Source organism: Solanum dulcamara, chromosome 3 (assembly GCF_947179165.1).
Source record: "Solanum dulcamara chromosome 3, daSolDulc1.2, whole genome shotgun sequence".
Lineage (NCBI taxonomy): Eukaryota > Viridiplantae > Streptophyta > Magnoliopsida > Solanales > Solanaceae > Solanum > Solanum dulcamara.
Window position 1 is genome coordinate 29884568 of NC_077239.1, and position 72089 is coordinate 29956656.

The window sequence follows — 72089 nt, forward strand, 5'->3', positions numbered from 1 at the left end:
CAAATTTGTTGTATATATATATATATATATATATTTGAGAAAGTCTTATTTTTGTGGTCCATTTTTGAGACTTGTACTCATTTTTCTAGTAGCTTTGTACATGTGACTTTTAGATTCTGGAAGGGATCTTTTATTCATATATATTTTTTATTTGCTTCCGTTCATTCAATTGTGTTCCTGTTATTTTATTAATATATTTAGTTGAATGTTGGTCTTCTACCCTTATATCTCATTACTCGCATTTTTGAGATATGGGCTGGCTTGCCTATTAGTGAGGCTTAGTAGGCACCATCATAACTCAAGGATTAGGGTCATGATAAGTTGGTATCAGAGCTCTAGGTTCACGGGTCATGATAAGTTGGTATCAGAGCCCTAGGTTCGCCGGTCTCACTTGTACAGAGCTTAGGTCTAGTAGAGTCCTGTAGATCGGTGCGAGGTTGGCATGTATCTACATTCGAAAGGTGATTTGTCTTGAGGGTGTGCCTATTTCTATCATTTCAGACCGGGGCTCACAGTTTACATCCAGCTTTTGAAGAACTTTTTAGGAGGAGTTGGGTACCCGTGTCGACCTTAGCACAACTTTCCACCCGCACACTGATGGCCTGTTAGAGTGCACTATTCAAGTTCTTGGGGATATGTTCTGGGCCTATGTTATGAATTTTGGAGGTCAGCGGGACTAGTTTTTGCCTTTGGTGGAGTTTGCGTACAACAATAGCTATCACTCTAGTATTTAAATAGCCTCGTTCGAGGCCTTATATGGTAGGAGTTGTCACTCTTCGATTGGTTGGTTTTAGTCTATGGATCCCAGGCCGCGTGGTACAGACACTATGCAGGAGGCCTTAGATCATGTGAGAGTGATTCAAGATAAGTTTGGACAGCTCAGAGTAGATACCAGAGTTATATGAATCATAGGCGTCGAATGTTGAGATTTGTCGTTGGTGACAGAGTATTCCTCTGTGTATCTTCTATGAGGACGTGATGAGATTTGGGAGGTGGGGCAAGCTTAGTCCCAGATATATTAGCCCTTTTGAGGATATTTGGTGAGGTTGCATATGATTTAGCTTTTCCGTCAGTCTTCTCAGCTATCCATCCGATTTTCCATGTTTCGATATTGTGCCGGTATGTTCCAAATAATCTCATGTTCTCCAATATGATGCGATTGAGTTGGATGATCTTCTAAGGTATATTGAGGAGCCAGTTGCTACTTTGGATAGAGATATCAAAAAGTTGAGATCCAGAGCCATTCTTGTGGATAAGGTTCGTTGGAGGCATCGTCTAGTCTAGGAGGCTACCTAGGAGACCAAGTAGGAGATGCGAGAGCAATTCCCCAGCTTATTTGATCCTTTAAGTACTTCTTGACTCTTACTTTTGCAGATGGAAGTTCTTTTAGTAGTGAATGTTGTAATGACCCTCCAGATCATTTTTGAATTAATATATTCATTTCATTATTTAGAGCATTCCTGTAGCGACCCCAATTCATTTAAGACTTACTGGCACTGACTGTTCGGTCGCTTGGTCGTTTATTTGGGTTTTAGGCTCATTTCCCTATTTTGAATCTTTTATAACTTGAAAAGTTGACTTCGGTCATTACTTCAGGTAAACAACCTCAGAAAAGAATTATGATAGTTCCATCAGCTCTGAAATGGACAAATTAGGCTAGTAGCATAGTAGGAACGAGTATCGAAGAAATTTATATGAGTTTGGGACCATTTCGCACTTTAGCCTTTGAAATTTGGCCTAAGGTTGAATTTGGTCAACATTCTTAAAATATGCACTCGACGAAAAATCTATTAGTGTGGTTAGTTCTAAAATATCGAGTTTAGTCTAGAATGACCCTTGGTTCACTTCTCGGCTTTTGGTCTAATCCCGAGGCCCGTGGTGGAAATTAGCTAAGAGTGGCTCTTGGGTGTGAGACCCATTTTTCATCAAAAAGACATCGTATGGAAATTTTGAATGTGTCATTAAGTCTAAAACGTCAAATTTTGTAGGGTAACATATCTCGTTTGTGCGCACTGGGTTCCAAACGAATTGTAAGCACCCCGTCAGAGACTTGGGCAATGCCAAACTTTCCATGTTGTAGCAGTTGCTGAGGCCGGTGCTTTTGCAGCCCTGCCCTTAGAAAAGCGAACCTTACTTACGTAGCCAGGGCATCGTTTAAGTGATGCTGGCCAGCTCAACGGCATCCGCTAAAGCAAGACTCGCTTAAGCGGCCAGGGTCTCTCTTTTGCGAGGCCCTTCCTGGGGACCCCATTGCTTACGCAACTCAAGGGAGTCAATTTTGAGATCCCTGGAGGTCTTTTTAGACTAGTTTTTCAGCTCATTTGGAAAACTTTAAAAGCTCATTTCTCTCTCGTTTTAAGTCAGTTCGAGGGGATTCAAAGGCTGGGTTATGGGTAATTGCTAGGAGAAGGGTTGGGGGCTTCGGAAAGTTTTAAAGACTCATCATTTTGAGAAAATTTTTGTGAAATACCTGCTACTATTGATGATTATTTAAGCTTAAATTGTAAAATTCTTGCATGCTCAATTTGGGGCTATTCCGAGCCCCGAATTGTGTTCCATTTTGGAACACAAGTTTCAGGTAGTATTTAGGAACTTTTCATAAGGTCAATTCTAGAACTACCAGAGTAGGTCCCACATAGGCTTTTTAACTCTAAAATTGGTCTATCGCCGAATTTAATAATTTTAGTGCAAGAACGACTGTATTGGCATTATGATTCTAATTTTGATAGTGTGGCAGCATTTTGAGGCAGTACAAAAGGAAAAGCTTCGATTACTTGATGTGGAGCGCACGCGGTCAACCTACAGGCAGGCTACGACTTTCCCTTCCTTAGACTAAGCTTATTTTAGCATATGTATATTGATTTGTATGAGATTGGGGGTAAATGGGTGTCGAGCATACTAAATTCTTAGAAACCATGCCTTAGGCTCTATTTTTGAGAAATTCGATCTTTTGAAGCATGTCTCCTATTATTGTTGATCATCCTTACCTTGTGGTGTGTACTGTGTGCTTAGTTTATGTCGTTGAATGCATGTTTGGCCTTATTTTAGCCTAAGACTAGTGTTTGCCATAGACTTGAGTATTTTTGGAGTCGTTAGGCCTTGGAACTTCTCTGACATCGCTTTGGATGGCTTAGGTCCTTGTAGACTGATATAGCAGAATTTAGTCTGATAGTCTTGATCTTAGCAAGGCATAACACTGCTTTGGAACCATATATCCATAATTCCCTTATTTCATCGGTCCTGTATAGTTTGATTCTTGATTCTGGAAGTCTATTTGTCGATTCTGGTTGGATATGGTTTGGGATAGAGTGATTTATTTATGGCACTCGGATTGGAGGTACTCCCCATGATGCTCGGCTGGCCGCTAAACCTTATTCTAACCGATTTGCCTCTATCCATGGTTCAAGTCCTCAAATCACTCTACCAGGCACTGTTCAAGTCCTTGCATTGGTATTATAGCCTCAGTTCAAGTCCCTGGCTTTACTTAGTTGTGGTTCAAGTCCACCGCCTTTTACAGCATTGGTTCAAGTCCATAGCTACTTATCAGCCTTAGTTCAAGTCCATAGCTACTTATCAGCCTTGGTTAATGTCTTATCAGCCTTGGTTCAAGTCCATAGCTACTATTACCTAGGTTTAAGTCCTTGGTCACATTTACACGTGGTTCAAGTCCATGATTATCCATATCCTTGGTTCAAGTCCTTGATTATTCCAAATCTCAATTCAAGCACCTAATTCTTTCATCTTCGTTCGGTTCAAGTCCTTAACTCTTTCCAACTTTGGGTAAAAGCTTCACGCTCTCGGAATGGTTTGGTTCAAGTCTACGGGAAGTGGTGAAAGTATTGGTACATCACCAGATTTTGTTATTTTATTTCAATTATCTTTGCTCCTATAGGGATTATGGAAGTCTGTTTGGGTCCTTACTTTTAGCCTTGTGCACGAGTGTACCCATCGAGTTTATGGGAGCCTGACAAATTTAGTTAGTTTTTCTTTTTCTCTGTGTTTGTGAGTACGCTCGTGTACATACCTATTTGATTCTCTATTTCTTGTCTCCGACAGCATTTTAGATTCTAGCATTTCATGTTGCTTTTGTTATTCTTGTTCAGTCAGCAAATGATGCCTACTGTACCAATTATTTTGGTACTCATACTACATTTTGCATCTTTTTTCATGATGTAGGTCCTAGTACCAACTATCAACGTTGATCTCAATCCAGCTACAGTCTTAATTGGAGGCTAAGGCGAGCACAAAGTGTTCTAGATTTACCCATCTCCTTCTATGTATGTATATATATATATATATATATATATATATATATATATATATATATATATATATATATATATATATATATTGTTTGTGTTTTGCTTTTTGAGACAGTCTTGTTTTTGTGGTCCACTTTTGGGACTTGTACTCATTTTGCTAGTAGCTTTGTACATGTGACTTCCTAATTTTGGGAGTTCTTTTATTTGTATATATTTTTCGTTTGCTTTTGCCTGTTCATTTGTGTTTCTGTTATTTTATTACTATTTTTTAGTTGAATGTTGGTCTTCTACCCTTACATCCCATTACTCACAGTTTCGAGATATTAGGTTAGTTTGCCTACTTGTGGAGCATAGTAGGCATCATCATGACTCGACGATTAAGATCGTGACAAATATATCAATATGTGTAGTTACAAAACTTAAATGATAAAAAGTAAATAATACTCTCAATTGCATTTCAATCCACCATAGCATAATTAAAGAAAAATAACAGATACAATTATTGCACAATGAACTTAAGAACAACATGAATTAAATACCAATGTTACTTTATATGGAATATATTTTCAAATTATTATTTTCCAGTTATGAAACAAAAAAAAGATCAAACAATTTTAAGAGAAGAATTAAAAAAAATTATAAAGACATACCAAAATTAGAAGAACCTAAAGAATAGATGAGGCTATAAACAACAAGTAAGTAAGGAAGAAGATGACGAAGTCTTTGGGAGAAGGTGAAATCTAAAAATTTAATTAAAGCATTAGGGAAAATTTAGAAAGAGAGAATTTTGACATTTGTGTTTTATATTTGATCACACGAAAAAAATTGTGAACAAGTATAATAATATACAACAACAACAACCTAGTGAAATCCCATATGTGGGTCTGAAGAGGGTAAAATATACGCAGACCTGACTCCTATCAAGGTAGGACGGTTGTTTTCAAAAGACCCTCGGATCAGAAAAATCATAAGCGAAGTCAGATAAGGATAAGAAGTTCAAAGCTAAGCAAATAACACAAGCAACTCAGATAAAATAGAATAGAATAGAAGAGAGCAATCAAAGTACAGAAAGTAATAGATTATAACAGAAATCAGACCACAAGGAATTATAGTTCGTTAATAAGCCTACTAAAAAGGAAGAATAACGAGACTATGAACTAGCCTTCTACCCTAATGTGGGTTATCCACACCCTCCTATCTAAGGTCATGTCCTTAGTAAGTTGTAACTGCGCCATGTCCTATCTAATCACATCTGCCTAATATTTCTTCGGCCTACCCATACCTTTTCGGAAACCATCCATGGCCAACCTCTCACACCTCCATACTGAGGCATCTGTGTCTCTCCTCTTCATGTGCCCAAACCATCTCAGTCGCATTTTTCGCATCTTGTCTTCCACCGAGGCCACTCTTACCTTGACCCGAATAGCCTCATTTCTAATCTTGTCGCTTTGGTATGGCCACACATCCATCTCAGCATTCTCATTTCAGCAACTTTCATCTTTTGAACGTGAGATACCTTAATTGGCCAACACTCTGCCCTATATAACATAGCCGGTCTAACCACCACTTTGTAGAACTTGCCCTTAAGTTGTGGTGGTATCTTCTTATCACATAGCACACTGGAAGTGAGCCTCCATTTCATCCACCCTGCCCCAATACGATGTGTGATATCGTCGTCAATCTCCCCGCTGCTTTGCATAATAAAACCAAGGTACTTGAAACTATTTTCTTTAGGATGGCCTGGTCACCAAGCCTAACTTCAGTTCCAACCTCCTGAGGTGTCTCACTGAACTTGCACTCTAAGTACTCTGTCTTGGTCCTACTCAGCTTGAACCCTTTAGACTCCAAGGTCTATCTTCAATCCTCTAGCTTAGCATTAACTCCGCTACGAGTCTCATCGATCAAGATTATGTCGTCCGCAAAAAGCATACACCATGGCACCTCACTTTAAATTTGTCGCGTCAATCCATCGATAACCAAGGCAAATAAAAATGGACTAAGAGTTGATCCTTGATATAACCCCATCACCACTAAGAAGTGCTCTGAGTCAGCTCCGACTGTCCTTACCCTGGTTTTGGCACCCTTCTACATGTCCTTGATCACCCTAATATACGTCACTGGTACATCTTTAGCCTCCAAACATCTCCACAGTATCTCTCGTGGAACTTTATCGTACGCCTTTTTCTAGGTCAACGAATACCATATGCAAGTCCCTCTTTCTCTCCCAATATTGCTCCACCAGTCTCCTCATAAGATGGATGGCTTCTGTAATTGAGCGTCCCTGCATGAATCCGAACTGGTTCTCTAAAATAGATACTCCTTTCCTCACCCTCATCTCCACCACTCTTTCCCACACTTTCATAGTATGGCTTAGAAGCTTGATACCTCTATAGTTGTCGCAGCTCTGGATATCCCCCTTGTTCTTGTATAGGGGGATCATTACGCTCGACCTCTATTTTTCGGGCATCATTGCCTTCTTAAGGATGACATTAAATAGCCAAGTCAGCCACTCCAAACCTACCGAGCTCGCGCTCTTCCAAAATTCCACAGGAACCTAGTCAAGTCTGATCGCTCTTCCCTAGCGCATCCTACGAACAACACACTTAACCTCCTAAACCTAATACTCTCGCAACCCCCACAATCGTGATGCCTCCCTGTATGTTCTAAATCTCCCAACACAATCTCTCTGTCCCTTTCTTCATTCAAGAGTTTATGAAAGTAGGACTGCCATCTCTATTTAATGAGGATCTCATCTACAAATACTCTGTCATGCTCATCCTTGATGAACTTCACTTGATCCACATCGTGTGCCTTTCTCTCCCTTGCCCTGGCTAGCCTGAACAATTTCCTATCCCCGCCTTTCTCTTCTAGTTCAGCGTAAAGACATTCAAAAGCTGTCATTTTTGCGGTCGAAACCGCCGACTTTGCCTCCTTCCTCGCTATCTTATAAAGTTCTCCATTCGTCCACTTCTCCACCTCATCCTTGCTTTCTATCAACTTCACATACGCCATTTTCTTTGCTTCCACCTTCCCTTGCACTTCTCCATTCCACCACTAGTCCTCTCGATGCCGACTATGACTACCTGTCGAGACTCCCAACACTTCCCTTTCTACAACCCTAATACCACTAGCCGTCCTATCCCACATACTGTTCGCATCCACGCTACTATCCTAGGCCCCTATATCCTTCAATTTCTCTCTCATCTCTAGGGCACTGGCCATGGTCAAACTCCCCCATCTGATCCTAGGTCGATTATCCCCTACCCTCTTCTTTCTTGTCATCTTGATCCCTAAATCCATCACCAAGAGCTTATGTCGGGTTGTAAGGTTATCGATTGGGATGACTTTATAGTCTTTGCATAGACCTTTATCATCCTTCCTAAGGAGTACATAATCTATCTGAGTCTTAGTCACTAAACTGCGGAAGGTTACCAAGTGGTCCTCCTTCTTTGGAAAACTCGAATTGACTATCACCAACCCAAAAGCTCTTACAAAATCCAAAAGTGAAACTCCTCCTCCATTTTTGTCCCCGAAGCCAAAGCCTCCATGCACATCGTCATACCCTCCTAAAATAGACCCAATGTGCCCGTTGAAATCCCCTCCTATGAAAAGCTTCTCAGTAGGCAGTATGCCTCCCACTAACTCATCTAAATCCTCCCAAAAGCGCCTCTTATCCTCCCCGCTTAAGTCCTCTTGCGGCGCATAAGCGTTAATAATGTTCAATGTGATCCCTTTAACGACCACCTTAATCAAAATCATCCTATCAGTAACTCTCCTAACCTCCACCACCTGGTCCCTTAAATCACTGTCCACTAGAATGCCTACCCCATTCCTATACTTTGATCTTCCAGAGAACCAAAGCTTATACCCGTCTACTTCCTTAGCTTTAGAGCCTACCCATTTGGTCTCTTGAACACAAGCTATATTAATCTTCCTCTTCTTTAGAATTTTAACTAGCTCTATGGATTTTCCCGTTAACGTCCCAATGTTCCAAGAACCTACTTTCAGTTTAGACGCTCCTTTGACCCATTTACCCCTTCTTACCCTCAATCCTATCCCCCTTCCCGTCCCCGAGTGAGAACATGACCCTAGTCTACCATCATTATCCAAAGCCATAAAAATATGTGTTGACTAATAAATTATTCAAATAGACTATTCAAAGGTCTAAAGTCAGCAAAATATAACTATAAGTGTATGAACAAAGAATAGATATGAAAAGAATAAAAGATACAGAAATCGGAGGTACCAACTCCAGTCGGAATGAACCTGATTGCCGCCAAAAATGAGTTCCTCGGTGTGGACCGATCTGCCCAGCTGTGTTTCCAGCCAAGCAGTAGCAAACAAAATCCGACGATAACCTGTCGGTTCTTAACACAAACCCAGCCAGCTAGAGCCCAACAGTATATCAATAGTTTCGCTTGAAATCTTCAAGCCTCAGAAATTAATTGACGTTTTATCCTTGATGATGTAGTTGTGCAGTCAACCTGGAGGTCAGCTATACCGGCAAAACAACACTAAAGAAGAAGACGAAGAAGAAGGGAAGAGAAGAAGCAGCAGCAGAGCCTTATCGGCAGATCTAGGACAAGACTCAAAGCATCGTCGGCGGATCTGCTCTTTTCCCTTGTATTGTTCGCCGGAGTTCTGCGATGTTTACGTGCCGCTGCGGCAACGGCAACGACAATGGTAATGGTGGCGGTGGTTGTGTGATGGTTGAGAGGAGTGACGGAGAAAGTGTGCTTGCGAAGATGAGGCTCCGAAGAAGCTCACAACTCCGGCGAAGAACAGTCACAGAATTAAAAGTTTCCAAGCAATCGATGATTAACAAGCAAGTTGAAATAAGAAAATACCATCTGGCAGAATCAACAAGTCTAATAATATATATAATAAAATATAATAAAATAATAAAATATTATATAAATGACAACTATGTCCCTCAAGATCTTTTCAGATATACTCTCCTAAAGAGATCCCTCTATTATCTTTTCTGTATCTTTCTCTTTTCCTCCATGCTCTGCTAGCAGCTCCTTCATCCTCTTATACTTTTCATTCTCGCCCTATATTTCTAACTATATATTTTACCTCCAAAATTATGAAAATGTTATTCATTTATTATTTACTGTAAAATATTTTCATCAGATGCACAATCTTTACTGATATACATTTGAAAACAATACTAAATAATTGGATAAAAGAGTTCTAGATTCGAAGAAAATAGAATAATTTTTGTGGGTATTGATTACTAATACAGTGCGAATTGATGGGGAAAAATGAAATAGGAGAGTGAATTGAAGATAAGAACATTTTTTATTCAATAGATGTATACAGCAACAACAACAACAACAACCCAATGAAATCCACAACGTGGGGTCTGGAGAGGTAAGGTATACACAAACCTGACTCCTACCAATAGATGTATGAAGGGGCAAATTTGATCAAGAGAAAAGACATAAAATGACACCTAAAATTGTCCCGAATTTTTAAAATGACATCTTAATTATGCGGGCATCATATTACCCTACTAAATAATTTTAAACTGATATTATTACATCATCTTTTGTTCACGTGGCATAAAGAGTGTATGCACTCTTAAAGAGTGTGAGCAAACTAAAATAATGAATATAATTTATTTTTACAAATATTTTGTTATAAAATATATTTTCTTGTTTTTTTTATTATTTTAACTTTTTTTCTTATTATTCTTTCTTTCTCTTTCTTCTTTCTTCTTCAAAAATTCATTGTCATCTCCATTGAAACTCCTCACCTTCAATGTCACCATTTTTACCACAACTCCACCCTCCTTCTTTTACTAATATTAATTTAACTCTCTTCAATTTTAAAACTTTATCTAAATATTTTTTTACATTTCGAGCAATTTGATAAACCCATTAGATTTCAATAGGAGGTATCATTTAGCTTATTTATCCGAATTTCAATCAATCTTCTTTCAATTTTTGGGGATCCATTGATTCTTTCAAAATTATTTTTTCTAGTTTTGAAGTTATATGAAAAAAAGATAAATTAATTGATGATACCATCAAAATTTAAAATTTTCTTAGAGAAATAATTAGTTTTTTTATCAATAACTCAACAAAATCTAGAAAATAATATAATTTTTTTAAAATAAAAAAGAAAGACAATGGGTGAGGGTGAGGGTGGGGGGCAAGGGACGTGAAGAAGAAGGAAGAAAGAAATAAAATAGGGGGAGAGGGTCAGCTTGAATGTGGAGGTGGGTGGATGAGAGATGAAGTGAAATTTAAGGTAAATTCAAAATTAAAGTAAAAAATGTAACAAAGTATGAGAGAGAAAAAAATAAAGAAAAACTTAAAATGAAAAAAAATATATTTTAAATTAAATTGACACATGTCATGTAATGATTGATGTGTGATGACACTTGCTTTTAAAAATCTGGGACTGGTAAAAAAATGATGTAATCAAAATTGTTTAAGGGGTAATAGGACACCTGCATAGTTAAGGTGTCTTTTTAAAAAATCGAAACAACTTCGGATGTTATTTTATGTTTTTTCTCTTTGATCAAATATGTAAAAGGAGGACATTTGTACACCATTTCGAAATATATTTGTGAAAGTTTTCCATATATAAAAAAGGGAAAAGGTTCATAATAGCCCTTATCTATGGAAAGGCTCATAAATACACTCCTTCCACATTTAGGTCTAAAAATACCTTTAACCTATCTTTTTGGATCGATAAATCTCAAATCTATTGAAAATAACTCAAAAATATCCTCTTTCACCTTTTGGTCTAAAATACCCTCAACCTTTATTTATGGTTCAAGAATATTCTCTTCCACCTTTTAGTCTAATAATTGCATCATCCCAAATTTAATTGAATTAATTTTTTTTTCTAATTAGATAATTATTTTATTTGTTCTAAAAAATAATTTTATTTATTCAAATTCTTATTATTAGCTCATCTCATAATATTTGAAATATTTTAGTCTAGCTATATTTGAAATGAAAAATAAATTCTTAATGTTATCAAACTCTTTATTAACAAAGAGTAAAGAAAAAAGGATAAAATTTGTCTAATCAATATATTCATGGACTTAACAATTTATCCTCAACATTACAAAAAATAACTATTTATTGATTCAAATTTTAAGTAGAAGATTTTTCTAAAAAATGTCTATTTACTAATTTTTTTTAGACAGGTAAAAATTGCATTGGAGAACTCTAGATTTTACTAACATAATGAGCTTTAATGATACTTTGAGAGAAACAATAATAACAACATAAAATAGTGTGATAATTGAAATATAATAAACATATGACAATAACTATAAGGCTACGACTAGTTCTACGACATACACTAAACCTTCGCAAGGCAAGACAACAATCTACCCCGACTAACCTCCTACCCTAATAGGCGACCTTTACTCTTTCCTATATAAAGTCATGTTCTCAATAATATGAAGCTGCGCCATGTCTAATTACCTCTGTCTAATACTTTTTCAGCCTATCTTTACCCCTCCGTATATCTTCACAACCAGTCCTTCGCACCTTCTCACTGGGGCGTTGGTGCACTTTCTCTACACATGCTCAAACCATCTTACTCTTACCTCTCTTATCTTGTCCGCCATAGAGGCTACTTCCATTTTTTTGAGATAACCTCATTTATAATCTTGTCACTTCTAGTATAGCACACATTTATTTTAGCATCCTCATCTTCACAATACGTATTTTCTAACTATGTGAGTTTTTGACTGAAATAAGAATATTTATGAGTCTTTCACATAGGTAAGGGCATAAAAGAATAATAGATTTTAATGCCTTTAGACTTTTTTTTTCATGTGAGAACCTGACTTAATAGAGTGCAACGTGTAGCAAGATGATTGGAAGGACAACGCAATCCAAAAGTTGGAACCTAAACTAAAATTACCAAAATGACCATCCACCTGGCCGTTACGCTCTTCAGCTCTCCCATACCCCCAAATTCAGTCGCTTTCAACATTACGGTGTGTTCTCAAAGGATTTCACCACTTTCAATCTCTTGTCGATCTCTTCTTTCGGTAAATATACATCTGATTTGTTTTTGCATTAAACATTTTGTTTAGCTGTGCTAATCCGGCCTCCTTCTTTTTGGTGTATTTTATTTTATGTGTTCATGTAGAGGAAATTTATGTTTTCTATAAGTAAAAGAAATTTGTATTCGTGTTGTCCTACATTGATGTTTAACATTCGTTTGCTGCTCGATTCTGAAATAGATCTGCATTTAAGGTTCAGAAAATGCATTCTCTCTAATTATTGATTTTGGAATATTCAAGTTCAACATTGTTAGCTGTCATGTTGGGTGTAATTTAAGGTTCTTAAGGAGGAAATTATGTTGTTGATCTAACTTTCTTTTGAAGTTTCACATTCTTTGTTGGTTAATCTGAAACATGAAATGAATTTGGATTTGATGCTATTGTCTATTGGTTTATTCCGAAGCTTCAGGTTCATTCTGGATGGTGTTTCACAAGTTTAACTGGGACGAGACTTGTATGCATCTTTTTTATAGCTGTGTTCATGCAAAGTACTTCTTTATTTATGTGTTTATCGATGAAGTTACATGTTAAATTGAAAAACGACTTGATTTGAATTTGAGGTTCCAAAATGCCTTAGCAGCTGGAGTTTATTGATTGATTTTGAAGTCAGATTAATTTTGCGTAGTGCTTCACAAGTTCTAATGAGAAAGAGATCTTAAATGCATGCTAATTTTGTGTCTAATTTGAAATATCATACTTGATTATAATTTTTTATGGTTTCTGTAGGTTGTGCTCTTCCATTAGTATTTTCTGAGTTTTGATTGTTGACCCTGTCCTAATGGAAGAAGAGAAGAAGAAGAGGAGGAACAAGAAAAAGAAGAATAAACAAACCAAAGGAATAGAAAATAATGCCATTGGTGCAGATGAATCAACTTCCTCCAATCAGAACCATCCTGCTGAAATACATGGCTCTGAAGCACGTACTAATGATACTTCGGGGATAGATGACTATCCTAATAGACATGATACTGAGGGTGCCAAATTTGTAAGTTAATTTCTATAACCAAATCATCTTGGTATAATAGGTTTATTTGTTTTCCAAATCTAAGATGAGTCACGTTTCTAGAACCATATATGGAGTTTGCATGCCACTTCTTGTTGTATTTCTTTTTTTCGTGAAAGAATGGAATCTTTATGTTTTTCATATTCATACTTTAACATTATTGGGTGATCTAACAGTACAACAAAAAGATGTTGTTTAATTGATAAGTTGCCCTTGTCTAAATGACTCCAAACTTGTATCCATGAATTAATCGTCACAGATAACTTTGGTGAGTTGAGAGGGTAGAGGTAGGCCGAAGAAATATTGTAGAGAAGTGATTAGACGAGACATGATGCAACTTCAGCTCACCAAGCTCATGACCTTAGAAAAGGAGGTTATGCCCATTATGGAGGGCACAAATTAGGGTAGAGGGTTGGTCGGTAGTTGTGCGTCACCTAGCTAAGTAGTAGTTCTTGTCCTTCAATTTCTGCTATTATTTGTTGTTTCTTGTACTTCAATTATCCTACTATTTGTTGTAGTTATTGTCAATTTTATTTTTCCCCGCATACTTTGTCATTTATTTTTTCTTTTGCCATCTTTTCCTTGTGCTGAGGGTCTATTAGAAACAACCTCACTACCTACCAAGGTACAAGTAAGGTCTGGGTACACTTTACCCTCCCCGGTACACTTTACCCTCCCTAGTCCACTGGGTACATTGTTGTTGTAATCATCAAATGCTGGTATGAGCTTCTTGCTCCTAACTAAACTGAATTAGATATTGAGCTGTTGGACAATAAAGGTTGTGTTGGTCATGAAGAAAGGAACTAGAAAACATATTTGAGAGAGAGAGAGAGAGGGAGGCAGGGAGGGAGGGAGAGAGATAGGGATAGAGTGATAGTGTGTGTGTGTGTTGAAAACTTGAGATTGTCCAATTCTTAAAGAATATTTTCTTTCACATCATGATCATCTTAATGGTTGAGATTAAATAAAGGCAAGCCCAAATGTTGCCTTTCACTTTGTCACATCAAACTTAGCTTATGGTCTTCTCTGAACCCAATTATGGGGTTTCTGTATATTCAAAATTTATGCTATAAATAATCTTCTTAATTTGATATGTACTGTTTTGAGGCTTTGCTGCATCATTACTGGGATAGTGTAATAAGAAATCATAGTTGCGGAATTTAATTTTCCTTGTGATCGATCAGTAAATGAATTGGCACAGAAAACTTGAAAGCCCTTGTCATAGAGCAGTGTTTTCCTTCATTTCCTCATGAACAGATGCAGGTGCAACATTCAATGCCTGCTGGTAAAATGTTTTCTTTTAAACTGTGAATTTATGCGGATTTCTCGTGAAATTATAACCATAGATGAAAGATTCTTTACTTGTCAAATTTTTATTGCAAGCTGGATTAGATCTTCGTTTTGTTTGGAAATGGAGAGGGTCCTTTCTCCACTAAAGGGAAAGTTAATAGGAGAAACTCATGTAAGGAAGGGTGCAAGGAAGAAGAGAATAAGGAAAGAGAAAATGGAAGGAGAGATATTGGAACTTCTTGAGAGAAAAAAGAAGTAAAAGGAGAAGGATTAGAACTGCTGCTGCCTGGTGGAGAGAAGAAATAATTAAAAAAGAGTATGTAGAATGCCTTCTCACCTTTAAATTGTAAAATCACCATGACCGGTAACTTAATAGCAAATGAGCAAGGGATTCCAACCACATCACCGCTTGGGAGTGAGGGAGTATAAGCATGGGTTCCAGCATCATGAATGAGTGCATGTAAAGAAGTTAGTTCCGCCACGTTTGACCGAATGTGGCGCAAAATATAGAAGGGTTCTCACGTCATGGATGGGTGTGGGTAAAGGAGCTATTTCCGCCAAATCACTAACTCGGATATGGTGCAAAATAAGAAAGGGATCTGGCATAAGATAAAAAGCTAGTCCAAGAGAGTTAGATTCGGGTAGATACCTGGAATATAAGCACTTTGACAAGGAAAATGATGGAATTAGTGAATACCCTAAAAAGGAGAGTAAGGCTAGAGAGATAGGTAACACGAGTTATAAGTTATGGTAGGAATGGGATAGATAAAAGTAGGAAAGAAAGTATGAATGGAGTGAGAATTATTGTAGAACTAGGACTTAAAGATAAGGTTGTAAAGGTAAAACGAGTTGGGGATACCATTATTGCAGTAAGGCTTGTACGGGGAATGAGACAATCAATGTTATTAGTACCTATGTGCCGCAAATAAGATTAGATGTAGAAGCTAAAGCTAAGTTTTGTGAAGATATGGATTATTTGGTTCAAGGAATTCCAGGAGGCAGGAGGCCGACAAATCCTTATAGGAGGAGATCTAAAAGGCCATGTAGGTAAACATAACAATGACTTTGAACAATTACATGGTTGTTATAGTTATGGTACTATGAATGACGAAGCGAAGAGCCGAAGACTATATTAGAATTCTCTTTAGCTTATGATTAAGTGGTAGCTAACACATATTTTAAGAATAAAGATTCTCACCTAATTACTTTAAAGAGGGGGTAACCATACTCTACTACATTTTTATCCTTATTAGAAGATGAGAAAGTACATGCAAGGACTGTAAGATTATTCCAGGAGAAATGCTGACCAACCTATTAACAAACAATATATGTTACCCTTCAGTTTATGAGTGTTATTAGCTTCCTATATCTCAGTTATCTGATGGTATATGCAGTTAGTTATTTGTACTATTTAGGACTTCAGTAGTTTCCTATATTCTAGGTCTTCTGTTGGTTTGTACCTTGTCAATATTGTATTTTCAATTTTGTATCTGCTCTATATAAAGAGCATGTCGTACGTGAATAAAATCATCTTTCTCTTCTACAACTCAAACCTTTATATGGTATCAAGAGCTTTTTTTTCCTCACAGAGTTCTAAGTTTCTTATTACCCACCTACCACAAATGGCAATCGAGGATACAACCATCACCACCACCATTGTTCAATTCAACTCGGTTACCTAGCTTCCGATTAGACTTGCGGGCAGCCATAACTTCTCCTTGTGGAAGGCACAAGTGTCCATGCTCATGATAGGAGACAATCTTTATGGACATGTAGATGGGACTATCCTTGTTCCAGTTGAGACCACCACCACAAACAATGGTCACCACCACAAACAACTAGACAATTGCCAACCCAAATTATGTTATTTGGTTTTGTTAGGACCAATTGATCCAGAATTTTAGCATCAATAGATCCAACTGTTACTGCCATTGTAGTGCCAAAGCAGCTTGAGATTCCCTCCATACTGCTTAAGCCACTAACACCTTGTTTGGATGGTTGTTACCCGTGATATTGTATTGTATTATATTATTAGTCTAAATACAATGTTTGTTTTGATTGTTACTTAAATTCTATTGTATCATATTGCTTAAATTTATTGTTAGGTAACGACGAAAAACCCCATTTTGTTTAACGACCGATTTGGTATGATCGCGTCGTTACTTTAATATTTTTTTCTCATTTTGTCTTTACTTATTATTTAATAATTCTATTTTATCATTTACCCTACTTTTTCATAGTAACTCTACCACGTACCCTATAATTTCTTGTAGGTTTATCATTTAAACTATGGATATGTGACATTACATTATGTAATGACGAAGAATGATACAATCTATCCAAATATTGTATTCATTAAAAAAAATATAGTACGATACGCTACAACACAATACAATACAATACAATACGATACATTATGAAATAATACATAATAACCATCCAAACAAAATATAAGTCGCAAAATCGCATATTTAGCTTGCGAGATTGCCTCGCTCGTCTCACCAAAGAGAGTCTCAACCAAGTCCAATCTCTCTACGATGATCTTGCGACCGTAGGAGCTCATGTCACCAACGACGAACTCATTGTCAAATTCTCACAGGTCTTGGACCAGAATATTGAGAAATCTCAGATGATCTTGGACCAAAGTATCGAGAAATTCATTGAAGTGTCAAGTCCATAATTACATCACTTTCCCAATAATTCTCTCTAAAAGATCTTGGGCTCTTGCATTATTTTTTGAAACACGCCATGCCATATATTTACAACAACAACAACATACCTAGTGAAATCCCACAAGTGGGGTCTGGAGAGGGTAAGATGTACGCAGACCTTACCATTACCTCATGGAGATAGAGATGCTGTTTCTGAAAGTCCCTTGGCTCAAAAGTCACAGTCTCAAGTAAGAGAGAAAAACAATATATATAGAATAATGGCAAAAAAACGAAAGGCGATGCAAATTTTACAAGATAAGAACAATAATGACAACAAAGTAATGTGATAATCGAAGGCAATACCAACACAACTATAAAGGCACGCCTAGACCTACAATCACCCTAAACCGACACACGGCAAGACACCATTCTATCCCTACTAGCCTTCTACCTTGATCCGCTACCTCCACTCTTTTCTCTCTAAGGTCATGTCCTCGGTTTTCTTGGTTTTCTGATTACTAAAAGATGAGAATTTGTAACTTCCCGTTAAAGACATAAAAGTCTAATTCTGTGGTTCCACAAGAACTAGTCACAAAGTAGATCAGAAAAATTCTCGAAATGCAGTTATCAGACAATTCATTTTTCCACTAGAAAGAAAAACTATAACGAACAGGTTGACGGTCAAAATCTAGTTAATAATTTACAACCATATTGAAGAGGAATGACAAGGAAACAACACTAGTAAAATATAACAAACAAACCCTCATGATGGCGATGAGTCAGCGAATATCGGGTTATAAGAGATAGCAATCGTTCTGTCATATGGAATTGGACAGATCTCCAGAGATTCATAACTTTTTGTTTTTATACCAGTCAACAGTAAGGCGAGTATTCAACATGTGTGTCTGTGTATGCAGATACTGATATAGGACGATGACTATTTCTGTAAATTAGTATGTCTATACATATTTAAATGCACTTATGGACACTTCAAAAGTATCATATTTCAGTAAGATCTTGCTTACACAGATCTATCAGTACTTAATCAACTTTATGGATGGGAAATTAATGCAACAACTGTGCCAGGAAACCATGGAATGAAGTCTCTTAACTGTTACAACCAATTGAGTGTAAGATAAATTTTACATTTTGGTTTTGGGGATTGGTTTTACCACCTTGGTCTGTTGGAATAACGAACATTTGGTTCCATGGCTTCACAGTTGAATAATACTCACAAACATAAAACAATTTCAAGACGAACATCGAATGAAATAGAACAGATTGTAGTGAGATTCTTTACTTTTTCCTCCATTGCCATATAACAAGGACTAAAGAAGAATTTGATCATTATCCTTATCTTTAAAAGAAGTATCTTTATTCAGAAAAGCAAACAAGCAGTTCATTATGCACAATTCAGCTGTTCCGATCCTCCCCCTCCCTCCGCGAGGTTGCGCCACCAAACCCGCACACACACGGGGCTTCTAACTGTTAACACCACCTTACTATTTTTCTGTTATAGATTGCATATGCCTGATTCTTTCAGGAAGACTATTTGTCTCAACAAAAATATGTCATGGATCTTCTAGATGAATTGCATATGGCTGATTGCAAGGGTATTCTCACACCAATGACATCAACCTGCACCTTAGTTGATTCAGAAGTTGATTCTGTAATTGACATTTCCTTTTACAGAAGAATCATTGGTAAGCTTCACTACCTACCCTTTACTAGGCCTGACATCGGGTTTGCTGTGAGCAAGTTGTCTTAGTTTATGCGTAATCCAAAGTGTCTCTCGGGAAAGCCATCAAATGTTTGTTGCGCTACCCGAAACACATAAGTACATTGGGTTTCCAGCTAACTCGACAACTAATAGGCTGTTTACTTGCTTATTCTAACTCTGATTGGTTTGGAAATCCACAAGGCTGAACATCAACAACAGGTTGTGTTGTCTACCTTGGGAACTGACCAGTCTCTTGGTCTTCCAAAAAGCAAAAGTTTGTCTCACGCTCATCTACGGAAGCTGAGTATCGAGCTGTTGCTGCTTCTGTTTCTGAAGTCAATTGGCTAATGAATTTGCTTCAGGAGCTTCACTTATCACTGTGTTCTTCACCAACTGTTTTCTGTGACAACATTAGCACCACCTACATTTGTGCTAATCCGGTTTTAATAGTAGGGCGAAGCATATAGCCAAAATTTCCATTTTGTTCATGAGCAAGTTCAACAAAAATGCACTTGGGGTTTGTCACCTTCACTCTGCGGATCAAGTTGCTGTTGTCTTCTACATACAACTTTTCTGCGCCATTTTCACAAGTTGGTGCTTGTTCCAGTCACCCTTAATTGCGGAGGCGTATTAAGATAATATATGTTGCCCTTCAGTTTATGTGTCTGTTATTAGCTTCCTATATTTCAGCTATCTGATGGTATACATAGTGTCATTTGTAGTATTTAGGACTTTAAGGGGTCGTGTGGTAGGGCGTATAAGAATAATGCTAAATAGAGTGTGTTAGTAATGTTTATATTAGTTATGCTTGCATTAATTATTTTTTATGCATTGTTTGGTTTGGTGTGTTAGAAATAGCATGTATTGCATAATTTTTATTAAAAATATTTATTATTTTTAATTTACTAAAATACCCTCCACAAATATGGTGGAAAAGATGTAAAAAAAGGTTTTGAGGGCCAATTGGGTCTTTCACCATGCTAATGCATGCATTAAATTCCCTTGCATTACTAATATCATGGATTTTCATGTATTAGTGCTACACTCAATACACAATAGATTGTATAATTAAAGCTTGCATTAGCAAGTATTAGTTATACATAGGCAGAAAAAGTGTACCAAACAAGGTACTACTAATACACAAAGCTAATGCATGCATTATTTCTTTTAATACACTACCAAACGACCCCTTATAGTTTCCTTTATTGTATTCTAGGTCTTCTGGTGGTTTGTACCTTATCTGATTAGTATTTTCAATTCTGTATCTGCTCTATATAAAGAGCATGTTGTAAGTGAATAAAATCATCTTTCTCTTCTACACCTCAAACCTTTATACATCCAACATTGGTTAGTAGTCTTAGAAAAAAGCTTAATAGTAGAGTGAGAAAGGTGCGACTTGCAAACAACCGCGAATTAGGTGTTGGGCTTGGAACTTAGAGGGAGACATAGATATCCTGTGGAAAGAAATGTCAGGGTGCATTAACAATGTAGCAACTAAAGTTCTAGGTATGTCTAAAGGTCTAGGACCTCGACCAAGGAATTCTGGTAGTGGATGAGGAAGTACACAAAGTTATTAAAGCTAAAAGAGTGTTATAAGAAGTTGCCAAAAACAAAGGACGAAGAAGCAGAATATAAGTGAGCTAAGATAATGTGCGATTATACTAGATTAGATAAGATTTAAAATGAACACATTTGCCAGAAGGTGCAAGTCACATGCATTGAGGATAAAATGTGAGAAGGTCGCTTGAGATGGTTTGTGTAAAGATGGATCTTGTGTCTAACTCAACCCTAAAAACTAGCTCATGAGGGGAGGAATGTCCAAGTCCATATGAGGAGATCAATTTCCCATCCCTATTTCGATGTGGGACTTCTTAACACTCGTCCACACGCCCAGACCTCGTTAACTAGAGCGTGGACACTATAATATAGGGGCCCAACATTGGTGAACAAAGAATTGGGATGAGCCTGGCTCTGATACCATGTAAAGATGGATCTTGGGCCTAACTCAACCCCAAAAACTAGCTCATGAGGGGAGGATTGTCCAAGTCCGTATAAGGAGACCAGTTTCCTATCCCTATTCTGATGTGGGACTTCTTAACAGTTTGGACATGTTTTGCATTGACCTACAAATGTATGAGTCCGTAGGGAAGTGAAACTATTGTAAGTGAAAGTGTTAAAAGGGGGACAAGGTATACATAAAAATCCACATGGAAGGAAGTTATCTCGAAATGCTTGGTGCCAATGTAGACTTAGCTAACGATAGGATACAATAGAAGAAAAAGATCCATATAGGTGATAACTACTATTCCCCCGTCCCAATTTATATCACACACTTTCCTTTTTAGGCAATTTAAAAAAGAATGACACAATTCCTTAATAGGCAAATATTTAATGACATTATCAACATTAAACCTATGTTGGGTCTCACTTATTTGGCAAAAAGTCCACAAAAGGTGTACTCTTTTATTTAAAAATTCATTTATTTTAAGGGTAGTTTTGGAACATTGCAAAGTCTTTTCATATTTCTTAAACTCTGTGCCCAGTTAAACTACATCACATAAATTGGGACAGAAGGATTAGTTGAGAATTAGTCTTAGACTTGTTAGAGGACTTTCAATATTGTTGTTGTTGTTGTTATTATTATTATTATTTATTTATTTATTAGGCTATTAGTTGTAGATATATTTAATTTATTTTTATTTTATTTAGTATAATGATGCTACAAAATGAGTTTAAATGAAGAAATGAGATTCATATAACCAAACCCAACTTTTTTGGGACTGAGGCCTTCTTGTTGTAAACATCTTGGGTCCTTGATACTTTCTGATATGTTCTCTTTTGACATTCTTGCTTTTACCATCATCTTTAGCCGAGAACAAGAAATACCGTAGGATGGATACAGAGGTGAGTTAAGGCCTCCTCTTTTAGCAGTTTGCTGAGCTGTTTTCGGTTAGGGGCTCATTATTTGATGATAATTGTATTCTCTTCCTCCCTCTTATCTGTCTATTGTTTAACTCATGACAAGTCATCGCTTTCTCTATTTTATGGACAGGCCACCTTTGAAGAGAAAATTAAACAATTACAGAAAGACAAAGTATCACATATGCAAAAGGAGGTACAAACGCTGTAAAATCTTTTACTTGTGTAGCCTTTAAATGAGTTTACATCCGCATAAAATTGCCATATATAGTTTCTATCTACATTTTAATTGAAACATTTAATAGTTACTGCTGTTTTGCAGGCTATCTTCGAGGAGAAACTTAAACAATTCTCACGGGAAAAAGATGCCAGTTTACTGAAGGAGGTAATAGAAACTCTACGCAAAATTTGCATCGTAAAAACCTGTAACTTGCTAATTCATAGGCCAATGTTTGGTGCCTAATCAGTTTTTTTAGATTTTCACTCCGAACATTGCGGTTTTACCTTGATGTGTAGTCTAACTTTGACGAGAGGATCAAACAACTACAGAATGAAAATAACAATCATCTGCATAAAGAGGTATTTTAGTTCTGCCTCTGTCTCAAAGCAGGCAGCCCTTTCCGTTCCACAATGAAAAAACAAATTGATTTTGACCAAATATTAAGATTATCCTTTCATGATTCAAATGTGTGAAAAACTGTGCTGTACTTGTGTGTTGTTCGTGTTATGTAGCTTCATTTTCAAAAATGAATTGTTTAAGTACGGTTAAATTTCGAAGTCTGATGGCATGCCATGCTGCTACATGCACAGAGGATGCAAAATTAGTTCTGTGTTTTTGCTGTCTTGTCCTATTTATCCTATCTATTTTGAGTTTTACGCTCTTCTGTGATCCACAGGCTAGTTTTGAGGAGAAAATCATGCAATCGCAAAAAGAAATTAACAGTTTCAAGAGGCAAGAGGTAATGGGAAAACACTGATAGATGCATACTGCTATCACAATAGTTGTGCTTTTTAAAACATATTATCCAACTAAAATATTCATTCCTTGCTTGTTCAATGGTCCTTCTACAGCTATCAGTGACCTTTTGGACTTTTGCAGGCTAACCAAGAAGAAAAGATAAGACAACTGCATATGGAGAAGGATGTTTACTTGCAGAAAGAGGTACTAAAACTTTTAGCCATTTTCATTTCTACTTCTGTGGAAGTTTTCAAAGATATATTGCATTTAGGAGGACACCAAATCGATATTTTTGATTTACCATTGCCAGTCTCCTTTTATTGTTCTTTTACTGCCATAACGACTCTTTAAAGCTTAGGTCTACATTACAAGAAGTATGCTCTCTGTAATTTTCAGGCTGAGTTTGAGATGAAGAATTCTCAATTACAAAGTGAAAAGAATTCCTGGCTTCTAAAGGAGGTGATAATCCCATATTGGCAAATAAATTTTCTTGTATATCAGAACCATGTTTTTTTCCTAAGATCATCTTTTTGTTTTACCATCACTGGTTAGAAGCAATGCAGTGTCATGTCCTTTTCTGCATTTTCTGCAATTTTAAGATTTTCTCTTGAGGCCTGCAGTAAGTTCCAGTGTATACCTTGTTCCTTACAGGCTGGCTTAGAGAAAAGAAATAATGAGTTGGTGGATGAAGTGGAGAAGTTGAATTCAAAGAGGGTAATGAATCCTGAAGTTAGTATTAGTTAATTTTTATGTGCTTCTGTTGTTTCACTTGATCGTGGGAGGTTTTTCATGCCATTGACTTTTGTTGCGTATCTTTTATCTTCATGTGTTGTGGCAATATAGTGGTATTTCTTGTTGATAATTTGCTTGGTTCAAAAACCTTCACTAGAATAACTTTGGCATGAATATCAGGTGAGTTTGGAGAAAAAAGTAGAAGAGATGGAGAAGGAAACCGAAAACAGGGTCCAGAAGGAGGTAATCTCTCTCCTTTTTTATACTAGTAACTTTGACAGAGAATTGTTCCTAATATCCACTGTACTGATACTTTTCGTTTTTGTTTTGTTCTTTGTTTCTTCTTCTTTTGGTTTTTGGTTCCATGTGGGGAAAAGAAATAACTAGAAGTTAGCATGTTTTGTAAAGCAGGATTCATGGGATGAAATAGATTTTGGTATAATACCTTCTTCTTTGCAGGTTAGCTTGGAGGAAAGAATCAGTCTGTTGGTGGGTGAAGTGGAAAATTTGAATTCAATGAGGGTAAAAAAATTAATATCACTGTTAATAATTTTTTATGCACTTCTATTCTTTCACTTGATAGTGGAGTTTTTTCATGCTTTTGACTTCAGATTTGTACCTGTTTACATTCATGCTGTTAAGCAATTTATTTGTGTTTCTCCTTGATAATCTGCCTGGTCAAAACAAAGACTTTGAGAATGACTTTGGCATGAATATCAGGTGAGCTTGGAGGAAAAAGTAAAAGAGATGGAGAATGAAAGAGAGAACTGGGTCCAAAAGGAGGTAATTTCTTATATCTTAATGCTTGTAGTTTTTTTTTTTTGAAACTGGTAATGTTGAAAATGCTTATAGTTTTGAGCAGGCTTTGTTGCTAATATCCTCAATTCTGAGACCAATGTTTATTGTTTCAGTAGCGGTCAAATAATAACCAGAATTTAGCAATCTAGATATTTTGGGTTGCATGCCCTTCCCTGGACCCCATGCATAGCGGGATCTTAGTGCACCGGGCTGTCCTATTGAATCGAATCATGTTATGCATCTGTCAAGTTGCTACGGATATTTCATGAGTAGCTATATGATATACTTAATTGATAGGTGAAGGAGCAATATGACCTGCTATGCATATGATTTAAGATGCTTGGCAATTTAGAGGAAACATATTCAAAAAATATATCTTGCTTCAATTAAATGCTCATAGGTATAATTGTTTAACAAAAACAGAACGGATACCAAAGAAATTGTTCAAAAAAAAAATGAACATAAATATAAGTCAGATGGTTTTGAATACTTTGATGACATATAAGGTATGGCTTCTATTAAGAAGAGTTGCAATTTTTCTTTCTAATGAAGCCGTCAGGTCTGTAAAGGGAGTAAAAAACAAAAAATTATGCAAGAAGGAATCATGACAAGACGACTGATGACTTCAATAGTAAAAAAGAAGACTTGGCAAATACAATTTATGATGTTCATTCATGTGGGTGATATTCAAAATAGCAACAACTATAGGGGTATTTAGCTACTAATCCACATTCCGGAAGTTTGAGAGAAGGTGGGGAGATGAAGGTGAGGAGGGGTGTGTCTGTTATCGAGAACCAAATTGGATTCATGCCGCGACGGTCAACTGCAGAAGCCGTTCATCTCGTAAGGAGATTGATAAGAGTAATATAGTGAGAGGAAGAGGGACTTACATTTGAGAGGAAGAGGGACTTACATTTGATGTTCATTGACCTAGAAATAGCATACAACAAAGTCCGTGGGGAGGTTCTATGGAGATGTTTGGAGGCTAGAGGTGTACTCGTAGCTTACATGATCAAAGACATGTACAAGGAGCCAAGACCCGAGTGAGGATAATTGGAGGAGACTCGGAGCACTTTCTAGGCATGATAGGTTTGCACCAAGGATCATCTCTTAGCCCATTTCTTTTTGCCTTGGTTATGGATGAACTGATGCGACATATCCAAGGGTAGATGCCAAGGTGTATATGTCACGCACAATCTTGGACGGGGCAGTCTACGGTTCCATTGTGTGTGCTTGGGGCTGGGAACTTCAGATTTGATGGGAAGGACACGAAGTGTTGTATTATTCATTCCTCAAGACCAGGCGTTAATGGATACCCGGTGCTAGGGTATTGATGAAAGGATGCAAAAATGAATCCCGCTGGAGGGGGAGACCCCGTATGAACACCTGCTATACAAATGACCCATGCTAAACAAATGAATATCTGTGTACATGAGGCAAATAATGTGGAACTGTACATATGCAACACTGACCAACTGGCCATACTGATGTGATGGACAAATGAAACTATAATAAGAGGTGACAATTTTACAATGTCTACGAAGCCTCTAATGGAATTCTTAACTGTACCTTATTAAATGGTCCGGACAGGGACTGACATGCCCAACTATAACTATAAGAACATTTAAGTAGTACTAGACACCTATTCGCTCCAGGTGAGAATGGAGCTCACCGGTACTTTGTTACTTTGCTGAGTATGCAACAAGAGCCTACTGCGGCAGTCTGCTAACCTGTGTACCTGATCCTGCATTCATGGAAATGCAGCATCCCAATCCACTGGGATGTCTGTACATATACAACATGTACTGGTATGTAAAACAAGCTAAATAACAAGTAGACACATGAGGATGCTCAACGAATCAAATAATAAAATGAGCAACTATAAACAACTGAACATCAGAACCCTTTTTGTCTGAAAATATATCTTATGGATAACCTTATAAACAAATGTACAATGTCTTTTGATTGTTGCTTAACATGTGAACAAGTGGTAGATTTACACGTGAGATATGCTGTGTTTTATCCCTGTAAGTGATCAAATGTTAGGCCTTTAAAGGCTACCTGCAACAATGAACGGATAAGCCTCTTAGGGAAATCTTTAACTCATGAACGATATGAATATCGAAAGTATAATATGAAGTTGTGACTTATAACCAACCTTAGAAATTCTCATATAACATCGCGTGAGCTATTTCTTTAATATATCATACCAAGTAGTTTGCCTAGGTGATATCCTACCTGTATCTGTAGTACAAGTATACAAGTAATCACATGATGGCCTCCAAAGGCTATCTATGACACATGTAAGACATATATTGCCAAATCACATAAATCTGCATGATGCAGATAAGTGTATATCGCGATTGGCTGTAAGGTACGTCTTCCCCGGGCTCCTATAAGGGGTCTGCCCATAAGCCTGTATGCCATATATTGGCTAAGTCAGGGGAATTAGTGCATGGCATTTCAGTGGACTATCATATATCACATATGCCACAAAGGGCGGTCTGTTTCAATTCTGTGCACAAAATTCGCGTCTCTTCTTATGCGAAGTGGACCTTTGAATACCCACCCATCGCTAGAGTTGTCAAAACGGGCCAGCCCAGCCCCACCCAGCCCAAGCCTCAATGGCCAAGGAATTTGAAGGGCTAGCCGGGCCAGCCCTTCATTTGAAAGGGCCTTGAAACGGCCAACCCAACCCAACCCTAGAAGGGTCGCGGGTTGGGGTGGGCTAGCCCTTCTTTTTTTCTTATTTAATAATTTTTTTTTCTTTTCAATCTTAATATAAACTTAAAATTCTGTCAATATATTGAGTTTTTGACATGTCTAACAAAATTATATGAAAGAACATAATAATTAACATACTGTGCATTATATATACAAAGCCTATAACAAGTGAGTTACCGTCTACATCTTTCACATAAGCAAGTGAGGAGCTTCATGGAGCTCATAAGTCACATAACATGTATTCTAGTCTGTCAAGTACCTGTTTAGTCTTAGAATCATATCACTATGTGATCTATGCAAGTGCAAGCCATGTTGCGGTCAGTTGTTTTCCTTTTAAACACGTGACAGATATACCAGAATCTTACCTCAAATTTGCTGGAAATTACAATCTCTTAACTTGACATCTTCAACACCAAACAATTTTCTTCAAAATAGAACCTTAAGACTAGAAGAGAACACTTGAGAACAACATCACACCAATATGGGCTGCCTAGGGAACTCTTTCTCTAGGGGACCCAAGCTCCTCAACGTGTAACCACAAGTTCTCCCACTCACTTAAAATTTTAAACTATGTGAATACATGCAAAATACTTACCTTAGGGTTGTAAAAGAAGAAGAAAACTCAAGAGCCTTCTTTGATGAGAAAGTCATGGCCGAGATAGAGAGACTTGTGAAATTTTCTTTGTGAGTAATATGATATTTGATTACCTCTTGATGGATGGGTCTTGGGATTGACATAGACGTAGGGGGTATTACAATATGCTTTTTTGCGGATTACATAGTATTGATTGATGAGAAATGCGACAAAGTTAATGATATGTTGGAGGTTTGGAGACAGACCTCTGGAGCCTAAAGAGTTCAAGTTGAGGACTAAGGCAAAGTACTTAGAGTGCAAGTTTAGTGATGTAACTCACATGGCAGATGTGGAGATGAGGATTGATACACAAGTTATCTCCAAGAATGAAAGTTTCAAGTTTTTGAGTTCGTCTTCTAGGAAATGAGGAGATTGATGTTGATGTTACGCATTGTATTGGAGAGGGAGGGATGAAATGGAGGCTCGCATTCAGTGTCTTGTGTGTTGAGAATGTGCCACTAAAGACTTAAAAGTATGTTTTATAAAGTGGTTGTTACACCAAACTATGTTTGGGGCGAAGTGTTGGTCGGTCAAGAACTCGTACATCTAGAAGATGAAAGTATCGGTAATGAGGATGTTCCGATGAATGTGTGGACATACTAGGAGAGATAGGACTAGGAGCGAAGATATTCTGGACAAAGTGGGAGTGATCTCCATGGAGGACAAGAGAGGGAGGGAGGTGAGACCGAGATGGTTTGAGCATGTGAAGAGGAAATGTACATATGCCAGTGATGAGGTGTTAAAGGTTGGCTTGGTGGTTATGAAGAGAGGTAGAGGTAGGCCGAGGTAGTATTAGAGTTGATACACCTACAGCGTATCAAGGACATTGCCCTAGATAAGAAAATATGGAGGATGAGGATTAGGGTTGAAATTTAGTAGGTAGTCAAGCACTGTCAAGTTTACTCTATCCATATTGCTATTACTACCCTCCTATTATCTTATTCCTTTGCTTCAGTTACCGTATTATTTGTTGTTGCTACTGTTCTCTTCTCCTTTATTTTAAGCATGACTTCATCACTACTATATTCCGTATTATACTTGATTTTGATATACTTTACTTAAGCCAAGGATTTATCGGAAACAACTTCTACCTTCACAAGATAGGGATAAAGCTGCGTACACACCACCCTCCCAGATCCATTTGTTGGATTACACTGGGTATGTTGTTGTTAATGTTCATGCATGTGGGTCTTGCTGGATGATGCCAGGAAACTTCTGTATTTCCATCCTAACAGATATGAAAAAGTCTTTTTTGCTATCCAACTTGTACTTTTCTTGTTTTCCGTCAAGTGACATTTTTTGTTTAATTGTACCAAGTCAACAACAACAACAACAATATACCCAGTGAAATCCTACAAGTGGGGTTTAGAAATGGTAGAGTGTACGCAAACCTTACCACTACCTCGTGGAGGTAGACAGGCTGTTTCTGAATGACCCCCGGCTCAAGTGCAGCACATCCAAGTACAAAAAAGAAGAAAACAATGTAGAAAGGTACGAGAACAACAAACAAGTCATGTTCTGTATATTTGAACCGAAATGTCATTGGGATGTGCTATTAAGATTAGAAGGTGAGCTCTTGATGCTATTTAATGAAATTCTCCTACTTCATCAAAAAAAAAGATGAAAAGCTGAGAGAATTAAAAGTTGAATGGGAGTATATTTGAACCGAAATGTCTCCGGGATGTGCTATTAAGATGAGAAGCTGAGTTCTTGATGCCATTTAATGAAATTCTGTTACTTCATCAACAAGATGAAAATCTGAGAAAATTAAAAGCTTTTGGCAAACAATGGCATTAAAATTTTCCGTGTTGAAACCTATTGTAGTTATCTGTCTGGATACAGAGTTTTCTTTAATATGGCTGTGTGTAATAAGGTGGTACCTTAGAGTACACGTGCCTTGAAGTAAATTGCATATCAGTGACTTAAAGCACAACCACTTAGTAAGTTTGAAATAAATTGCACAACCGCTTGAACATTTCTGGGAGTGCATACGGAGCTTAGTAGGCTTAGCACTTCTAATCAAGTAGAAAGAAATGAGAATAGTTTACTGGTTTGAGCTACATGGATAAATCTGTTTGATTTTCCTTTGCTAAATTATTTATGAGTCAATTGTTGGAGGAGATCAATGCAGTGTTCTTTTTCAAGAGTTACTTATGAACATAAAAAAGAATAGATAACAACAACTATGCCTCAATCTCAAACAAGTTGGGGTCACTTGTGAATCCCCACTTTCATTTAAGCTCAAAATTATATCATCATCATACTAAATTAATAACGTGAAAAATTAGTTAAATTTGTATATAAATATGATAAAATAAAAATAACAAGAATAATAACAACAACAATCTCTAACAAGTCTTAAACCTATCCTCAACTAGTAGCTATCACTTATATGGATCTTTTTTCCCCCACTGTTCCCTATCTTTAGCTAAGTTTGCATTGATACCAGTTTTCTCAAAATAAAAAGAAATAAATAACAGGGCGCATAACCTGGTTGTTAGTTTTATCTATTAAGTGACTAGTTATTGTCAAATGCTTTAGTAAGTTCAAAGCGTAGTCTCTTCTTGTTTTTGCAGAAGTCATTCAGAGAAATAATTTCCAGTCTGAGTGGTGATAATGCACTTTTAGAGATGCAGGTATGCAGTCCCAGCAACAAAAATGTATCATGTTTTTCTCGACTGAACTTTTCTCATCAAACTGTGATCAACCTGCATAATTGGCTTTTAGTGTCTTATCATATAATTTGTTCTTGGTTTGCTAACCTAGCAAATTGCAGGTGTTTCTAAAAGAACATGAGAAAATAAATGTTTCCTAGTGGACATGGTTCTAGGGATATTTTAGTGATAGGTTCGATAGGAACTGGACGATCCTATTTGATCAAATACCTAGCGATAAACTCCTACCTTTGAGAATTTAAATATACCGAAAAGAGTGTTCTCCACATTGGAATTTTGATTTGAAAAGTTAGGCATTCCATATCCGGGTGTGACTCTCTTGATGGATACAAATTGTGATGTTAATTTATAATGAATTGTCGACATGTTTTGTTCTATTTGACCAAATGTGTATCCTTATACATAGAAGGCATTGGGAGTTGTAGTTGGGCATCAAAGTTTTTTATTTTAAGCTTTGCTTTTCCTGATGCTGTATCCTGAATTTTGACATCTTGTCCTTATTATGGCTGTTGATGTCAACCCATAGAAAAATTGACAATCATTGTTTACGTTAATTCCTAACATGGAAATTAAAATCAAAGCCTGGCAGGTGAAGGAGTTCGAAGAGTTGAGGACCAATATTGTACAAGAAAATCAGTTACTGAAAGCAAATATACAAGTTCTGCAGACACAAGTCTATAATCTCGAGAAGAGTGCTGGACCTCCTTGTTCACCAACTGGACTCAAAATGGTCAGTTGTTAATACTCTCTTTCAGATTAACCTGGTCCTATTTTCTGTTCTCATTCGTTTCTGTTTCCATGAGTGATAGAAAGTAACACACTGTTGATTTGGCTGGCCAACCTCATACCACATCACGACTTTTAAGAAGATTGAGATTATAGTTAAACATGTTGAGCTTTTAAATATATTTATTAAGAAAAGATCAGTATTGATAACATAAGACTGTAGTTTACTTGACATGTCATATATGACTTTGTTATGCTGAGAGTGTCGTGAGCTATAGGGCTACATGTGCTAGGGAGGGCAATGTGCGCTAGAGAGCTATGAGCTAAGGCTAACACTATGGGGTTTTGATAATTAACAAACAAGTAACAAAACATAACAAACACATAGAAGAACCAGTTCTTGAGCATGATCACAATAAAGAGCTGCTATCAAGAAGTGCAGTCCTAATGGTGAAGGAACCAGGCCCCTCATAGTGGACTGGAAGACACTGTTGATCAAAACCAAGGTGGATTCCAAGTGCGTAGAAGTCCTTGAGGAATTGGGATTGTGACAAAACCAATGAAACAAGGAGCAAGAAATATATGGAAACATTACCTTATTTACCAACGAGGAAAAAGCTTTGGAAAATAGGAGAAAACAGTGGCCAAACGCGTGAAGGAAACCAAGTCAAACAAGGATTAGAATCTTGGGAAAGTCTTGATCTGATTCGAGTTGAATTGGGAATACAAGAAGTGGTTACTTACTCCTATATAAAGCATTTCATTGATGCTTCTGAAATCATTCACACATAGTGAGAAGAGAGCACACCCTTAAGAAGAATTATTTGTGTTTTGTGAAGAACGTGTTCCTATCAAGAATTGCATATAAACAATTCTTGTTATCTATTTGATTCGCTGAGTATTTGTAACCTTTTACTTTTCTTAGTTGATTTGTATCAAGTATTGTTTTGAGTTGTAAGAGATCCAACAACTAGGTAGAGTTGTTGAGGCAGAGTCTACGCCTACAATCGAAGTGCATTGGAGAGAATGGGAAGGGGAAAAGGTGCTATAGTGGTTAACCCTTTAGGTGGTATAGTGTTCAACTCTTAAAAATTGTAAAGCTCAAATTTAGTAATAATTCGAGATATAGGGCCGTGGTTTTTTGATTCCTCGGATACAGAAATTTTCACGTGAAAACCTTGAGTTGATTGATTTCCTTTGATTCCACATTTGTTTGAATTGATGAAGAACTTGGTTCTTAAGTATATAAGGGGCATCATAAAACAACATACTTGATCATTTTCTATTTGATGAGTTTTAGCATATGTTAGAATTGGAATTGGAGTAGGATTTGTATATAGTATCCTACGTGGAAAAGAGTTGTTATATGTAGTGTCTATAAATAGAGCTCATTGTAACAATGTAGATACACAATCAATAATATTTTTCTCCTATATTTCACATGGTAACAGAACATTTGTGGGAAATATTTGAGGAAAGGAAATTAGGTCAAACAGTTGTTGTGCGGCAAATTTTGACCACTTTCTAAGTTTGTTTTGCGTCAACTCCACGTCTGTTGGAGTTGTGCAAAAACCAACACCACCATGGGGTCCCTACCCTCTCGCGTCCATAATACACAAAATGCCGCCGGCAGAAACCCTTCCACATGTTCCTACACATTATCGGTAAGTAGTTTTCTCTAGAGAGATCTACACCACAAATGGGTGCATGAGCCTCTATCAGCCACTTTTTTTCCAAGTCAGGGCACCCAACAATTCTGACCTCAACCATATATTTTTTTTTAAGTTCCAATCACTCCAATTTTCCTACATGTTCCAGAATTTTTTTGCGGCGAGTGCCAACTTGCGACTCGTTCCTTTAAGACAAATGTTTTTTGGTGAAATTTGCTTGAAGTATTGAGCCATGTCTCTTGGATTTGATTATTTTTAATCCCCAAAAATATGGGAATCAAAACTTCAAGCCCTATGATCACTTAAGAATTGTTAATGGGAAATACAAACTATATAGTTTGGGCTTCCCCGGTTGAGGTGTGGTGCAAGGGTCAAGGTGTTCACGATCACTTAACGACAAAGGTTGGTGTGGTAGATGAAAAGGAAAAGGCTAGTGATCAGTGTTGTGAAAAAGCGCCGAAGCGCTCGCTTTAAGCGTGAAGCGAAGCGAGGCGAGGCACTAGCGCTTAAACACCGTGAAGCGAAGCAATTTCAAAAAAGTGTGCGCTTCATGGGAGAAGCGAGAAGCACGCTTCATCTAGAAGCGAGAAAAAAGCTCGCTTTTTTTGAAAAAGCGGCACTAGGTTTTTTTTTAAAAAAAAAATCTATAAAACTTATAATTAATTGTTCCAAGCTGCTGCGACTTCTTCTTCAACTTCGACAGTTCAACCAGATTAGTTTCTCTTCTCCTCTTCTTCTCTTCTTCTCTTCTTCTATTTCTATTTTTATTTCCATTCAGCAGTTCTGCCGTCTGCGCAACTGCTGCGATGTTCTTCTCTTCATCTCTTCTTCTCTTCTTCTTTTTCTATTTCTGCGCAACTGCCATCTGCGAAGAATTATTTTTTTCAAGTTTTATTCAGCAGTTTGGCCATTATTTTTTTGAAGATAAAGCATATGCTCTGTTGTTTTTTCCACATAGTCTGGCTGTTTTATTATTTAGTTTTTTAAATTTTGCTGCAGTTGCTCTTTTAATTTTGCTGCAGCTGCTCTGTTATTGTTTTGACAATTTGACTTGTGTGACTGAATTATTATTCTATTTTTGCTTTGTAGTAAGTTGTATTTTCTTAATGGCACAAAAAAGGAATCCAGCTTGAGCATATGGAATTGCCATGGGAAGTAACACAAAAATCAAATGTGTTTTTTGTGATGACATATATTGGCAGAATATTTCGTCACAAGAAGCATCTTATTGGTGGTTATAAGATGTTAAAGTGTGTTGAAAGGTCCCGAATAGTGTGAAGGAAGAAATAAAAGATTATTTTACGAAAAAAAATGAATTTAAAATTCAAATGAATCCTGAAGCATCCATGGTTAATCTTGTTGATGATGATGAAATGGATGATGAAGTTGAAGTGAATATGCCAATGGGGCATATTTTATTATCTATGCATATTTTATATTTTTATACTAAATAGCGCTTTTTCTGAAAAAAACATGCGCTTCGCTTCGCGCTTCTCGCTTTTGTGAAGTGAGCCCCTGTCGCTTTTTTCCGCTTCTCGCTTCTCAAAACACTGCTAGTGATGTAGATGTAAAGGAAAAGGCTAATGAGGTAGATGTAAAGGCTAAAGAACAATGGGAGAAGGTTGATGCTTAATTATGTGGTCTCTTGTGGCAATCTATTGATTCATGTTTATACCCTTGTTTCGCCCATTCTAGCGCTTTATATACTAATGACGTCTCTTTTTTATGATGTGATATCTCGAATGACAAACTTAAAGAAACAAGAATTGGATATGTCAACTTACTTTGGGACTGGTACATGCAGTCATGGAGGAATTTGAGGGTTGGATGCTAGTCAACGAACGTTGAAAAGCAACAGGAGAAAATGAGAAAAGATAGACGTTGTTTCTAAATCTTGCACTTGCTGGACTTTCTACTGACCTAGATTCAGTGCATGGTCAAATTTTAGCTAGTCTGAAGGTTCCTACAATGAATGAACTATTCTCTCATTTACTTCGCTTTGCCACACCTCTTAGTGACACAATGGTTACATCACCCACCATTGACTCCTCTGTTCTCGCATCTCAAACCACTAAAAATCAAACATCTTAGTCTATGGAGAACTGATGTGGAGGAAGTCGTTTTGGAAGATCTCGACCTAAGTATAGTTATTGTCATAGGCTTGGATACACTCTTGAAGTATCTCTGCATGGTTGACCACCCCGTAATCCTCATGTTGCTTAGACTAATACTATAGTTAATTAGGGGTTTTCTTTATCTAAACGGGAATATAATGAGTTTCTTCAGTATCGAGCAAGTAAGTAGACATCTATACAAGTAGCCTCGGTTTGTTAGCCTAATATTGCAGTTGCTAGTAATTGTTTTGCTTGTGTTACACAATCTAGTACCCTTGGACTAGGTGTCGTGAATTCAGACGCTTCTAATCATATTTTTGGTAACAAATCACTTTTGTCAAATATTGTTTATCCACAGTTTCTTCATCCTATTACTTTAGTCAATGGGATCCAAATAAAACCAAAAGGAGTTGGACAAGCTAATCCGCTATCTTCTGTCACTCTAAACTCCGTTCTTTATTTCCGTGGTTGTCCTTTTGATCTTGTATCCCTTGGTTATTTGCCATGTGTCCTGAATTGTGCCATAATATTACTTGATGATTCTTTTATTATGTAGGACTGCAGTATGGGATAAATGATTGGCACATGGCATGAATCATAAGGGCTCAACAATCTTACCTCTTCTAATTCCTCCCAACATGCCTTGTTTCAAATTCTCCACACTTAATCCACAGACGTTTGGGACATCCAAGTTTATTCTAGATACAAAAGATGGTGTCTAGTTTGTCTAGTGTATCCATATTAGATCGCATCAACTTGGGAAACACAACCTCACTAGTTTTCCATGTATTGCTGAGAGTCGTGCAAAGTCCGTTTTATCATTAGTTCATTTGATATTTGGGTTCCTAGTAGAGTCGGGGAACCTTAGGATTTCGTTATGTTGATAGTTTCATTGATGATTATTCAAGATGTACTTGGATTTTCTTAATGAAAGACCATTCTATATTCAAGAAATTTTGTACTGAAATACAAATTCAATTTGGTTTTTCTATTCGTACTTTTCATAGTGATAATGACTTAGAATACTTATCCTCCTAGTTTCAACAGTTTGATTCACCAATGAATTATTCATCAGACATCTTGTTCGTACGCCCCTCTGTAGATGGGGGTAGCAAAAAGGAAGAGTATGCATCTCATTGAGACTGCGCGCACTCTTCTCATTGAGTCTCATGTTCCACTGCGTGGTTGGGTCGATTGCATTCTCACGTCTTGCTATTTAATTAATCGGATGCCCTCATTTTCCATTCGAAATCAAATTCCTTAATCAATATTGTACCCTCAATCACATCTATAGTCTCTCCCCCTTGTGTCTCTGGGAGCACATGTTTTGTTCATAACTTAGCCCCTTGTAAAGATAAATTATCCCACGTGCTCTCAAATGTGTCTTTCTTGGTTATTCTTGGGTTCGAAAGGGGTATTGTTTGCTACTCACCTAATCTTCCTCGGTACCTTATGTCTGTTGATGTCTTATTCTTTGAGTCTCGCCCTTACTTTACATATTCTTCTGATCATCCCGACAGGTCTGACATTTTACTTATAACAACTTTTGAGAAATTTACATTTACTTGTACATCTTCATCCACAGTGCCACCAGTCTTACCCATAGCGACCTTTGGGGAAGCTACAATTACTTCTACATCTCCATCTAGTGTACCACCACTTCTGACTTATCATCGCTGTCCACGATCATCATCTAACCCGGATGATCCATTTCCTACACCATACCCTGCACCTATTGCGTATTAGTCTCCTGTGAATCAATCGATTGCACTTTGGAAAGGTATACGGTCTACCAGTAATACTAACCCCCATTTTAACCTTTTGTGTTATTATTGTCAGTCATCATTCCATTATGCCTTTGTATCATCTTTGTTTCCTGTCTCCATTCCTAAGGTGCTGTTTGGCCACAAATATATTTGGAAAAAACTTGAGAAAAACTTGGGAACTAATGTTTGGCCATATAACTTGCTATTACTTGGCAAATATATTTGACAAACATCTCAAGTTCCCAAGTTCTAGAAAAAACTAGAATTTGGGCCAATTTCTAGTATTTGGGAATTTTTAAAAATTTAAAAATTACTCCAAACTTTTATATTTTATAAAAACACCCATTATCTATTAATCCCAATTAATATCTATCTACAACCAACTCTATTAAAAAGAACAACTTGTTTTAATGAGTTATAATTTAGGTGGAATGACTTGAGAGACTTTTATACTTGGCTCCGTTTGTAAGTTGGACCCTTATACTTACGAGTTTATCAACTGAGCCCTTCAACTCACCAAAACACAATATTTTATACCCCTCTGACCATTGACTGAACTTACGTGGCACTGATGTTGCTGAGTTGGAAAAATGCATCATTACATGCGTTTTAAATCGAGTGAGATTAAATATTTTACATTAAAAAATTATTAAAATTATAAAAAAATTGAAAAAGATCTGTAATTAAAAAAAAAACAACCCTTCTTACTTCCACACACCCCGCCCCATACACACGCTTACACCCCCAACTTTGTTCTTCCCAGCCCACTTTTTCTTCTTCTATGGATCCACCCATCATACCCACCCCCTTCTTCTTCATCTTCTTAATATCAGCCCCCCTTCCTCCCCCAACCAAACTTTTTATCCCTATCTCTAAATGCTTTTTCAAAAATTTCTTTTTTTTTGCTACAATCAATACCTTCCTTGACCATTTTTTGTTCTGCCATAGTTTTATCCTTAAAAGTTTTAATTTTGTGAGTATCTTTTGAATCTTGTTTGTATAATGTGAAGGGTGATATTGAGTATTGAAAAACTCCATTGATAAGCTTGAGGAAGCTTGAAGAACAATAAATGTGTTTTGTTAATTTATGAAATTAATTCAAAATTGTGATGAGGATTTGTTGGGTTTGTATTTGTGAACTTATAATGTAAAATTCAAGTCAAATAGACAAGAATTTGATCTATTTAGCATGAATTTGGCTCTTAATTTGGGAGAAAATATGAAGAACATAATGTTCAACATTTGTAGAATTTAGAAAAGTATACTTTTTTTAATATTTAATATCTTATGTGTCACTAAAAATGACATGGAATTCCACGTGTAAAATGAATGTACTACACTTGCACACATCAGATGAGAAAGGGGTTTGAAATATTGTGTTTCAGTGAGTTTAAGGGTTCAGTTGGCAAAGCCGTAAGTATAAGGGTCCAACTTACAAACGAAGCCAAGTATAAGGGCCCCCCGGGTCATTCCGCCTATAATTTATCCTGAATTAGTGTAAAGTTTGAGTGTGTGATTATTGTCATGCTCTTGCCCATATTCTTATTTTTGTTGTTATTGTTGTTGATTGTTAACAATTATGTTGTAATATTAGTTTTTAACGAAACATGTTCATTATAAAATGATAATATAAACTTATGGTTAATTTTAATAATTTTTATAGCTAATGGATATAAATCATATTTTTTAAAAAGCCAAATATTTCTCCCAAAATCTATGGCCAAATGCATGGTGAAACTTCACCCAAAAATGACTTGTCAAAAATATTTGAAAATTTGTGGCCAAACACTAGCTAAGTCTACAAGTAAAGAAGCACTTTCTCATCTAGGATGGTAACATGTTATGATCGACAAGATCTCTGCTTTACATGCGAGTGGTATTTGAGATCTTGTTCCTCTTTCAGATGATCAAGTTGACCCGTTTAAGGCTCGCCTTGTTGCCAAGGGGTATATTTAGATATTTGAGCTTTATTACATTGATATTTTCTCTCTTGGCTAAAATAACATTTGTTCGTCTTTTTCTATACATCGATGTTGTCCATCATTGGTCTCTTAATCAGCTGGACATTAAGAATGTTTTTTTTCATGATGACTTTGAAGATGATTTTATATGGAGCACCATCTGGTTTTGTTCCGGGTGGGGTGGGGTGGGGTGGCAGTGATGGGTCGAGGATTTTCATTTAGGGGGTTCGAATAATAAAAATGTAGTGCCTAAGATGTGAACATGAAACCTCAAAGTAAATTTTAAACCCCCCAATCACCGAGTCAACCTTTTGTCTTGTGTTCAGTGTATTCAAAATCTCTCTCTATTTATATACATAAAAATAATAAAAAAATATTTTATATATACAATGTAATTTTTTGTTGAGGTGGTTCGGATAAACACCCTTCCGACCACCTAGATATGCCCCTGGGTTCTGGTCTAGCCTGGTGTCTCGATTGTGTCGGTCATTTTATGGTCTAAAACAATCTCCTTGAGCTTGACTAGGTAAGTTCAACACAATAATTTAGGAGTTTGGCATGACTTGTAGTAAGACGGATCATTTTGTGTTTTATCTGCATTCTGCTTCAAATTTGTGTGCTTGTCATTATTATTGACAATGATTAGGATGGTATCACTAAGTTAAAGCAACGCCTCTTTCAGCATTTCCAGACAAAGATCTCGGCAGATTGAAATATTTTTTAGGTGTTGATGTTACTTAGTCTAGATTAAGTATTGTTATTTTGCAACACAAGTATGCCTTAAACATTCTTGAGGAGACAAAAATGATGGGATATAGACCCATTGATACTTTTTTAGATCCGAATGCTAAACTCCTGTGATGACAAGGGGAGCCACTCAGTGATCCTAAAAGACATAGGTGACTGGTTGGTAAGTTGAATTATCTCACAGTGACTAGACCTGCCTTTTCTTTTCCTGTGAGTGTTGTAAGTCAGTGTATGGATTCTCTCTATGAAAGTCATTGGGATGCAGTTGTCGGCATTCTATGATATATAAAGTCAACTCCAGGTAAAGGATTACTCTTCGAGGATCGAGGCCACTAGTAAATCGTGGATTAACATATGTTGATTGGGCAAAATCTTCTTCTAATAGATGTTTTACATCCGAATATTGTGTTTTAAAAAGAGGTTTTTCGGTGTCATGGAAAAAAAGAAACAAAGTGTGATTGCTTGTGTCACTCCCCAAGCCTACACCCTAGACGTGCCCGACACTCAAAAACCATTGTTGATTCCAAGCAAACCCTTGGTCTGGCTGACTACTAATCGGAGGACGAAACATACATGCGGAAGTTTTAAAAGTAAAGAAAAAATGTAAAACATTTAAAGTTACTTTTAACTAAAAGTCTGTATATACCTTTGAATCATAAATAATAAATATGTTTAAACATCTGAATACCGAAAATTGTACTGACTCACTATACTGTCTATGGAGCCTCTACTAACTGAAGATAGGTGTCAGGACAAGACCCACGACTACCTAAATAAAGAACTAAGGTCTGCTAATACTGAAAGCATAACTAAATGGAATACTAATACTGAATTCATAACTAAATGGAGTCCCTTGAAGGCAAGAAGGTCTCACCAAAAGCTTACGAAGTGATGATCTCAACAAAATGCCTATTGACGATCCTGATACCTGTATCTGCATCATAAAACGATGCAACGTCGAAAGACGTCCGTACATGGAATGTACGGTATGTAATAAGGTTGAATGAGAACATTCAGCTAAACTGAACACATGCTGAAATGAACTGAAAATAACTTGACTGAAAGTAAAGTATGTAAGTGAATGAAATCATCAAAGCCTTACAATGAGATATGCAATGATAGCAAAATGCTAAAATAGTATACTTTACTTTTCTTGGGGAGTTTCTCTAACCAACAACCATCACTATGAGCATCATGATGATACAACATCTAGCCCACATTGCTAGAGCCATCCTATACCTTGCTAGAATATAGGACAATAATAACTGAACTTATGGATCCATATCTAAGCCTTTATCAGGGGCTGGGTGAGGAGTCGCCCGAACCAACATCACGATCCTATCTACGCTGGCGGCGCAATTTATGTGGTTAACGTTATCTAAACTCTTATCTAAATCAATGCTCAGTACTATCCCAAAACATGCATTAACGCTCATAGTAATATCTATGTTGAGTAAACACTCAAAAGTACTTCTTTAATATAATACTGAACTTTCTTTTAACTGCTTTCTCAAACTGATTATGCTTTCTTAAATTTAGTCGTGATTTTCTCAATGCAAAATAATGCATTTGGAACCATTCAAGTCCCCTAAAAACTCTTCTCAAACGATAACTTACTTTGATTCAGAAGTTGATGCATGAAAATAGTTATGCCAGAGCTTTCAACAATTCTTAGCTAAATATGGTTCATATGATAAACTAAGCATGGACAACAATTCAAGAATCAGAAATACATGATGAATTATAATCTCAATGATAAGAGATAAGGAATAAAGGACAATTTGAAATTCATGAAAACTTGGGGTAATACCCTAGATTTAACTCTTACTGATTGAATTTGGATGTAAGGCATGAGGACGAACTAGTTCGTCACTTTGAATTGCCTTACATGGAATAACAAGATTCTTGAAGAAACTTGGAGAAGATGCTTGAAGCCCTAGGTTCCTCTTGATCCTTCGCTCTAAGCCTTGGGAATGATTATGAGAGTATTCTAATCAAACTAAACTAATAAGGACATAAATTAGGTGTAAAACCGTCGGGGTTTAGACTTAGAAGGGGTGGGAAAAGACTAAAATAACCTTCATTAAAAACTGTTGGAGGCTGTTTATGAGACCATCTATGGTCCGTAGAAACTTGTATTGTCCATAGAAGGCCTCTCATAGAAAGCTGGCTAAAAATTCTGAGGTTTCTGAAGTTTTGGTTTACGGAACCTTTTACGGGCCGTCCTGTTTGTCCGTAGAAACCAAGCAAAAATTGAAGTTTCAAGACTTCACTTCCACGAGGCAATCTACTGACCATAATTTCTTTTACGGGCCGTAGAATGGTTCGCGAAAGTCAGGCTTAAATACCAACCTTCAGGACTTTGTTTCACGGGTCTTTCTACGGTTTGTAAAGTGAATTACCACCCATAGTCCGGTCTGTGAAACTCAGACTTAAAATCTTAGTTTCAAAAGTTTGATTTCACGAGTCCATCTACGGTCTGTGGTTACTTTTATAGGCCGTAGATGGTGTCTGTAAATATCAATTTTCTGTAGAACTTAAATCTTTTCAGGGCTTTTCCTGGTCTGATGTGATTTAGAATTCTTGGGGTGTTACAACTCGATGTAGTGCAGAAGCAGAAGATCGAGCAATGACTATAGCAACTTGTGAGCTAGTTTGGATTAAATAGTTACTCAGAGAACTAAAATTTTGGAGAAATCAGTCAGATGGAACTTGTGTGATAACCAAGAGGCCTTTCATATCGCATCAAATTTGGTATTTCATGAGAGGACTAAGCACATTGAGATTGATTCTCACTTTGTCAGAGAAAAGATACTCTTCAGAGATATTGTTACTAAATTTGTGAGGTCAAGGGATCGGCTTGCAGATATTTTCACCAAGTCCCTCACTAGTCCTACATCTATAACAAGCTTGGTAGATATGGCTTGTATGCACCAACTTGAGGAGAAGTGTTAGAATAGGAATATGAATATGATTTGTATATAATATCGTACGTAGAAAATAATTGTAATGTAGTGTATATAAATAGGGCTCATTACAAAATGTAGATATACAATTCAATAATAATTTTCCTCTTATATTTCTCAGAACATACAAATCGATACCATTTTAAATGGCACTTAATGTATTAAGTGGTCTTCTCTGTCATGAAACACATTTAATGTAGTCACTCACAACATGTATTTAAAGTGCTAAAAGCATTCTAGTCACACAAGAAGTACACTGTCAATTTGGGGTAACCAAAATAAATTTAAATGATGGGTATGGAGTATGGACAATATATATTGACTATTGATATATCTGTACGTACAGCACAGTGTTGCACATTGACATGTTACCATTTTTTTTGCTTTGTCTTGATAAAGAATACTCCTGAAAATGGGGATCTGAATTCTGAAGTAGTTGCTACCCGAGCATTGGTGGACAAACTGATTGATGAAAATGCGGAGCTTGTGGAGAAGGTTTCAGCTTATTATTCTCTTATTGCTAGAATCTTAGATTATGATATACTCTTCAGGATTGGCAATCATTATTTTCTTATATTAGGTGAAGAATTTATATGTGGAGCTCGAACAAAGAGGCCCACCAATGGAGGTATCTTCACTTTTAGGTTCTGATGTAATTACCACAAGCTCTGAGGCAGCTCGCATTGCCAATGAATCAGCCCTTGGGTCACACAAGATGCCTGGAGCTGTTCACGAGCATGAAGTTGATCATACTACAGAGCCAAAATCTGAACCCAGTGAAGCAGTATTGCAGTCAGGTGAAAGGCTGCAATCTCTGAAAGATGCCATTGACAAAGCTGCAAGTGATCATGAGCATGTGAATAAGATAGATAGCAGAATTGATGTTAATTCATCGGAAATCGAGTCTGATGAAATTGTGCAGATCCTTTTAGACGAGAATGAAGTCCACTCAGCAGATTTAGAAGTCGCAAATGTGGATCAGGATGACGAGGAGGTTCCCCTCACCAATGCACCGTTAATTGGTGCTCCGTTTCGTTTGATATCCTTTTTTGCTAGATACGTGAGTGGTGCTGATTTGGTTAATAAGAACTCAGCAACCTCAAACCGATAACCTGCTAACAGCCTGCAGCTGTAAGAAGTTAGATTTTACACAGCAAAAAGGAGAAGGATGACACCAAAGATTAAACATAATCACGTCAAGTTGAGTGATATACTTATTATAGTCGTAGGCTGGATGCTGCCCCCTTTTTTGTACCAATTTTATTTTCATAGGGATATTAGTTGTGAAAGATGAAAATATTGATTTGGGCCATTCTTACACATGCCTGAAAATTTGAAGACGTAAGAACAAAAGTTATTATGCTAGAGATGAGAGTTGCTGTTGGTTAATTTAGCCAAATGGATTTTGTATTTCTTTAAACTTCATTTGGATGTTTTGCACTCCTCTTAAGCTTGTGGTTTGTGGCGTACTCCTAGCATACCCAACACAGGCGGTCAGATAGAGCTGGTACGAATGGCTTAAACTTGAATAGAAGAACATGTCCTACAAAGATTGTGTTAAATATTAGGAAAAATTACCTAATTAAGCAATTTATTTTACAATATTTTTAAAAATTCCATACCAATTGAAAAAAATTATAAGAATTCCTATTTTCCCCACTCTCCTATTTTTGGATACGTAACTCATCTTCTTCTTACTTCACGCTCAACTCCCCTAAATTCACATGTATCAACGATTTCTTCCAACTCACCATTTTTAAATTAGAACCATATCATTATAGTTTTCTTCATCAATTTTAAGTTCTTAAAAAGGTGATAGAATTTCTTCATCATTTTTTTGCTTTCAGTTTATTAGATTTTTGAAATTGATTTTTAAAATTTATGTTGTTCATCTTTAATTTATGATACATATGGATTCTGCTCCATCGTTTAGTATTGGTCTTATCTAATTAGTTCCACAAAAGAAAGATCTCATCCCTCGTGTTTTTGATTCGAATGATGATGGTTTTCATGAAAATAGATCCAAACAACGGAATGATCCATTAATCATGAAGAAATTGCATGAGGAGAAATAGAAGAAGGATGCATGTACAAGTTTGAAATCACCCGTAGAAAAAGCTTCTAAAAAGGGGGGAAAAGTAGAATCTGTTACTAGACGCCCTTCTCTACCCAAGGTTCGGATTCCTAATGTATCTAGTGGATTAAGATTCTTATATTAATGTATAACGCCTATGTTTGAACATTACGATACATTTCAATTTTATAATGTACAATGTATCGTATTCAAATATTATTTTTGATTAATAACCCTAATTTAGTGAAACATAAATTAGTATGTATCATGTTCATGGTTATGTAATTGATTCATAACTATTACAAATTTCAATATAAGTTAGTACCAGATATATTCACCCCGTCTTATTCAATTTAGAAAGATATGTATCTGTATACATTACAAAATCTTATTGTTGGTACATATAAATCCTATTGTTTTATCATATTTATAGTTATGTATTTGATACATAACTATGCCAAATTGTCTAGTTGACTATCTATCTTGTGCTGTAATATATCTGCAAACTTTAAGTTTTGTTCAATGTGCATCTTGTGTTGTAATATATTAGTGTGTGTCACATTCAAAGTTATGTTTTGTTAATGCAGGTTTTAGTTATTGTCACAACCCAAGCTATGCCCTAGGCGTGACATGGCGATCGAAATTTCGAAGGACTCCAACCAAGCCTCTTAGAAGTAAAGCTATTTAAAGCAATAAAGCTAATCATGAAAGCAGAAGTAATAAAGCTAATCATGAAAGCAGAAGTAAAGTCTCAATAGGAATATCTCAATAAAGGAGAAACATCAAAGGATGCGACAACATAGACTCCATGAACATCTAACATGTCTTTGTTAATTAGATGGGGCGTAAGACAAGCTTCTAGATCACCCATGACAACATAAGAAAAATGAAATAGTCAATGACACAATGAAAATAAAGTGTCTTGTTCTTGAGGTATGAGGACTCATCACAAGAACAATTGTACTAAGCTCTAGCCATGAACATGAGGATGAGCGTGATCGTCGGACCCTATATTATGATACAATGTAGACAAAAAGTATGCGTTAGTACATAGAATGTACTAAGTATGTGAGAAATATGCAGAAACAATTAAAATAGGACATAATCAATATGAATCATGAGATGTAAGACCAATATCTTAAAACATGAGTAAAATCATGAAACATTAAAATATCATAACCATTGGTCAATGCATCAAAAACATCATCATCATGAGAAATTTATACTATTACAAAACCTTTTGAGAGAGATACTGTTAACCGACATATGAGACCAAGTGAGCTAAACATGGAATTCCGATGTAACTCCCAAATCGGGAAGAGAGAAACTACTTGCCAAGATAGACTCTATCATACCTAAGTGTATCCACTAAGCTACTAAGGAATCATGCCTCAACTAACGAGTGGCCTGAGCCTCTACTAACGGGTTATCCTTCTTCCTACGGTGGCACATAGTTATAGGAAAGTGAGATTTATGCTAATGATCTCATGTCTCTACTAACGGGTGAACCTCTTATCCCAAGGTCCACTTGGTGCTATGTCAACTCTCAACGGAATATCATACATAATATATCACAAGCTTTGAAGATGGTAAGAATCTAGTAATATAAAGTTAAACATAAATACTTGAAAATCACAAGAATAGCTCCTTCAACATATCATGATCATAACATAATTCATGTAGACTCTCGCCTCTACTAACAACATCTAAATCATGATTTCTTTTATATCGTGGGAAAATCTTTCATAATTCATGGTCACTTGCTTGAAACATCATTGAAAAATATCATTCTTAACTTTCACGAGTCATTCATAAGCCTTGATATATATTCATAAAACATTCATTGAAATACTTTAAAATTCATATTCATAATTCATTGAAAACATACTTTGAAAATAGCATATAACACGGGTCATTGAAATTTAATTTGAAATCTTGCAATATGATGTGAATTATGCACAATTTGATCAATAATTATAAGATAAATCATAACTAAGAAGACCCGATGAAATCTTGTGAAACTAGGGCTTTTAGAAGAAGAATTCATAATTGAATTTGTGAAGAAACTTAGGACTTCATGGGTGAAAGGGCCCATCGATGAATTTCCATATATCTTAATGAGTTCTAGACTTGAAATTGAAAAGGAGACTTGAGTTCTTGAAACTCTAGCTTGATTTGGGAAGAAGACCTTGGGAAAAACCTTTGATAGAAGACCTCTTAATTCTTGAAGTATTTGACTTGAAAGCTTTAGGGTTCTCAATGGAGAAGATGAACCCTATGTTACTTTGAGAGAATTTCTAGATACTTGAATATTTAGATTGATGATTATGAGAGGAAAACTAGTTAGTGGAATGATATATTCCTTCAAAACACACAAAAACGACTTAGAATAAGATTAAAAAGCTTTGGAAATGATCAAAATAACCCTGGGATGTGAAAAGGATGTTGCTGAAAAATTACTGCAGCAATCCTTCACGGAAGCCTTCACATCCCGTGAAAGTCTTCACGGCCCGTAGTAGCGGTCGTGAATCTTATGAGAAATAGGGCTACTCTATAGTATGAAAGAAAGAGATTTTGAGCCTGGGCACATCCCTTTGATAGCTTTGTTTAGCCTCCTTTACTATGTCAATCCCTCCGTATTGGTTATGGCTGAAGCCAATCCTCTCTTTGGTACTTCACTTAGTGGCTAATATCAAGTCTCTTCTCTCGACCGAATGGGCCTATGTCACTAGAGAAGGTGAGGAAGACCTCCAATTATTGTACTGGCAATTCAAGATGAACTCCTTCCATGCCAACAGTAACAGTACTAAACTTTTAAAAGAAGAGAAATGAGATCAAGCATTGATGTTGGTAGCTGAAAGAAAGCTATTCATGAAGTTCAGGCCAGGGCATAAGGAAGGAAGCTCACTGAAAAGAGAATTTCAACTACTATTTTAGTGTATCGAAGCTCAATGGCATTGATCACACCTATGGGTGAAGATGTGACTGCCTAATAGGACTTCACTAAATCGGACATAATGTTTTACTCCAAACTCCAAATGAGGCAACTTAGTGGCGTTGCAAAGAGGACTCAAAGACATTTTAATTTGATAGGTCATGGGCCACCTAATTATTTATATTCTAGGATATATGATTGTTTGAAGTGTACCTAAGTAAAATCTTATATCAATACTCAATCAGTAAGGAAACTTTCAACTTAACTTTGTGCTAAAGGATTCTTGTGACCTTAAAACATCTCTAAATCTATTTCCACACTAAAGAATTGACCTCAACACTCCGAAGATAAAAATTGAACTGACCCTTAGACGGACCATCTTCACGGTCCGTGAAGAGCTCTATGGGCCGTGGGGTGGTCCGTGAAGATTGCCTTGGTCAAGCTTGGAAGAAGACTCTTGACGGAATAGGACCACAGGTTGTGATGATCTCAACGGTCCATAGTGGCCGTCGTGAAGCTGACCCACTTTATGGTTTTGAGGGTTGGCTTCCACAGACAAGTTGACAGTCTATGACCATGACTATGGGTCGTGAACCCGGTCGTGGTCCTTTCCTGATCTCACCTTCATTCCTTGGCATTTCCACTGCTCTTTTCCACAAGCCATGGTATTGAATATGGTCCGTGATGGGCCTCATGAACCTCAACTGGTGCAATTTGTTTTTGAAATTTCATCCTTACATTCTATTTTCCTACTTTCCGACTTTCGGAGTTTTATAGGTATGTAATCAAATAAATTCCATCTCACTCTTTAAGGTTTGGTACATCTTACACTGAAAATTTTGTGGATGATATTCAATTGTCTATAAGATAACAAGACATTGAGTTATTCAGGCAAACAATATTTGGTCCCTATCTCAATAACAATATAACTTTCAAGGACAAATCACCAAATGCCTTTTGTAGCTTGAGTTGGACCAGAAAAATCCGGATGAATTGCATGTTCGCCATCGATGAGAGGCTATATATAATTCATTATTTGCCTCATATTTAATCTTTTCATTATATTTTCTAAGCATAAATTTTATAAATTATTCTTATGTTGTGTATTTTATTTGTAGGATTAAAGTGGTTTGAAGATGAAGAAATTTGGAGAACAAATGAATTAAAACCAAGAAATCATATAACGAAATCAAGCACGCAGCTCAATGGATTAAAATTAATTGTATAATATGTTTAAGTTGCAAAGTTAAAGAAATGCCACGACCCGATTTTTTGTGTCATGATGGCATCTACTATAACCCACTAATAGGTAAGCCGACCCGTATCTGAAACTGTAAGTAATGGAGTTAAGGATAGAAACTAACCGAAAAGTAGACAATCACATAAATAACAATAAGATAAGCGGAAGCAAACCAAAAATATATACAAACTAAAAGATCCCTCCCAGAACCTGGAAATCACATGTACAAAGCTGCTACAAAATAGATACAAGTACCAAAAGTGGACCACAGAAATAAATACTTGTATCAAAAAGAAAAATACTAGTCAACTATATACAGAAGAAGACAGGTAAATCCAGAACGCCATGTGCTCACCTTCGTCTTCCAAATCAGACAGCAGCGACTCGAATTAGCGCCAGAAACTGGTGCTCGGACCTACATCATGTAAATAGATACAGAGTATAGTATGAGTACCAAAATAACAGGTACCCAGTAGACATCATAGGCCGGCTAAGCTTGAAAAGTAAAGGCAATATGAAAAGCATGAATCATATAGAACAAAGGTAAAGGAACAAAATTCTAAATAAGGAATCACACGAGTGTAAGAAAGGAACAGAACAAAAGTAACCACGAGATAAATACACCTAATTTCCCCCCTATAAGCCCAGAAGGTACACTCGTGTGCAAGTTTAAATAAAAACCCGAGCAGACCCCCATACGCATGACAGGTACACAGAATAGCTAACTCTATTAGGAATAGCAACAATGAGTCTAGAGCCAAAAAAGCGTAGCCTGAACCTCGAGCCATGAATAAATCTCAAGGGAAATAGACCATGACCAAAGTATATCAACTCCATAGAGGATAAGAGGGTAGCATGATCAAACCTTGAATATGCGACTATAATTGTTGTCGAAAGAGTATAGTATATTGACTCTGTAGAGAATCTCAATTCATCAACATATGGTCCATAAAAAGAGGGAGGGTGAATAGAAGGTTGTCAAGCTGAGGTAATGCCTGATCTAAGGCCTTTAATATCAAACTCAAGTATGCTATATCAGTCTATAGGGAGCTAAACCGTCTGAATCGACGTTGGAGTAAAGATAAGGCCTAAAGGCTCCAAATAATACAAGTCTGTCTAGACTAAGGACAAACATGTCCAATAATTATTGAAAAACACATAAACAACACACAAGAAGGTAAGTGTGATCAACTATTTAGAACAATATGCTAACTATCTCCCGAAAATATTTGATATAGGCCTAAAACATGATTTCTATCAAGTTAAACAATATCAACTAGGTACCCACCCCAAATTTCAATTAATTAACATGGTTTCACATAATCAAGTTCAATCTAAGGAGAGCGAAGCCGTAGCTTACCTTTAGGCTAATTGTGCGTGCTCCAAATCAAGTCTCTGAAGACTTTTTCTTTCGTACGGCCTCAGAACACTGCTATGCTATCGAAAATAGAATCACAGTGTTAATACAATCATTTTGACACTAAAATCAGTTAGAATGGAGATAAACCAATTTTGAGGTCTAAAATAGGAATGTGGGACCCGCATCAAAAATTTCAAAATTTACTCCGCAAAAAAGTCCTAATTAGCTCCCCGAACCTGTGTCCCAAAATGGAACACAATTCCGGGCTCAAAACAACCCAGAATAGTCCATGCAAGCATATGAGCTCAAAAACACCATTAAAGGCCATTAGAGGTCTAGGAAAAAGGGAATTACCTCCAAAATGACGCTAGGACATCTTCTCGAGAGTCCCCACACACTTAACGAATAATTCCCAGCAACAATGATCAAATTCCCACAATAAACGAGCTTTAAAGGTCCCAAAAACTTTTTAAACTTTTGAGGGAAAGACCCCAAAAATGGGTCTTAAAAGAACTTTTGCGACCACTTAAGTCGCTTAAGCTACTGGGGTCCAAGAGACGGGCCTCACTAAAGTGATCCCCTAGGCTCCTTAAACAATGGTCGTTAAAGCGAGGTCCAAGCCGCTTTAGTAGTAAGCGTTAGGCTGGCCTACTCTCTTAAAAGATACCTTGGTCGCTTAAGCGAGGGTCGCTAAAGAGAAGCTAGGGATGCAAAAGTGGTGGTATCAGCAACAACTGAGTTTTGTCTTCGATAGGGTGGTTGGGTTTCGTTCATAACCCTGTGCGAGCAAACAATATATGCTACCCCACCAAATTCAATATTTTAGACTTAACGGAGCAGTCAAAATTTCCATCTGCGGTCATCTGGACAAAAAGTGGGTCCCACACCCAAGTGTCATTTTTAGCCAATCCTACAAGGGGCCTCGAGATTAGACTGAAGCCTGGGGAAGCACACGAAAGATGGTTCTAGACCAAACTTAACATTCTGGAGCTAACCGTGCTGATTTTTTTTTCATTCGAGCATATTTTCCAAGAATGTTGACCAAGGTCAAACTTAGGTCAAACCTCAAAGGCTAAAACGCCTAATGGTTCAAACTCGCACAGAAAACCTCGAGACTCAAGCCAACCATGCCACTAGCCTAAAATGATTATTCCAAAGTAGACCAAACCATAAAAATTCCATTATAAGGTTGTATAGTTGCCGCTTTGATAGAAATCAACTATGTAAAATTTAAAAGCTCCAAAATAGGGAAACAAGAAATAAAATCCAAATGAACGACCAGACAACCGAACAGTCACTTCCAGCAAGTCATAAATTACTTGGGGTCTCTATAGGAATGCTGTAAACGACAAACAGAAGGCATTTGCATAGAAATGACCTAGAGGATCATTACAACATCCACTACTAAAAAGGATTTTCATCCACAAAAGTAAGAGTCAAGAAGTACCTAAAGGATCAAATAAGTAGGAAAATTGTTCCCGAACCTCCTGCTCGGTCTCCCAGGTAGCCTCCTCGACTGGACGGTGCCTCCAATAGACCTTAACCACATGAATGACTCTAGATCACAATCGATTCATATTTATGGTTAGAATGACAACTGGCTCCTCAACAAAGGTCAGACGATCATCCAACTCAACCGAATCATACTTGAGCACATGAGACTCATTTTAAACATACCATTGCAACATCAAAACATGAAAATTGGATGGATAATTGAAAATGCTGGAGGTTGGACTAACTCATAAGCGACATCTCCGATTGTCCTCAAAATCTCATAGTGTTATACCCCATATTTTTGTACCTTGGAAGGTTCTTAAGTTACGTAAGCTTTTTAAGCTCTTAAGTTTCTTGAAAGGCTCTTAAGTTTCTTGAAAGGGTCTTAGGCTTCTTAGAAGTCACCATGTGAGCCATATAATCCATGATGTCATCAAATAACTCTAAGGAAGGGAGAATGAGATATCCTGTAATAAAGAAGATTGGAAATAGGGTCGTAAGAATCTGGAAGAAGTTAAAGACCAAATAATGAGTCGTAGGACTCAACTTACTTACTTAGGCTACCAATTTGGAATTCTTACATATTTAAGCTCTTACGTATCAAGAATTACATAATTTCGTAAAGTAAGACGAGATTACGAACCCACGAGAGGAAAAAGAAGGTGTCACGTGGCAGCACCTGGAAGTGCCACATGGCAAAAACTAGAGCAATGGGGTGTCCCCCCCCCCCCACATTCCATGTGGCAGCTCATGGTTGGAGGAGGGTGGTGTGTTGGCCCAATGAGGGCTTGACACATGTCACCACTTAGGGGTTGACACGTATCACCTCCTAAGGTGGCCTATATATATGTATATATGTTTTATGAATCATTCTTATCAAAAATTCATTCTTATCTCCAACAAGTCTAGAAAATTCAAGACAAAGAGAGAAAATTCTAGAGAAAAGAAGAAGAGAAGAAACCCTAAAGCTAGAGAGAAAATAGGGGCGGCCAAGGGGAGAAAAAGGTAAGTTTTCTGGTTTCATTCTGAGAATTAATTATCTAGGGTATACCATGATGGTATGAAGGTGTTATTAATATAAATTTATTATTTGGGGCAACACCAAAAGGAAAACAAGCAGCCACAAAGTTGTAGTCGCGCTAAAAGAACTTTTGAGGTGAGTTTCGGCGAGTTGTGGGCGAGGTAAGGTTTTCCTTTCAAATTGGAGTTTATGATATGGTTATGAGGTATATTACATGTTTTAAATAAGGTTGGAAGTGTAAAAATTGCATAAGGATGCTTGACGTTAGAAATAAACTAAATTGAAGTCGTTATAGTTAAATTGAAGTCGAGTAGTGTGTTGTGATTGTGGTGCTGCGGCAGCTGGGTTGGTTGTGTGTTGCAGGGATGGAAAGTGTTCTAAAAAGGTTTTGGGTACTTCTGGTTGCAGCCAAATGACCCTCTGTTTCGTATTGTTAAAGGTTTTATGAAATAAAGGTTAAAAATTCTATTTTGGTATCGTAGTTTTAAGCTAGTTGTTTGGAGTTGTATTGAGAAATGTTGAAGCGATTTGATTGTATATAGCTACTGGTTGTTGTTGGTAATATGGATGCTAAGATTAGCAGTTGGATAAGGCAAGTTATAGGGGAGATGTTGCCTGATTTTCGGTAACTTCGGAACTAGTAATAAATTAGTCGAGGGAAAGGGACAAGGGAATGATTCCTATGAATACTTGGGTGTAGAGTTGGAAATTGGAAAATGAAATGTTATTAATCTTAGTATTAATTTCATGTCAAATAGGTTAAGGAGATATCGAGGTAAGCTGGGTTACAATTAATCCCTAAAGAGGTATGTGAAGCTACCTTCTTTCTTTTGGCATATTTTTGGCATAGGTATGTAAAGCTACCCCTTTCTTCTCTTGGAATGTTTTGGGATAAGTATTACATGATGTAAGTTTTGGGGGTTATCCAATCCATAAAGCTCTGAGCATGATTTATGACTCTTATCTACTTCCTAATGTTAGAACTTCCATAATAATGGAGCTATGGCTCTCAAGCCTTCATTTCTTTGGCACGGTCTTTATGAAACAAATATATGATTTTTATATGCTTCCAAGTAAGTTCCTATTCTTAGAGCCACTTGGATGTCCAATGTTTTAGATTTTTAGAGGTTCTATTTTGATATAATCCATAGTAACATTCGAAAGGTACTTGATATGGCGCTTGTCTTGATTTTTGAATGATAGCTCATTTTGATTATTCCATCGAGTCTCAAATATGATTTAAATTGAATTTAGTTTCTCACTACTCTACTCGTGGATGCCTCAATGCTTCCTTCACTGAGCTCGGGCCAGGAGATACATGATCGTGCGTACTTCTCTGCCTTGTTCATCGTGCTCCGACGTAAGGGGGCAGGTACGACCTGTACATGGGTTGTGGAGTTATGCTGTGCCATGTACACATATGTTGATGTCTGATGATATGATATGATATGGCCATCTGATATGATATGATCTGTTATGGAGATATTCCCTACTCTGGAGTTATGCTGTGCTATGGCACCGGTGATAGGATGGTGACCACGTTTTGTTCACCGCATCCCGTAATGGGGTCGGATATGACATATATTTTTCCGTATGCATTATCTGTGTTTGTGATAAACATTTTGATATTCTGGGTATTTCGCTCATTTTTTGCACATTCTGCTCTAGTTATGACTTTATTTATTATAGTCCATGCTTTACATACTCAGTATATTTTCTGTACTAACCCCTTGTCTTCGGGGGCTGCATTATATGCCCACAGGTACAAACGCTCGATTTGCCGATCCGTTCGCCTAGGACATCCACTCTACTGTTTGACAGTGCTCCTTTATCTGGAGACCTTATTTTGGTACTAACTTTTCTATTACATATTTGTACACATTGGTCAAGGGTACGACAGGGCCCTATCCTATCATATGATTAGGCTATCATTCTGTAGGTTTGTAGACTTGTATTTTGGGTTCTGTATATGTTCTATGGGTCCTGTATATGTATTCTAGACTTTTATGTTCTATGACGGCCTTAACAACCTTTGTGTGATACATCTGCTTTCATGTGCTCCTTAGCGACCTCTTTTGATTTCTACATTTGTTTCTTCTGCTAACATGCTAAGTGGGGCTAAGGGTACTTATGGGTGCCCAACTCGGGCACTAGTCACGGCCTACAGAGTGGGTTGTGACACATAGAAATACTATATCACCAACTGCAAGCCTCAATGGCCGATGCCTACGATAAGCATAAATCTAGTGTCTACTCTAAGATATACTGAGCCTATCCTAAATCACTCTCACATGATCTAGGGCCTTTTGAAGAAGATCCATACCACGCGTCCTAGGCTCCTTAAACTCAAACCAACCAACCATAGAGTGACAACACCTACCCCATGAAGCCTCGAATGGGGCCATCTGAATACAAGAGTGGTAGTTGTTGTTGTATGCAAATTCTGCCAAAGACAAGTACCGGTCCCACTGACCTCCAATGTTTGAAATGCAGGCATGTAACATATCCTCAAGAACCTAAATAGTGCACTTTGAATGGCCCTCATTTTGCGCATGAAAGGCTACGCTAAGATCGACATAGGTGTCCAACTCCTCCTAAAAAGTTCTCTAAAAGCTAGAAGTGAACTGTGAACCATGGTTTGTAATAATAGATACAAGAACACCATGAAGACGAGCCACCTCCCAAATTAGATACGAGCCAATCTCTGGGCGGTGAATAAAGACTGAATGAAAAGGAAGTGTGCCGACTTGTTCAATTGGTCAACAATGACCCAAATGCTGTCAGCACCTCTAGGAGTCCAAGGCAAACCTACCATAAAGTCCATGGTGATACGCTCCCACTTCTACTCCAGAATGGGTAATATTTGAAACTCACCACTAGGCCACAAATGCTCGGCCTTCACCTGCTGACAACACAAATAATGAGACATATAATCTGTAATGTTTCTCCTCATACTTCTCTACTAGTATTGCTTCTTCAAGTCATGATACATCTTAGCGTTGACCGAATGGATGGAATACCTGAAATCATGGGCCTCACTAAGGATCAATTGAACCAAACCCCCAACTCCCAAAACACATAAGTGGCTGTCAGACCTCAACACATTATCTGAATCTAATGTAGCCTAAGTGGCATCACCTACCAATACTATATATCTGAGTTCCACCAAGGACCCATCTTTGAACTAGAGACCACGAATCCAATCTAAAAGAGATGACTGAATCCCACAAAGGCTAACACCCACCTGAAATATGAAATATCAAGCCGAATCATCTTATTGGCCAAGGTCTGGATGTCTAAAGCCAAAGTTTTCTCCATAACAAAAACGAAGGCTAGACTATCCATACTCACCACCTTTCGACTTAAGGCATCTGCTACTATATTTTCCTTGACCGGATAGTAGAGAATGGAGAGGCCATAGTCCTTCAGGAGCTCAATCCAATAGAATTACCTCAAATTAAGGTCCCTTTGGCTCATAATGTATTGAAGGCTCTAGTGGAGTGTAGATATCACAACGAACTCCATACATGTAATACCTCTAGATCTTAAGCATCAAGTGCCTCATAACCAAGTAGACCTACCTCCTGTCCTATAATGACCCTCAAGGTCATTTTTATCTTTCTCTAATATTTTCAGCATTTAGAGCTTTCCTGTAGTGACCCCAAGTCATTTATTACTTGCTGGCACTGACAGTTTGGTCGCTTAGTCGTTCATTTGTGTTTTAGAACTTTGGGTTTGTGCCCTGGGCTGAGTTGCTTATTTTGAGTTCTTGCCGCTCTTCGATACTCAGGTGGTGCTTGCATTTACTTTGTAGTTATTTGGGCAGTGCTCATATGGTGCGGGGAATTGTTACTGTGGTTTAGGATGGGTAGGATACCCATGATGACTAAAGAGTCATGAGTATGGATTATAAAGCAAAGAATTTGACTTGAGAGTTTTAACATCTTCTCTTGTCTGTTGGTTGCCTAATTCTGAGGTATTTGTGTGGTTTTGGTTTATCTTGGGTTAGTCTGTTACGTTCAGTTGAGTTTTTTCTTGTTGAGTGGAAGTTAATATCAAAAGAGAGAAATTAGAAATTGGGTTGAGTTATGAAGATGGAAAGGGAAATTGAGAGTTTTCTCTTAGCTTGAGTTCTAGGTTGGCGTTGTCCGACCCGAGAAGGTACTTGTAGGTCTAGCGGAGCTTGCAGGCCTAGCTTTCTAATCTTTTCGTGCCCTTGGGTTCTTTCTACCCTTTGACTTTCGAGCATGAAAGTCCTTTTAGTAGTGGATGTTGTAATGACCCTCAAAGTCATTTTTGTCTTTCTCTGATATTTTCAGCATTTAGAGCTTTCTTGTAGCGACCCCAAATGATTTATGACTTGCTGGAGCTGACAGTTCAATCGCCTAGTCATTCATTTGGGTTTTATGCCTGATTCCCTATTTTTGAGCTCTTGGAGTTTGAACGATTGACTTCAGTCAAAAAGCCAGGAAAACAACCTCAGAACAGAATTCTTACAATTCCATCATCTTTGGAATGGCCAAATTAGGCTAGTAGCATGGTCGACATGAGTATTGAGGAAATCAGTATAAGTTTGGGGTCTTTTGGCGCTTTAGTCTTTTAAATTTGGCCTAAGGTTGACTTTTGTCAACATTCTTGGTAAACGTGTTTAGATTAAAACTCCATCAGCGTGGTTACCTCTGGAATGTTGAGTTGTTATCTAGAATGACCTTTCATTCGTGTCTCGAGGCTTTTGATCTCATTTCAAGCCTTCTTGAGAATTGGAATAAATGGTGCATAAGTGTGAGACCCACTTTTTGTCGAGATGACATCGAATGGAAATTTTGACTGCGCCATTGAGTCTGGAACGTCGAATTTGGTTGGGTAGCATAGTATGTTTGCTTGCACGAGTTCCAAACAAATTATGAGCACCCCACCGGAGTTGGGAAAGTGGCCAAAACCAGCTGATGTGCATTAGCTGGTGCTGACCCATTTGGGTCTTCGCTTTTGCATGACCTGGGGCCGAGTTCGTGATGTCCTAAGGCATTGGCCTTCGCATTCGCGAGATACCTTCCACGAATGCGAATCACAAACAATCTTCTACAAATCACCCACTAGCCACGAGAATGAGATGGAGCGTCCATCCTTACATTATGATATAATGTCGGCAATGAAGTATGTGTTAGGACGTTTGAATGTACTAAGTATGTAGTCAATGTAATCCATAATAAAAATCATGTTGTGCAAATGACCATTTCAAATAGCATAATAAAAGAGGTAGTAAAATTATAAGTAAACATGAGAAGAGTGTCACGCCCCGGGAGGGTATCCTAGGCGTGGTCGGCACTCGAAAGCCATTTCTGGCCTCCAAGCGAACCACCTGGTCCAGTCACACATTCATTCAACACATTCTCTCAGTAGAAGACTCAATCAATGAAGTACTATTCATAATTTAGGGCCAAAGGCCAAATAACTATCAAATCAACAAACAGTTATAGAAGAACTACTCAAAAGAACAATCTCACATTTCTATGCTCCGATTTATGAAGCCTCTATCAACAATCTAGGAGGTGCCAATGACAAGCCCATGGCTACCAACAATCAAAATAAAGGAAACAACACAAAACTATACAGGAAACTCAACATCCTACGGAAACTAGGAGGACTCACCAACTAGCTGGGAGTGTGTGGATCTTCAACAGTGCGCCGGTTGACGATCTCTAGTACCTGTCTCTGTATCATAAAACGATGCAGGCCAAATGGCATCAGTACATGGAATGTATGAGTATGTAAAATGGCCGAATGAAACAAACATCAAGGGAGAATCAAATCAACTCGGAATCTCAACTCAAGAGAAATAACAACTCAATCCAGTGTCCTAAGTCTAAACAAGAATATGGTTTAGACGGGACCAATCATATATCATTCAACTCAATCCGACTCAGAGTACTATCAAGACCTATATGGTAGTTTCTCTTATCCGACAATCATCACTTATGAGCCAGTGATAATACAACAAACCGATATTGTTGCCACATCCGTTCATACTTTGCCAGGGTATGAACGAATCAACCAATCATGGATCCAATCCAACCAAGTCCTATAATGTCAAGACAATAATTTTGGGGAAACATCCGACTTTAATGGTTTAATGCCCTCCTACGTTTGGCGACGTAGTTATTGGGTTCGAGTATGGACTATACTCTTGCCCAATTCGATGCTCGATACTCCTTCCAAGACTCAATGCTCATAAAACTCCATCCAATCAACTCAATCAAATCATATCGACAAGTCTCATTTAGAACCTTGTCAACTCATCAACTCTATCACCATCAAACATCTCCCAATCATACTATTCGACCAATTCCAATCATATCATTCAAAAGTAAATTTAAATATACATTTATGGCATCATACAAACATATCCAACCATTTCTCTATTCATTTAACACATCTTTGGAACTCATCACAACTCCAAGGTTTTAGACCAATAATTTAAAATGAACAACATATTTAAGAGAATTAGCATTTTTGTCATAATCCACATAGTTAAGAAAATCAATAAAGCATGTTTAACAACTCATATTCATCAACTCATACTCACATGAAGGTTCTTTCTAGATATTTCTTGTCTCAACAACATCAACATAATAAGAATCACATTAATGGATGACAAGACTCATTTGGACATAGGCCTATCAAGAAACTCCATTCTTATGAACATTTAACCTCAAAGAAAGTGTAGGGCACATGGGTGGACTCAACCCATATTTTGAGTAGCCTTACATACCTTGGTGAACACTTGAAGAAAACCTTGATGTTGGGTCTTCAATGGGAACTTGAACTCTTGAAGCTCTTGGAGGCACTTCTTGTTGGAGAAGGATTTGGAGAAGAAGAAGAAGAAGAGAGGGATTTCTAGGACTTTTAGAGAGAGAGAGAGAGGGATTGAAAATGGTCCCAAAAATGTCCCAAGGCTGTGTATATATAATTTGGAGAAATACCCAAATTGCCCTTTCTCCAAAAATCTAGAAAATAGGCCAAAAACACCCTTGGCGCGATAGTGGCGCATCGCGCCACTGCGGTGCCAAGTCGAATAGGCTAAAAACCTGCACATCTGCTAGTGGCGCGCCGCGCCAAGGACCAAACTACTGAGGCTATTTTATGGCGCGATAGTGGCGCATCGCGCCCTTACAGCGCCAAGCCCAAATTTTCTGGGTTCTGGAAAATAGGCTTGAAAACCCTGCACATCTCATAGTGGCGCGCTGCGTCAGGGACCAAACTACTGAGGCTTGTTCCTGGCGCGATAGTGGTGCGTCGTGCCACTGCGGCGCAAAGCTCAGATTTCCAGCAGTTGCATCCCAGGCCTGAAATTCCTGCCGTGTTAGTTCGTCTTAGGATCGTCATATCTTTTGACTCCGAACTCCAAAAATTACATTCTTGGTGGCGTTGAAAAGAAGACTCGACGAACTTTAATTTAATAGGTCATGGGCCACCCAGATTGCCGTCTTTCAAAAGATAGGATCGTTAGAAGTCGACCCCTTATACGAACTCATCCTAAAACTTAGCCACGATGAATCTTTTGGACTTAGCTTGGTCCTAGGGGTCCTTTGTGAACCCACATCACCTCTAACACTTTTCAATTTCTCAGGGACTCATCTTAACACATGTATATACTCACAATAATAGAGTTCGACCCTTCACGAATACAAGAAAGGTCCGAATCTTAGAGAAAAATTTTGGGGGGTGTTACAAAGGGTCAATGCACAATAAACCATAAAAGTATCATGCAAAAGTCCTATGGTGGACCATACATATGTGGGATATAACCATAGAGGACATTTAAGACTATGAGAGCTATAATATGGAATCTGATGTAACTCCCACAGTGAGAAGAGAGAGGCTACTTGCCAAGGTAGACTCCGTATAACACGAACATGTGCTATATATGGATCCACTAGCTAGGCTATATTGGCAATAATCCTAAGATGGCAACATAGGGACTAGAGATTACTACTAAGGAACCTTTGGGTCGAGTCCCCACCTCAAAATCCTATGGTGTCACATCCCTTTTTCCCTTGGTCAGGTTTTTCCAATTGAAGTGACAATATTGAAAAGGGATTATTTTTATTTATTTTAGAGTCACCACTTGAAAATGAGTTTCGGTGTTCCAAGTCACATTTTTTAAAATTTCTAATCAAAATGAAATGACTCTTTATTTTGGTCTGCGAAAATAAAAGACCGGGTAAAAAATTCTATTGACCGAGGGGAAGGTATTAGGTACCCCTCGAGTCTCATGGTTCTAGCACGGTCGCTTTTATCGACATATACTTATCTTAAATTATTTTTGGATAAATTGTGTCTACATGCCATAGTTCACTCGCATTTTTCGTTGTTGAATTTTATTGGTCTAGACTTAGATGCATAATTGCATTCTTAGTCTTGAAATTTAGAGGCATAACTCTCTTCTTTGATTTATTATGAACTATTTTAAAAAAAACTATATGATTTTAGAGTGTCTGTGGGGTACTGGTAGGAGCGCTTTCCAACCTTACCACACATTATTGATTTATTTGTATGTTGCGACTAAAATTTGTTTAAAGCTTTTCCAATTGTAAAATTTGCGTACTATTACTATTGACCCAAAATATGCTCCTTACAATTCTATTTAAAGAAATTCAACCATCAAATTTTATTTGAAATTATACACCTCTTCTTATAAAAGTCGGAAGACTAAATTATTCTTTTATTAAAGTGGCTCACTAAAGGCATAATTTAAACAACCAAATGTATTATATTAGCGACAAAATTAATAAAAAAGGCCAACTTAAACCCCTCTAAGTTTTTTGAATTATCCAGTACTCTAATGCCCAATAGTTAAACTAACTAAAAGAGGACAAATTAAGTAAAGCAAAACAGAAAAAAGCTATTTTTGTTTTAAAAAAATATAAATAAGCAGGTAAATTTTTTGACCTTAACGATATCCACCCACATACACACGTGGAACAATTTGACCCATTGTATATCTTCATTGCCAACATATTTATATTACTGTTAATAATTGTGAGTCTTGTCTCTCTTGCATTCAATTTATAAGTCTATTTCTTTGCATTTCTTGTCAAAATACGTTGCGTTCCTTTTAATTTCTTTTTTCCCCACAAAGTGACTACTAAAGCATGAACAAGTAATTTAAATAAAAGGTATACTTACTATTATTGTTGCATAAAGAAAAATTAATAAACTAACAAAAAAAGAAATTCAAATAAAATCATACATTATAAAGGGTAATAAATCTATCAAAACACTATACTAACAGACATGAAATGAGTTAAATGAATGACAAGAAATGGACCTTTAATATGAAGCCAAAGCCTTCTCCAATATATATAAATAGAAGAAGAAAATGAACCACTATAATTTTCAATTTGCTTGCAATTCCTTGGAAGATACAAAAAACCGAATATTGATTGAAGCTATGACCGAATCTCGAATAGAAATCTCACTTTTCTTTTCTTTACTTTTCTCCCCCTCTTTATTTGGTTTCTGTCCGTATAACTTATAGGAGTAGAATAGGAGTTGTGTTTCCTTTCTTCTGTTTCTCTTTCTTTTTCTCTTCTCTCTCTGTTCTGCGTTTTTTGTTTCTCTCTTTCTCTTTTTTTTTTCTCGCTGCTTTTTGTTCCTCAAGTGTTCTCTTTTTTTCTCTTCTCCTCTTCTCATGTGTGCAGATTTTTGTGTTTTTATTGGGAAGATGGTATGTTGTGGTTAGATGATGAGTGAAAATGTGAGGGAGAGTAGTAGATTATTGGGTTAATGGGATAGTTTAGGCTAATTGTTTTTAATTAAATATAATAATAAAAATATTAGCTAACTATTTTGAACTATAAAAAATGTTAAATAGTTAATCTGTAAAAATATAATTTAGAAAATACTAACTTATTTATTAAACTAAAAATTAAAAGAAAACATATATTTTTTATATTTTTTTTTCCTTTTAAGCAAAACACTAAAATGTGATTCTATTTTTGTAGTTTCAAATCTTTTAAAATAAATTTACTAAAAATAAGATAAAACCAAAATATTTAATTTATATATAAAAGAAATATTTAAGTAGTAAAAAATGTGTACAATTTCAGGTTCAGTAAAAAATTACGTGTCTACAGTTTACCCCTCTTTGACTGGAAACACGAAGAATTTGCTGACAAAGAAGTAGACAACTTGACAAGCCTTCATCAAACTCTTATTTGAAAGGAAAAAGATGCGATCGATTCTTAATTTTGGACAGCCTACATATCTCGGGTTATAAGGGTATCAGGTCATGTGTAGTTCAAAAAGATGAATTGGTGGGTTTGAAGTCATGTGATGTCCCATCAAGGCTCTAGTCCATGGATCCTGTTTTTACATGAAAATGAAAGACGAAAAATTAAAAGAAAATACAAGTACAAGATTCTATCTATGTGGCTTCTCTTGAATATTGACTTGGGTATTCAAGCCTTCTCAAGTAGTAAGATATTCATTTTCATCTCAACGAACTTGAAGGCTAACTTGTTCTCCATGTGCTCGTTCTACTTAGGCTTGAAAATTGACCTTGTTCATAAGGTGATCTCTTGCTACTTCAATTGAAAATGAGCATGAGAGTTGACAATACTTTCCAGATGAGATCCAGAGCTTGAAATGTGGATTGACTTCATTCCACAAGCAGATCCCTTAAATCAAAACAAACAGAAGCAATAGCACAAAATTCTTTGCCCTAGTTTAAACTAAAGAAAATTTTGTGAGTACTGAATAAAAGATAGTGCCTAACTTTGAATCAAGACTCTGAATGAATTGCGCTTTGTTGCAATGCATCCATCAGATGGATTTTGACTTGTATAAAGTAGCTCCATTGATCGTGAAGATCCAACTAAATTGAATTTTGCTAGTCCCATTGTCCAAGAGAGTCCTGCTAAACTAAATCCCATTATGTAGGAGGATTCTGCTAGTCTAAATCCCATTATGTAAAAGGGTCTTGCTAGTCCCATTATGTAAGGGGTTCCTGCTAGTCTAAATCCCATTATGTAGGAGGGTCTTACTAGTCCATTATGTACGAGGGTCCTGCCGATCCTATTATGTAAGAGAGTCCTATTAATTCCATTATGTATGAGGGCTCTACTTTCCCATTATGTGAGAGGGCCCTATTAATCCCATTATGTAGTAGGGTCTTGTTAATCCCATTATGTAGGAGGGTCCTGCTAATCCCATTATATCGGAGGGTCCTGCTAGTCCCATTATGTAGGAGAATTTTGTTAATCCCATTATGTAGGAGGGTCCTACTAATCCCATTATGTAGGAGGGTCCTTCTAGTCCCATTATGTAGGAGGATCCTGATAAAATAAGTCTCATTATGTAGAAGGGTCCTTCTAGTCCCATTACGTAGGAGAGTCTTACTAATCTCATTATATAGGAAAGTCCTGTTAATCCCATTCTGTAGGAGGGTCCTACTAGTTCCATTATGTAGGAGGGTCCTACTAGTTCCATTATGTAGGAGGGTCTTGATAAACTAAATCCCGTTATGTAGGAGGGTCCTGATTGTCCCATTTTGTAGGAGGGTCCTGCTTATCCCATTATGTAGGAGGGTCCTGTTAATTCTATTATGTAGGAGGGTCCTGCTAGTACCATTATGTAGGAGAGTCCTAATAAACTAAATCCCATTAGGAGGGTCCTGCTAGTCCTATTATGTAGGAGGGTTCTATTAATCCCATTATTTAGGAGGGTCCTGCTAATTCCATTATGTAGGAGTGTCGTGCTAATCCCATTATGTAGGAAGGTCCAGCTAATCTCATTATGTAGGAGAGTTCTGCTTATCCCATTGTACAGGGTGGGGGGTCCTGTTAATCCCATTATATAGGAGGGTCCTGCTAAACTAAATCTCATAGACCAACAACACGAACAAATATTTTCCCCAGATTTCACTGAATGTTTTTTGTGAGTTGTGTAAGAAACTATGAATTTTGAAAAATAAACTCAGACTAGGAAGTGTTTATTTCAGGAGAAAATAAAAAATAAAAAACAACTATCTTAGACTAGGAAGCGTTTATCCTAGGAGAAAAGAAAAAATAAATGTCTTAGAGTAGAGAATGTTTATTCTAGGAGAAAATAAAAATAACTATCTTGAACTAGAAAATGTTTATCCTAGGAGAAAAATAAAAAATAACCATCTTAAACTAGAAATTGTTTATCCTAGGCGAAAATTAAAAATATTTGTTCATGTATGTAAAGCATAAATTCTTTTTTCAACCATGTTTTCAAAATTGAGTCTTCAACATAAACTTTATGTCAGCAACATGACACTTATTTAGGAAAAGAATGAAAGAAGAAAATTTGTGAGTTTCAAAAATGGTGGTCGGTTTGTGGTCTTGGCTTTGATGATGACCACTCTTGTTGTTGTCGTATTTGACCCTGATTGCAGCTTGATTCCTTCTTCATCGCGCAGTTAACCTTTTTTTGTAGTCCTTACCTTTGAAGGCATCTCTAATTGGTTTTCAAAACTTAATACGTCATATTTGATGTATTGTTCCCCCATTCTAACAATCACTTAATCTCAAACTTGTCAACTACAATAAATTTTTCTGAATGTCATTCTTTCTTGAATTGTTTCACCTTAGATGTGTTTGTCAGACTTTAATTTGTAAATTGGAAAGTTGGTAGCAAATTTTGAAGTCATTTTTTGCTTGTTTTGACACAGACCAACTCTATCTATTAATGAAAACGCTTTATCTAATAAGGCAGGAAGAAGATTTAAACTAGTAAACAAAGAAAAATAGTAAAATTTATACGAAAATAAAAATAGAAAGGTTATTTAAGACAAGGTGTCTGGATCAAAAAATAAGAGAAGAAGAGGCTCTTTGAAATGGTGTAGTCAACTTCAATGATCATGACATGCATTTTTAATTAAATGAACTAATCTTTCTAATCTATCTAACCTTCATCCATGTCAAACTTTCAACCTTTGAAGTCAAACTTCTATAATCTGAATTTTGCATTAGATTTCCGGCTCACCTTTGCCTTATGGTGCCTCGAAAGGTTTTCACCGACAAGTCTCTCTCATTTTGTTTATCTCTCAGCCACCATCGTCTTATAGTGCTTATGAGTTTTCACCAATAAGACTCTCTTATCTTTCACTTTGTCTCAACTCACTGATGCTTTACGATGCTTGTGTGAATTTTTATCAATACGACTTTCTCATCTCTCACTCCTTATGCAAGTAACATGATATTTTCCCTTATAAGATGTCAACATTAAAAGTTTGCTTGACTTGTCATTCTTAAAAAATGACCAGAAGGTCTTTCTTTGGATTATAACACGACTTTTAGATAGGCTTAGAAAAAAAAGGCATGAAAGCTCAAAGATAATACATGTAACAGGGTTAAGACTTACAACTTTTGGAATCGACTCTTTTTGTAAAATATAAAAACTCTTTTTTATGTCCCAGTTTTTGATGGGGACTTTTTAGATTTTTTTTTGGTTGGACCAAATTTCAGAATAAGGTTGCCTACCTATCTCGTCAAAGCAAAAATCAGGTCGAACGTAGTTCATATTAATCAAAGACTGTTTTTCTTTTTCTTGTTTTTTTTTACAAAATGGTATCTTTTGAGAAAAAAATGTTGGATCGGAAGAAATCAATTTTTGATTGATCATTTCTTGACTTTAGTTGGTACCAACAATTAGTATTGTGCATATGAATCACCCTCAACTAGTTTCAGTCATTTTTGAAGTCAACTTGGAAGTAATCCATATAGTTTCAAATGGTACCTCAAACATACTTAAGTATTGACAAGATCTGTTCATCTTGAAGCAAATTAGGAGTTAAAATTATTCATATCCTCATATTTCAAGTGCCCTTACTGGAATAAAGTCCTAATTCACACAAAGTAAAAGAATTTAAATCGTACGACATTTTGAAAGCCACTCACACTTAGAAAGATGTTCAATGCATGAAATTGAGATACCATAATGTAAGCATCTACTAATGTGAGAACACCAAAAATAGGATCAAGTAGGACTTGTTATCAGGTTGTAGGTTTGAAATGGATAGAATATTCTTTTTAGCTAAACTAACTATTTTCTCCCTAATCATTGCATTATGCTCTCAATTTATTTTTTTTATTTTCGCACTTGATCTTTGTTTGCTTGGTTGCTTTTTTTTTTGCTTTTTTCTTTGACTTTCTCCTCTTTTTTAAGTTTTTCTCCTTTTGTTGGAGTTTTGTTTTTCTATTTTGTCTTTTTGACTTTTTTCAAAATTTTCATATTTCACTTTGTCATCCAACTCAAATACTTCGTTAGTGCGGGTCAGAGAGGTGGGATCAAAGAGTAGTACATTTATACATTGAGAGTGACATAGGTTAAGATGTGGTTATTCAAATAAAAAAAACTTAGGCTCAAATGCGGAGTTTTATGGATTACATGACATTTGGTAGGCTTCAAAGGCATAATCAGGTCAAAGAAAGCCTACAATCCTTTCCCAAATTCAGTGTTGCTCAAAATTTCGCTGCAACAAACATCCAGGCCAAGTTCTAGATCAACAAAACAATGTCATTGAATTTTAGATCTAAATCTCATCACACAATGTATGTGAAATAATAAGGTCAAATTTATTTTAATCCTGATTTTGAGCAAAAAAATTTCTCAAGTGTTATGTAAATATAATTAAGAGGTATCAAGGGAATCTATTGGTCACAACAAAGTAGGTTTTCTCTATCATGCCAAATAGTTTAACACTTTTTCTTTTTCTCATGCACACTCCTATATATGTTGGTACCAATTAAGTCAAGAAACACCTTTTTTAATAAGAAATAAAAACCTTTTGTATTAAGAAATATCACACACATAGATAATTGACTATATATTTCATTGAGGTGATGAAAATCAGGCGTGCATAGTTCGAAAAGCTTGTGAAATATGAAGTAAGTAAACTTTTTTTTTAATTTTTGAAGAAGGATAATTTATTTTTATTTTTTGGATCAAGAGCGAACATTTTTTATTATTATTTTGAATGAGGATTTAATTTTGTTTTTGAATTTTTGAACTTATATTATCGAATCCGTGGAGGGATGCCTACGTGTTTCAACGTTGTGAGAATCAAGTGTGCATAGTTCACAAAGTTTGAAATATGAAGTAAGAAAATAATTTTCTTTTGAATAATACTGAACAATTTTGTTTTTTGAATAAGTGTTACAATTGTTTATATTTTAATTTTTTTTTAAAGTAGAGATCACCGAACTCAAGGAGGATTGCCTATGTATCTCCACTATGTGAGAATCAGGTGTGCGTAGTTCATTTAGATTGGACAGCTAAGAGAACTTAGAAATGTTAGAATCTTGTTAAAAAAGTAACTAAAACTTTTGGTTATTGCTCTTTGTAAAAATGCTATAAAAGAAAAATCTGTTGGATTTTTTTTTACGAACTATATAAAAGAACTAAAAACATAAATTTTTGTTTAAAAGTTTTTTTTAAAAAAAAGAAACATTTTAAAGAAATGCATAAAAAACTAAAAACAAGAAAAATATTGTTGAGTTCTCTATGTTTTTGTGTAAATTTGATAACTTTTATTCTCATTTTATTGATCACTCTAGAACATGAAAATACCTTATAAATAAATATTATTTTTTGAAGGCACATAAAATGATCTAAGTAATCAAATTAAAGAGGGATACCTGTCCTAGACGGGTCGACTCCTGTGTCAAACCTCACTAAGTTAAATGCAAATGATGCAAACAAATAGCCTACTAGGTATAACCACGTATGTTAAGTTTACTAGGTTTAAACATAAAGGAGATAGGTGTCTAGATTGGCTTACCCGAGTGGACAACTCAAGCCAGGGAGAGGCAACTTGAAGGTAGCAATGCTATTTCAATTTCGATTGTTGGTCCAACCTCGCCTAACATGTGAGACTAAAAATCCTTCACCGAGTGCCAAGACACTCCAGTTTTATCTTGACAGAAAATAAGATACATAACTGCATTCCTTGCTATCCTATTTTTCAGAGACTCAGATGGGGATGCGAGAGAGGAGATAATTTACTGCAATTCAACAATATCAAAAGCGATAAATGAGCATCAAGTAGCAGTTAGACCATCATACACAAATATATCCAAAAAATAATAAAAGCAAGTAAAAGTCAATATAATAAAACTCGAATTCTGGTTAAGACCTCAACAGAGTCGCCAAAGATGTCACACCCCCTTTTCACTTGGTCGGGTTTTTCCAATTGAAGTGACAATATTGAAGGATTATTTTTATTTATTTCATAGTCGCCACTTGAAAATGAGTTTCGGTATTCCAAGTCACTTTTTTTTAATCCCTAATCAAAAGAAAATGACTCTTTATTTTGGTTTGCGAAAATAAAAGACATGGTAAGAAATTCTATTGAACGAGGGGAAGGTACTAGGCATCCCTTCAGTCCCATGATTTTAGGACAATCGCTTTTATCGAAATATATTTATCTTAAATTATTTTTGGATAAATTATGTCTACATGCCATAGTTCGCTCACATTTTCATTGTTGAATTTTATTGGTCTCGACCTAGATGCGTAACTGCATTCTTGGTCTTGAAATTTAGAGGCATAACTGCCTTCTTTGATTTATTATGAACTACTTAAAAAAAACTATATGATTTTAGAGTGTGTGTGGGATACAGCAACTCTTTCCAACCTTACCACACATTATTGAGTTATTCGTATGTGGCGACTAAAATTTGTTTAAAGCTTTTTCAATTGTAAAATTTGTTTATTATTACTATTGACCCAAAATATGCGCCTAACGATTCCATTTAAAGAAATTTAATCACCAAATTTTATTTAAAATTATACACCTCTTCATATAAAAATCGGAAGGCTCTAAATTATTTTTTATTAATGTGACTCACTAAAAGCATAATTTAAACAACCAAATGTATTATATTAGCGACCAAAATTAATTACAAAGGCCAACTTAAACCCCTCTAACTTTTTTTAACTATCCAATACTCTAATGCCCAATAGTTAAACTAACTAAAAGAGGACAACTTAAGTAAACCAAAACAGAAACAAACTATTTTTTTTAAAAATGAAATAATCAGGTAAAATATTTGACCTAAACGATATCCACCCACATACACACGTGGAACAATTTCACCCATTATATATCTTCACTGCCAACATATTTATATTACTATTAATAATTATGAGTCTTGTCTCTCTTGCATTCAATTTAAAAGTCTATTTCTTCGCATTTCTTGTCAAAACAAGTTGCGTTCCTTTTGATAAATAAAGGGTATACGTACTATTTCTGTTGCATAAAGAAAATTAATAAACTAACCAAAAAAAAGAAATTCAAATAAAATCATACATTATAAAGAGTAATAAATCTATCAAAACACTATACTAACAAACATGTATCACGATTCGATTTCTCAAGTCATGATGACGCCTACTATCAACCCACCTGTAGATAAATAAGCCTAATCCCACGGTCCGGAACTAGAGGCAAACAACAACAACAACAACAACAACCCCAAGACCTGATATAAGTCGGTAGTCAAGCTACTAAACTAAATAGGAGAGTACAAGGTTTATACATATACAATGATAGTAATAATAATACAGACTGTCTCCGAATACCAAATAAAGACTAGTCCAAGCCTAAAATAGAAGAAGATAGGCAACCCCGAACGCCAAGAGCTCACCCAAGTCTCCAAAATCCAATAGCTGCTCCTCATGATATCCAACTCAGTAGTGAAAATTCGTACTATGATCTGCAGGGAGCAAAAGTGTAGTATGAGTACCAATAAGTGGCACTCAGTAGGCATCGATCGACTAAGCTCCAAAGATAAAGCAAGTATAAATAACATGTAAGCAAGTAGTATATATCACAAGTAACTAACAAGAATAATACAGAAGCCTACAATAAGAAACATATGATATAAGAAAGAGAGAAGATAGGAAACAGACAAGGAAATCGAGGACGTACCTAGTGGCACCATCCCAAGACCTAAACACGACAACCCACTATGAAGGAGGACAACTAAGTGACAACCTACTAACAGAACTAAACACTGATATCAAATAAAGGCCCAATTGGCCATATCACCAAATTCCTGCACAAAAAGATAGATAAATAAGAACAAGGGCAGTAATTATCTTAATACAAGAGACCACCCTTTATACTGCGACAAGTTTGAAAATAGTAAGTCCATACCTCCCGAGCCCCTGTGTGCCCAGGAAGTTCACTCACAAATAGGTAAACCTTTACGGCATCCCATACTACCGACAAGTACAAAAAACTTTGTTGGTGATACGCAATGCATATATGAATGAAAGTCATGCAGGAAAACCAGTAGTACCATCTGTGCCAAGTGTCTCATACCAAAATATATACACCTACTTCCAGTCCCGTCCAGGAAGTAGGACCCATACGCCTCTATGGGATTGCCATAGGGGGCTCAGGAACGCCCTTATATATCGCCTGGTCCCAATCCAGGTCTTATATCAAATAGTAAAATAAGAGAATCCTCGATGCCTCGAGTCAATATCACACAATGAGCACATCCTCGATGCCTCGAATCAATATAATAAAATGAGCGCATCTTCGATGCCTTGAATCAATATCATAAAATGAGCATATCCTCAATGCCTCCAGTCAATTGAAAATAGTAGTAGTAAAGGTAGTACGACCCCTATTCGAAAATTAGTATAAAATAGTTTGGGATATACAACCCAGCTTTCTCAAATCAATGCCAAGAATCAATGCATGCACCGGGGTCGACTACATCTGTAAGAAAACAATGATCCAATGCAATTCATGCCATCACCAGCACCCAAACAACACACACAATCACGACTCCACAAGCACCTTACCCTCTAGAGCATGCACAAAGGGCTTACAAATACAACTGACCTCTAATCAAGGCCTAAAGCTCAACTCTACTCCTTTAACTCAATCACGCGACCCAAGAGGGAACTCAACCATAACTGGGTAACAAAGAGGAGGAAATAAAGAAACAAATGCTCAGCTAGTAAATCAAAGCCTCCAAATCCATCTGGAAATATCACCTTGAGATTCATAACCACAGATAACTCGCCAAACGGCAACAAGTAGGCATAGAGGATTCTAACTCTAAATCCAGAAATGGAATCCAATAGTAATTCACAAGCCTAACCGGGTGGAAATCACTACACCAAGGCTCCAAGATAGGTGCTATAATAGCAAAGGATACTAAGTCTCATAACTTCCAGCCAACAACAACTACATCAACTAAGTTTCATCCCAAAATCAATCCTAAGGTGCAAATCCACAAACCACCATAAAAATCAATCAAGTCACCTAAAATAGGCTAATCAAGGCCAAACTAAGGCATAATTTAATAAGCTTACCAACTAGACGGGAAATCTCATAAAGGCAAACTAGCCTAAGGCTCATACCAGGATAATGAGACAATAATTTAGAAATCAAGTCTAACCTGTCACATACAATCCAAACCACAAGCAAATTATACTAAGCAATACCTATTGAATCTCAATCAAAGAATAGGAGACCGTAGCTTACCTCAAAGCCTAACAAACACATTCCAAGTCCACTTCCTGGTATCTTTTCGCTCCAAAAATGACTCCAAATGCCTC

The 72089-nt window shown here is 36.7% G+C and overlaps 1 protein-coding gene across 5 annotated transcripts; it reads left to right on the forward strand.

Annotated features, from left to right (window-relative positions):
- Positions 1 to 12186: 12186 nt before the first annotated feature.
- Positions 12187 to 44694, forward strand: LOC129882498 (uncharacterized). Of its 5 annotated transcripts, none has more exons than XM_055956799.1 (17): positions 12187 to 12288; positions 13030 to 13288; positions 22020 to 22082; positions 22209 to 22271; positions 22403 to 22465; positions 22783 to 22845; positions 22986 to 23048; positions 23241 to 23303; positions 23496 to 23573; positions 23757 to 23819; positions 24036 to 24098; positions 24297 to 24359; positions 30309 to 30368; positions 30997 to 31137; positions 42757 to 42852; positions 42938 to 43864; positions 44378 to 44694. In XM_055956799.1, exons 2-16 carry the CDS (start codon positions 13082 to 13084, stop codon positions 43466 to 43468), a joined length of 1680 nt encoding a protein of 559 aa, XP_055812774.1. In that variant the 5' UTR covers positions 12187 to 12288; positions 13030 to 13081; the 3' UTR covers positions 43469 to 43864; positions 44378 to 44694. The 5 variants fall into 5 exon arrangements, with proteins under 5 accessions (XP_055812774.1, XP_055812776.1, XP_055812777.1 ...); XM_055956801.1 differs by having other exon boundaries at positions 23496 to 23558; XM_055956800.1 differs by lacking the exon at positions 12187 to 12288 and adding an exon at positions 12340 to 12496.
- Positions 44695 to 72089: the final 27395 nt, after the last annotated feature.

Bases quoted from the DNA above. Each gene is read 5' to 3' on its own strand.
- LOC129882498 (XM_055956799.1), top strand. From the start codon at position 13,082: ATGGAAGAAGAGAAGAAGAAGAGGAGGAACAAGAAAAAGAAGAATAAA. The intron at 23,820-24,035 runs GTAATCTCTCTC...TCTTCTTTGCAG, and splicing joins AAAACAGGGTCCAGAAGGAG to GTTAGCTTGGAGGAAAGAAT. The intron at 30,369-30,996 runs GTATGCAGTCCC...AAAGCCTGGCAG, and splicing joins ATGCACTTTTAGAGATGCAG to GTGAAGGAGTTCGAAGAGTT.